Genomic DNA, 60,948 nt, shown 5'->3' with positions numbered 1-60,948 from the left:
TTTTTGTCTAAAACTCCAAAAGGGCTAAATTGCCATAGACATTTCAAATGTTGCCAATGGGCAAGGGTTGGCTGGCAAATTTTATCTCAGTGGGGAGGGGTTACGCAGCTCAGCAGCATATTAGAAACATTTAAAAGAAAAAAAATGCAAGCAGCCCAGTGACGCAGCCCAAAGTATCCCACTATTGGACCGGCCCATACATTAAAATACATGAATTTTTTTCAAAGCAAGTTTGTTGGTATTAGGGATACTCAGGCTCGGTTTTTTAAAAGCTGAGCCCCCTTCCCCCCAAACTAATTAGGCAATCCGAGTACTGAGCCGAGTCAAGTACCGAGCCGGAGAGTCAAGTATATGGGTCTCCAAAGGCAGTTTGGAGAACCATGCACTCGACTCGCCGGGACCTTGTCAGTGATTGGCATAGGAGGCTACTTCCTAAAAATGTGGAAAAGATTATGTTCATCAAAATGAACTATAAATTCCACAAGGAAGGCGTGTACCAGCAATTACATCAAAGTACAGAGACTTTTGTAATGGTGGATTCCATCGGAGATTAACTAATATTGTGTGAGGATAATGTACACACTGATGAGGGTGAGGATGAGGCTGAAGATGATGACAACAACAACATCTTGCCACTGTAGATTTCATTGACAGCACTGTTAGCTTACCTGCCTTAAGCCTATAGTTAGCTTGTTTTGTGGGGGGCCCAAACAAACCAAGCACTTCAGCCAAAAAGTGTCACTCCTTGTTGCTGAAGTGCTTGGTTTGTTAAACTGTGCATGTCCTTTTTAAGATTCAAAAAGGACAATTCCATCTTGTACCACTTTTCTTTCCTGACACTGCTGTGTGGTACTGGCAATGTTTCCTAGATGTGATATAAACTGCTGTGTGTTTGTGCCATTGCTCTTACCAGGCTCTTGCTGCAGACTTACAGTTCCCTGACAGCACTGTTAGCTTAGCTGCCTTAAGCCCATTGTAAGCATGTTTTGTGGAGGCCCAAACAAACCATGCACTTGAGACACAAAAGTGGCACTCCTTGTCCCTGAAGTGGTTGCTTTGTTAAACTGTACTTGCTACCCCTTCTGTTTCTGTGTGAGTTTGTTAACCCTATTTAACATATGGATGGGTGAGTGGGAGGTCTCAAGGACATTTCCATCTTGCACCATTTTTCTTTTCTGCTACTGCTGTGTGACAATGTTTCCTAGATGTGCTATGAACTGCTGTGTGTTTGTGTTGTTGCTTAGCATCCAGCCAGGTCGCTGCAGCCTTTGTCCAAAAGTGTATGAAAATAATATTGTGAGGTGGTCAAAAATGACTGGAAATGACAGGAAATTAGTATTACTGAGGTTAAAATAATGTAGGAAAAAAAGGAGCAAAATTATGTGATTTTAGCAATTTTTCAAAAAAATACATATCCAAAACCAAAACTGAAAATCGCGAGGGCGTTTTTCCTAAAACCAAAACACAAAGTCAATACAGATCCAAAACCAAAACACAAAGTTAATACAGATTCAAAACCAAAACCAAGACACAGGGGGCAGTGAACATCTCTAGTTGGTATATATGCATTCTCATTTATAAACATGCTTATAAGTAGAATACAGTAAGGGTTAGAAAACAACATTATACAACCTTTTTATATGATCAAATTTAAGGTACTTATTATATTTGTAACTTGTGATTTACTTTTACTGTTTAATAAACTATATAAAGGGTCACTGGGTGATAACGATCAATTAAAATAGTTAATTTAACACAATAATAGAAATAGAAAAGTAAAATGAATTGCTCTCACACATTTAAGGCATTGAGATGATTCAGATGACATGGGCCACAAGGTAATTAATGCCCGAAAATGGTTAATTTACTACTTCCCTACATTCTATGTAACTGTCTTGGTCAAGGGTGATCAAAAGCTAAATAGTGAAATGTATTGGAAGATCACGGGGCATCAGCCAGTTGAACGGGGACGCCGCTCATTCCTTGTGCTGTCTACATCACCACAATCAAAAATAATAAATTGAACACATTGGTTGTGTTTATCATCCATGACAACCACTGTTGTATTTTTAGGGGGCCCTTTGAAAATGTTCCTATGATGCCCATAAATACTTAGTCAACGCCCTGCTGGAGGCTGTTTGTGTCTGAGCTTACAGGCAGATGCAAACAAACCTGGAAGTTTTCGGTGACCTTTTTGAGCACCAGAGTGAGGTGCTGCAGAGAAGGGAATTCTGCACTTGGTATAGGCAAGCTCTTTAATTGGTTTAGTTTATTTTCAATACATGTATGTATTAGCTGTGTGTTTACATGTGTGTTTTATAAAATATGTGTTAGCTGCATATTTATATTTTATTGCTCAAATGTATTAACCACATTTGTATGCGTGTTATATTGAGTTTATTAAGAATGAATAGGGTAGTAGATCACCTTGCAGTGAGTGAAAAGATATCCCATATCACGAAAGTCAGACCACCCTTATCTAAGTTATAAGACAGACACTCATTTGTTTTTATATTCTGATTAAAAAAAAATTAAAACATTATTAATTTTTCAACTGACTTTGTGAAGTGAGGCACATCAAGTCAAACGACCTTAAACTTATACACATGTTCAAATACAAAGCACTTTCCTATAAAGGGTTAAGTTGTTAGTTATCTCCGGACAATAGGATCCTGTGGGAGTGGTTGGGTTTGTGTGCCCATATATTCTCACGCAAAGGATGCTGGGGTCTCTTCCATCGCAGAAATCCCCTCCCACCCACCCTCTTTTTTGTGATGTGTTTCGAAGGTTACAGAGTAAGTAAGGTTAAGCGGGAGAGCTATTGCAGTCGGCAACTAAGGCGTACAGTGTTATCGCTGATTGGCATAATGCCACCACATACTTCGAAGCACCCTGGTTCGTGGTTACCCTGTACGGGGATCCGGTGTTCTGCATTGTACGGAAATTCATTCGTGAGCCCAGAAGCGATGTGGTCACTATTATGCCAGATTTAGCACCGGCCAATCGTAAGGGACTAGGTCCCGGTACCAGTGGTAGACCGGCTGGTCGTACACTGTTTGGTTTAGCTTTTATTAGTTCACCGAAGGCAAATGCTCTCGCCACCACCAGGTCTATGCTTATTTAATAACCTATTTAGCCAAAGCCAAAGTTGTCTGTGTTTTATTTGTTAGTTGGTAAGAGATGTGTTATGCCTGTTCGAATGGGGTTTGTGCATGGAAGACGAATCTGTGGTATGAAGTTTAATGGTTGAATACTTTTGAACATCCCAACTTCTTTCAAGCACTAAGAGTCAGCTATTTTGTCCTTAGTATTGGTTTGTCTGCCAAGTTATTTTTCTATGCAAGAGGAAAAGGAATGCGATTTGAGAATTCAGACCAATGTCTTTGCAAACTCATGTGATACATGTCATCAGAAATCTCCAGTTCACAAGATAGGTTATTAACATCTTTAAAATAAATACGTTAGAAAAATTAATAACAGCATTTTTTAAATCATTATATTTTCAATTAGTGGACATGGACTATTAAGCAAAGTACAGTGTTACAGTGTGGATTTTTATGGGCATAGCGCAAAAGGAAACCTAGAATTTTCCCTGCTAAAGTTCAGATGATTTGACCGTCACGTATACCTTTTTTGGTAATTAAACCTTTATACCATTAAAATCACAGATGCCGTTCCTATAATTTACCAGTCTATAGACATGAAAGTACCTTGTCCACGATAATTGTGAATTGGTTGTAAACGTTGATTATAAAACATGTCATTTGTGACTATCAAAGCAGTATTGTCATGTTTACGTGACAGAATAATCTAAACAACAATCTAAACAACCTAATTAAACTAAATAAGAACAAACATATTTTAAGATTTTATATATAGGATGTAAACAATATTCTCTTTGTGAAGTTATACACTGTTTGTTCTAGTTTTTATATTTCCATCAAAAATAATCAGCTAAGTTCCATGCATTAAGAGTCATTTGCAAAAAGGCAAAAGTAGAGTGCAAATGTTATTTTGTGATGTCATGTGCCTACTTTTGCACAATGCCCCTATTTTTATCGGTAAGCACATGTATTTGGTGCCAAGATCTGTGGGATTGCTAAACTCTCATTGACCCTCTTTATTTCCTCACCTAAATCAGAAGGTTGACACCTATGACATCTTCTTCTTGAAACAATCAGATCTTGGCAAAATAAAAAAGCATCATAGACAATGCAGTACTAAGACCCAGCAGATTAAATACACATACCAGATAAATCAGGTTGTTCATGGTTTTTCTTGTCCTTTATACCAGTCACAATGAATTTTAAGAAAACACAATTTTTACTTTTACAAGCTTTGTTCATCATTCAGCTTCATGATAACAGGAAGGCTGGTTCAATATTAACACTGCTCCTCTCTCGAGTATTTAGCCAAAAATGTATGGGATATATTAACTAAATAATCCAATTAAAAGTGAACTGAATTTTCAATGTTGGGGGTCTAGTATGGTTCGAAGACACTGTCCTTGCTCTTGACCTCAGCTTACTGTCAATGGACAACATGTAGCCTTTGTAAAAATAATTCACTTTAGCAGTAATGAGGGAAGACGCCCAATGTCTGTCAAACAGCAATATTGTCTAGCAATACTCTCCTAGCATCCTTTGAGATTTTTTCGTACAAACTATCAAAAACATGGTGCTGGCAGGAACAAGGAGAGCATTTCTGGACCATGGCAGACACGGGGGAGCCATTAGATCAAGATGAACGCTGAATCCCAGAAAAGTAATATCCTGAACTAATGTTTAAATTATTGAATTCCACACTAAGGTAAATATTCAGGCAAGTCTAGAACTATCTAAGTGCAGGGAAATTGGTCGTGGTAGAGAATTCCATATATAGGGAGCAGCACGGGAGGAGTCTTGTAGGCGTGAGTGAGAGGTGGTTACTCGAGATGAGACAAGGCGCAGGTCAAAGGTAAATCTAAGTGGGCGAGTGGGAGATTTTTTTTATATGAGGTTTGAGATGTATGAAAGGGTGGTGTTGTTGAAGGCTTTTTTAGGTAAGGGTGAATAATGTAGGGATTTGCAAAGTGGTGTAGCAGATGTGAAGCGGTGAGAGAAAAAAGCTTAGTCTTGCAACAGCATTTAGGATGATTTGAACTGTGGCTATATGGGTGTCAGTATTGCCAGATAGCAAGAAGTTGCAGTAGTCAAGACGGGAGATGATGAGAAGATGGATAAGAGCATATTCTGGCAATGTTTTTAAGGTGGAATCCATGTCAATTATACCAGTAGACTAAAAAATAAGCATGCACAATTTAAAAAAAAGTTTAATTTAACTAAAAGCTCCCCAAAACCCTTATTTTATTTTATATTTAATGAAGTGGTGAATATTGAGTACTTTCTTGATCCAATGAAGGCTAAATCAGTAAAAAAAAAAAAACTCTTAATAAAGGTCCACCTACAATTGTGTATGTGGGTTTTGTTTTGTTTGTTATTTTTACTCATTTGCATAATGTGTAGGGGTCTTGGGAACCAGTGTTCATTATACTTTGACCAATGTGGTGGAAAATTTGCCACTCTAGGAATCTTAATCTTTATCACTTCAGGTCTCAAAAGCCACAGCGACTGGTAAGAGTTTTAGTGCTTTACAGCAGAAGGCTGCTAGCCTCTTGGTGGGCTGTTCTTTGACACCCCACCACATAAAGGCACAAGCCCAGTGATTACCACCATGTGTTTGTTTTTTACTATGGCAAAGAGAATCCAACATTGTAGTCTCCATTTAATTGTGGAAACCAGTCCCTTTCTAGCGCTGGGGCTGGTTAAGGATTTGGAAAGGGTGACACACAACACAATTGTTTTTAATTGACTATGTGAATTGTAGATTACTGCCACAACAGTGCTATGATATCACTGTGAATTGCACTTCCCCAATACAATTGTAATTTGACAAGGCACACACCCAGACAACTGCAATTACGATTTACAGGATCTCATATAGATGGTATTTCTGGTGCTCATAATGATACAAGAACAACTGTTTGATTAAAGGAAAAGCATGTAGAAGTTTAATGAAACCACCCACAGAGAAAGTGATGTCATATTGTAACATCACTATCAGCTCCTCCCATCCCTAAATATAAGTGATAAATTTTTTTTAACATGTACTATGGTAAATCTTTCCAAGTACACCTATTGTGTTCATTTAACAGAAATGTGTGGAAATGTATTCAAAGTACCCCTTAATCTGAGGAAATTTATGCCAACCACTTAAATATTTCAAAATTGCTACTTTTGATTAGTTTTGTAGGTTTTAGTCTTTACTAGTAAATTGTGTCAGTTTGAATTATATTACATTAGTGTTATTTTGAGTTATATTTAACAGAATGAAGCAGACCTCAGTCTAAGGTACCTCTTATGGCAAGGGCACTCCTTTGTTTGTTGTTCTCACACTGTTCTGAGCAAGAGTAAAGCTGGATACACACTACACTGTTTTCGTCCAATAATCGGCTAAATCAGCCGACATACGACTGCTCGTTCAAAAGTCGGGTCAGTGTGTACAGTGACACGATGGTCGAAAGTCTGCCCAAATGGACGATTGTCGCCTCATTTGGTTGGTCGTACCGTTTAATATTTTCGTTCCAATCTCGTTTCCGCTGTGCAGTGTGTATAAACTTCCGACCGGTCCACGACAATCCTCCGATACTTCCTCGAACTGGGGGGCGTGTGTATATTAATTTTTGATGTCAATACAAATCACACGTGGTGCGGAATCCGCGTCCACGTGTGGACCAATCAGCGATGATGCACGCCGAGAATGGAGCATTCCATTACATACGAAGGGATTTTATTATTAGGGAATATTCATTGCATTGCACTTTAGCAGTTAGATGTTTTTCTAAATTAAATGTATATTACTAAACTTCTATTTTATAGAAATGAATGAAGAGACAGTGTAGTCTTCTCTTTTTATGCAGCTTTGGGTGTTAACTTTAGCGAAAGCTCTGCCCCTTTATGCTAATGCCTTTGGTATCTCGTTACATTTCCCGCAAATGTTGCTGCAGTGTGTATGAAATTAAAATCATTGTTCACAACAACATGGCTGTAAAAAGTCGCTAAAGGGACGTCCGCTCTTACCTTTTTCGTCCTAAACAAGGCTAGTGTGTATGCAGTCCATGGACCGAGCGATCGGACTATCGATCGCATGTAAAATCGCTCGGCATAAAAAGTTGGTCGAAATATCTGTAGTGTGTACCCAGCTTAAGATGTTGAGAACCTGGGCTCTAGGTAACAGATTTAGCATCATGAAAATTAATTCTGACCAAGCCCTTTAAATGCTTCTTACAGAGCTAAAATGGGAGATCTTCTAAGGCAATAGTTGAAGCGAGTCAGATTATATTCCTATTATTACAGAACACATACTTGACATTTGTTTCAGAATACATGGGCATAGGACTACATGTTATTAATTTGGAAAGTAATAGAGTAGTATACTGTATGAATCTCCTCTGTGTACTGCTTACAGAGCGACAGTATTTCTTTTTGATAAAAATTCCCTTGTCCACTTAAAACTATCATTGTTATGTGTGTAATGTATAGATCTGAATGGGCAAACTGTTTATGACTCTTAAAAGTGTTTGTCTAGCTCCTGGTTTTTTTTTAACTGGAATCAATCCTCTTTATTATTACATATTAGTGCTGTGTGGTATTTGCAACTTTGTTTTAGGTTTGTTTGTTCACTTTTTGTAAATTGTTTTATTATAATTTGTATCCAAATTTCTGCTATACTGCATGAGTGTGTGTCTAACAAATGTTAAAGGGGTGGGAACATGATTGGCTCAAATCGTACCTTGGGATGACTTCTACTGCCGAGTCCTCAGGCCATATCTGGATGCAGAAAATTTTGCAACGTGGCCTGAGGTCCCCTTGGGCTTTAAACTTAAAATGTCCCTTTTGCACCATTTGAATGTTAGTGGTTACATTAGTGTCAGGCATTGATTGACAACTTTTAACAAAAAAAATAGTCAAAAATTATGAGCTGGCCAGTATGGAGTTCGACCACAGCATAAAAATACAGCATTATACCAACCCGCTTCAAGTACAGTAGTTCAACTTCACTACCAAAAGTACAAAAAAGTTTATAGACAGCTAAATAGCACGTAATTTATATTCATATTAAAAAACATTCTCTACTACTTCCAATGTATTTTACTCAACAGTTGCCAGTTACTCAATTAGATCTATAAATCAAAATGTATGGTTATCTACAAATTCATAACCAATTTTATTACATAGACACCATTTTTGCACAAAAAAGCAGACACAAAGTCACATAAATGGAAAACATTTTTTCCCAGGTGAGCTGCAATTTAAATTATGGGGCAACTATACATATTTCCCCAGCACAAAATGGTACCTCTGAGGTCCTTTGAAATAATATTGTGTAGTGTAGGTTAATGTAGTTTGGCAGACCATGCTATGCAGCATTGAGACTGTGTGGCCCGCCTTCACTCAATCTCCATTTTGTGTGACTTTCTCTGCAGGTGTTGGTTATCTGAATAATTCAAACACTAGCTGATGCAAGCAGGATACAGGCAGCTTGACAAAAATGTTACAATGGAGATACAGATACCTTGGGGGGAATACACTTGTGATGATTGCGATGTTCCACGGAGTGCCTCCGGAATGGTCGCGAGGGAATTCCGTGGTGATGCAACATCTCATATTTTTCTCGCACCCCATAGAGGTGCTCAGAAAAATCTGTGATGTTGGGGTGCTGTAGTAGCTGGAAATATATGCAGCTGAACATTGTGCCGATGTTCCGCAGCACATTGCGGACTATTGAGTTCCCCCCACAGTGTTTAGTGCCACTTATGAATGGTTGTATTTAATGGACTATGTCAATTGTAGATTATTGCCACAATCATTGCACACAGCACTATGATATCACTCTGAATTGCACTTCCCCAATACAGTTGTAATTTGACAAGGCACAAAGCCAGACAACTGCAACTACGATTCACAGGATCTCATATAAAGGGTATTTCTGGTGCTCATAATGATACAAGAATAACACAGAGACATTTTGGGGTATATGTTGGCTTTATTCCAGGCACAATGTAAAGACACAATGATACTTTAAAAAGTACTGCTCTATTGAAACAATATGGATGAACTGAGTTCCATGGCAAAAAGAAGCTCTCCAATTCAGCTAGCATTTGGGTTCCTGGAGGGGGATCCCATTTGTTACATAAGGGCATGATTATTTAAGAATGAGTTGTCCAAAGATATTACCTTACTTAACACAATAGTGCTAATAGACTTAAGAGCTATACCAGATAGTTTATCTTATAGTATGTACAATATGAAGAGGGGTGAGTAAACTGAACCTCAATTACATGATTTCAACAGAGATGTGTGTAATGTGTAATATAAATTGAGGACTGTCAATCTCTCACGTAGAATATTCTAAGCCACCTCTGTCCATTTAAAGCCAAGGGGACCATTGTTTTAGTAGTAGAGAGAAGCACTATTCCCTCTAAAATGAAAATGATAGTGTTAAAATGTAACTTTCTATGAAAAATCCTGAACACAGCGAATGCAGTTCTCCAGTCTTCATTAGATTGCCCTTTAACTCTTTCTGGATTTCTCAGTTTAGAGGGAACATTGCTGATAAGACATAATTACTTTGTTTTCCCTGGTAATATAGCCAGTGAGAATAAATGCGATTCAGAGACCAATACATGTCAGAAATATGTTACACCAAAAAATCACACAAACCACTCTTAACATTTGATTCCATTTTAAGAACAGCAAGAATATAGATTATATATAGCATGAATGCATATAATGTAAAACATTTGCTGTGATAGAAATGTTAAAACAATGGAGCTTTCGCCAGCAGAAGGAGAAGAAGGCCAATGAGAGCACAGGAAGCACGTATGCCTGAAAAATAAAAAAATATTTTTTCATCAGTTGAATTATAGCACATAATGGTTATTACAACTTTTTTTGGCTCAATATAGACAGATTCAGAAGAAAGATCAAGTTACATATACATATAGGTTTTAGGGATTTGGGGAGCATCTTAGAATATCACAGATTTTGGAATAACACAGTTACGACCCATTCATTTCAGTGCAAAAGTTGTCTTATTGGTCTGAATTGATGAGCTATTGATGCTATATGCTGGACACTAACACTGGAGCATTCTGCTATTGTGTAGCTCATGCAATAAGATTTCCCTACGCATAATGTTATTATTATTATTATTATTATTATTGTAATATAATGGCTAACCAAATGGTTTACTGTTGAATGATTGAGATTATATGAGGCCACGGTGAGAACTGCACTTTGCACTGACTGACAGATGTTTGCAATAATAAATAATGAAAACAACTCATTTAATTTAAAAATAGCGAATCAGCAGCATCCTCATACCCAAGCTCTAGGCTCTAGACAGCATGGGTTATTTTCCGCTATAACAGGGAGACTGCCAGTATGGGATTCTCCTGCTAAAATAAAAACCATCCCCAGGCTGCTCAGAGCAGGATCTATGCCTCCATGGGATGGGGCCCGATGGGTGTGCCCCCTCCAAGCCCCTTGCTGACATGCATTGGGGCTCCTCCCAAACTCCATTGGCTGTGAGGTCAGGTTAATTAACAACATTGAGACCCCTGGAGAACCATCTCTGCCACCCACCAATTGTTCTGAAAAAAATGGACTGAACGCTCTAAAATCTCTGATCGTTATACCAAAGTAAAACTTAATTGAATAAAAAAATCCCCAGTACCCTCATTTACCACATCATTAAATATAGATTATAGGTACCACTGGATCACTAGGGTAACAATGTTACCACTCCAAAGGTCCCAATATTGGTAATTACTTCAGCTCCCACATCCCAGAGGTGTTTAGAAGAGCCCCAGTGCTTTTCAGCATGTGGCTGCTCACATCAGGGAGGGGGTGCATGCTGCTTTTTGTGCCCCACCCTTCCATTCATTGAGGAACTAGTCTTGTGCTTACCAGCCTAGGTCTGTTGTTCTCTATAGAAGGGGAATCCAAGTTTATGGTGTCTCTATTATAGTGGAAACAACCTCTATCTGTCTAGTGCTGGGGCTAATTGAAGAATTGAGGAGGAGGGTTTTTTAATACACAGAGCAGCATCTCTGGTCTACTTAATACTACAGATTCTGCCAATTTAGTAGTATCTTTAGCCAGAAAGTGAGCATGATAATTTGATTGGCAAAGCACAATAGCCATGAACTGCAACATGGGATTTCAATTTCACACTTTAGGAAACACACAAAATCCATAAAAACCTGAATTCTGATCCAAACTGTCTCTCAAATTACTGTCCCATCTCTCAGCTCCCATGCCCCTCCAAGCGCCTCAAGAGAATTGCCTTCACTCGCCTCACATGCTTCCTTTCTGCAACCAACCTATTGGATCCTCTTCAGTCAGGCTTTTATTCCACTATACAGGGACCGCGTCAACTGCGTCGACTAAGGTTGTCAATGATTTGATTACTGCTAAATCTAAAGACCATTACTCTTTTCTAATTCTCCTGGATCTCTCTGCTGCATTTGACACTGTTGACCACTCTCTCCTCATACCGATGCTACAATCTTTAGGTCTTCAAGAAACTATCCTATCCTGGTTCTCATCCTACCTATTTAATTGCTCTTTCAGTGTTAAATCATCTGAATCCACCTCCTTTCTGTTTCCTTTATCAGTTGGAGTACCACAAGGCTCAGTAAGTCCTCTGTTGTTCTCTATGTATACCACTTTTCTTGGAAAACGAATAAGCTCCTTTGCATTTCATTATCATCTCTATGCGGATGATACCCAGATTTATCTATCCTCTCCTAAACTCTCACCATCTGTGCTGGTCTGGGTTACTGACTGTCTTTCTGCCATGTCATCTTGGATGTCCTCTCGCCAACTAAAACTCAATCTCTCAAAAACAGAATTAATAATATTCCCAAGTAGAGATTCCCAAGGGTTCAGGGTGTCAGTAAGTAGTAAGTGCCATTGGAAAAGTAGGGATGGGCTATGTGTTGTACACAATGGAACATGCAGATTACAAAGTGTTGGTGTTAATGTATAATACAAAATGTCGATTACAGTGCAAGTAAAATATCACAAGAAAATCACAATAATGATATGTTGATGTATGTGCTGGTAGAAAAGTCAAGTGGTAAAGGTAAAATTTGGTAATGCCAAAGGTGCTGAATCCTGAATGTGTTCAGCTTAAAGTCTTGGTAGAAATATATTGTTGTGTAATACAAGACCATCAACAAAACTGCACCAACATACATCTCTTCATTTGTCTTACATATCTCCCAACTAGACACCTTTCTTCTGCACAAGATCTGTGTCTCTCATCCACACTCATTACATGTTCCCATTCGCGGTTACAGGCCTTTATTAGGGCTGTATCCCTCGCACAATAAAAGTTTCCTCTAGTTTTTAAACCTTCAAGCTTCTCTGAAAACTCACCATTACAACCCTATGCACAGTTAACACAAGACAACAACCCTTTGATCAACATTGCAATGTGACTGGATAATATAAACACTTTTTGCCTTTGCAATCTGGCTGGACCAATATGCAATATGTAGCACATCATGTGTTATGTAATGTATGTAAATGTATTTAAAGTACTCTTAATTTTAACAAAAGTATACCAAGCATTTAAAGGATTTAAAAATGTCACTACTGATTAATTTTGTGCCATTTATTCTTTATTAATACATTTAGTTATATGTAACCAACTGAAGGACCTTTTGAAAACCTCTAAAGTAACTCTTGGAGAAAGGGCATTTCTCTCTAGGTCAGCCTCACTTTGAGAATCCAGGCTCTAGGTAACAGATTTTGCTGGCATTATTCATAAGAATGCTGGTCTTGCCTTATAATCACAGCTCCCTCAAAGCTGCAATGGGAGAACTTCGAAGACAATAATTGCAGCGTATTTCTCAGGAGCATATAAAATATTTATATTACAAGCCATTCATGAATGGAATCCCATTCGCTTCATAACCTTGTAGACCCTATTTACACAGCTATTTCAATTTGTAACACCTAGCTACAATAAATGTTCAAAACTGATCATTATATTTAATGTAATAATATATTGACACCTGTAAAATTATTTATCAAACACTTCCACAGGCTTTGATTAAAAAAAAATAAAAAAAAAAATACTACCAGCAAGGAACCTTAATGTATTATTTTATACATGCTCTTGTGCACCTATTACTATGTACAGTATATTACTCTCCCTTTCCTTCTTCCTTGTGTTATAGAGATTTATAACTACGAGGCACAGTGATTTATTATTGTTGCCCTTGGATATGACACAGTTCAACTCTGCATGTTGTATTGCATATTGAATCCACAGATTTGCTTTGTATAGCCTTCAATGACAATGAAAATAGACCACACTAGATGGTATAAAGACATGTCTAACAGGCACAGAAACAAACCAGAGAAATAATGCAATGAATTTAGCTTGAACTGCAGCACGGGATGTGCAAACCAAAAATCAATACTGTCTGAAGGTGAGGTGGAAACTAGACTAGTGCCACCATTCAACTGTTGTGTATGAAGTTAGTTCAATGGCAGTTTAATATTGTTATACAGAAGAATATAACATTATTTAATATTATTTAGTTCCAACAATTCAAAGATAACAAAATTTAAATAAATGTTCTCCAGTTATACAAAATGTCAGTAGACAATCTTACCAACAGAGCCTGAAGGTGGAGAAGATAAATCTGGAAAATAATACATTTTTTCATGAAAAATAGCAACATTTATGAGAACAGTCAAAAGTCAGAATAAATATCTAGCAGTTTACAAAGTGCTGCTAATAATGGAAGTAGCCACAGGGAGCCGCACTCAGTGGCGGGACTACCAATTGTGCTGCAGGTGCACTGCACAAGTGCCCATGGAGATAATGGGGCCCGCTGCACGGCAGATGCAGAGGGTCGGAACTAGTGAGCTGTGAGCCCTGGTTCCCTCCCCCTCGCTTCCAGGCACCAGGACCCACAGCGCGCTAGTTCCACCTCTGACCGCACTTTAACATAAGCTAAAGTAGTTCCCCACCAAAAATAAACAGTAACAAACACTAAGGACTGCATTATTATTAGCAGCTTATCATGCTCTGCCTTGTAATAACAACACAAACTTTCCCCTCCTGTAGCAATTGCTATTCTGTTTCCTTATGTATCAGGTGTCCCCAAACCCTCTAATCTATTGTAAGCTCATGTGGACAGGGACATATTTACCTTTTGTTTGTGTCATTTGTTTTACTGTCCCCTCAGTGTACGGCGCTGCATAGTAGCCAACGTTTTATATATCAAAGATAATAATATGTACTACCTAAGAAACATATGTAGTAGAATAGTTATTTTTATTATTAAAATGGTTGTTGATGTGTAAGGTGCTACAGTGCTCAATAGCCATTAAACAGTCTAGAAAACAGAAAATAGATAAAACAGGGACATACAAGAAAGACAAAATAAGTTCAGACATTATAACAAAGAGTAAGGTGGGCCCTGCACATAAGAGAGCTTACAATCTAGACAGAAATGGGACCAGCTGAGAAAAGAGGAGCGAGTGTTGCTCAGAATGGAGAATGTGACAGTAGCGAGTGCACCAGTGTGAGCAGATGGGAGTAGGGTAGACACTAGTAATGTAGTGAGTTTTCAGACAGCATTTTAAGATTTGAAGGCTGTGCGACAGTCTGATCAGGTGTGGTAAGGAGGAACTCCATCGGTTGGTAGCAGAATGGGAGAAGTCTTGGGGGCAGGAGTGAGAATGTTTTATCAGGCAGGATGTGAAGCAAATGACAGAGGTACAGTAGATCTAAGAGGGAGAGTATTTCGAGATGAGGTTTGAAATATATAAAGGGGTGGTGTTGAGGGCTTTGTATTTGAGGGTGAATATTTTGAATTGGATTTTGTTGAATATGGCCTCTAATTTCTATACACGAAGGCAGGATTGGCTAAGAAATGGATGATTAAACTGATAAACTTCTTTCATAGCATATTAGTTCTTGAGTAGTACCTGAGGGCACATTGATAACATATTACTACTAATAAGTATATTACTGTTCCTTTCTCACTGACTGTCGAGCATGATGAAGACCAAAGAAAGGAAGAAGAGGAAGAGAAAAAAATAGATGCAAAGAATGTGTAATGAAGAGATGATACTGTGTGATAAAGGAGGGGACACAGTATGATAAAGGAGGAGGCACATTGTGATGATGAGGAGTTACAATGTAATAAAGAAGGGGGCACAGTGTGATGATGGAAGGGACAAATATGTGATGGAGGAGGGGGCACAGTGTGATCATGAGGGGTCACAATGTAATAAAGAAGGGGGCACAGTGTGATGATGGAAGGGACAAATATGTGATGGAGGAGGGGGCACAGTGTGATCATGAGGGGTCACAATGTTATAAAGAAGGGGGCACAGTGTGATCATGAGGGGTCACAATGTTATAAAGGAGGGGGCACAGTGTGATCATGAGGGGGCACAGTGTGATGAAGGAAGGGACAAACATGTGATGAAGGAAGGGGCACAGTGTGATGATGGAGGGGCAAAAAGTATGAATTCATTAGTGAGAATAATAGGAGTTTATAGGTATAGATAGAGAAATCAAGGAGTAAGGGAGGAGTAAGAGAAGCAGGATGTGAGGCAAAGGGGAGAGCAGGGAGGAAGGGAGAGAGGGGGATACATCAATGAAGATACGGGCACATAGGAACAGAGAACAGAAACAGATAAGGGAAAGATAAAGGGTAAAATGGAAGTTATAATGGAGTTATTTTTGAAAGTTTTATTATAATATTATAGAGATATGAAAACTCCTAAATCTTCAGGGGGCCTAGGCGGCCCACAGGCCCCTGCCATTCATTTTCAAAGTTAAAGTTCAGTACCAGCACTTCTGAATTTCCACTTCGACCACTGCTAGTAGGTATATAAGTGGGTATTACTGTTTATAGGTACAGTATAATAATGGCATATTTCTACTGATGGTCATATCACTAAGATATTGTGATTAATTACATTGCATATAACTGAATTATCATTTGTGCCCTCTGAACATCCACTGTCCTATAGTAAAATCATAATCTGTGTATATGACTTCATTATGACTTATTTTAAAAAGAATATCCTTTTAAGTTATTTTATTTATTTTTCTCTCATAACTTGGAAACATACCTTTACGAATTATTGGACCTAAGCTCAACTGATAGCTTTCATCAGATGCTGCACTTCTGGATCCAATTCCAGAGCATGACTGCAATAGATGGAATAATTTCATTATGATGGAAAAATGCATTCTGTTTTTAAATACCCAGATATATTTTTTACCCTAATGACCCGATTTTTCATTCATGCTACATGTTGGTTAAAAAAATTAGTAATATACTGTACCCAAGTATATTTAAATAAATTGCTTAATGTTGGACTTTCTTTGGTTGACATACTGCAAATTATAGTTTCAACTTAATTTATTTACATTGTTGTATATGGAATATGTAGTACAACATAGGAAACATTTATATTTATCAGCAATTAAATTGTCTGTGGTTCTTTTAAAGTACCTAAAGTAACTAGTACACTGATGTATGGTTACAAAATATGTATATGGATTATACTGTACAGTGCTTTGTTTTTAAAGTCTTGTATCCTTCTATGGTTACTTGGAGCTAGCCTGTTCCTCACATCTTAAATAATCAAAATTCTCAGTTATCAATACAATCTGTATTTGTATAATTTATGCTGTGTTTGAAAAAGCTGCTAGTGGTCCTCTTTCTAACTCGTGTATACAAACTTAAAGATCCATTTCATTTTCTCACATGTTTTTTCTTAATTTTGAAGTGAAATACAGATCTCAAAAAATAGGTGAATAGATTTTTTTTACTCTCCAGCCAAACCAGACACTACTGGATAAAATGAAAATGTGTAATTCGTACTTACAGGTGTGCATGATCCAGCAGTAACATCACATAGACTTATAGCGCAGTGCAGGTAGACATAGTTATATTTGCCAACAAATTTAAAAACTTGCACAGATAATCGACCTTTTCTTGAGACACCGTTTTCTAATACACTGATGGTTGAGTCTTGTTTGTTTGGGCAGCTAGAAGTGCAAATACAATCCAAAATGAAATACAATACTGGTGCTACATTATAGATACTAATATGAAGATTTACATAATTACAAGCCAAGATCTACAGGGAATAGGGTGTGTGCGAACATCAACAATTATAGTGCACAAAGTAGAGTAAAGCAAAATAAACAAACATAAAACATCACGTAAAGGTATTCTAACCTCATAAAAATACATAGAATTTATCCAATGGGGTTATGATGAAATCTGTATATAGTATTCATTATACAAGGTTTATTCACAAGTCATTCTTCTGTTTTTTTGTAACACTTTCTTTTCCTGTGTCTAATCAGAGCTCTTCCTCCCTAGCCTTTAACTCTAACTATTCTATGTTTCATATCCCTGGCTCTCAGTCATTGGAATTCACCCAGCTTGATTCTACCCTCAGCTAACCATGATAGGTGTACTTTAATACACACCCCAGCCCATTGCTCTAATACTGGTGTCAACTGCAGGGCCGTAACTATGGTGGTGAAACCTTGGCGGTCGCCCTGGGTGGAAGGCTGAGCGGAACATTGCAGCTGTCTGCTTTTTGCCATACACCTGTGCCAAAGGTCAACGCATTTTAACAGGGCCCTGCACTTAATTGCCCAATGGCACCTGTTCCTGGACGCAATGCAGACAGGCAGAATTCTTTTACATTTATTTGCATAGTAAATTTGGCCATTGTGTGGAGCGGTGTTGGAGATCACAGTACCTGTGACACAAGATGTTCAGACATTTAGAATAGAGGGCTAGCCACACCCCCACATTATGTTGGCCATGCCCATCTGGCAGTGCCAACTATCACTCTCTGACCATGTTCTCTCTCTCTCCCAGGACATTAAAATATCTAGTTATGGCTCTGGGCAACCGAATACCAGCTATCTTTAAGTGAAAGGGGGGCTGATAAAGTTGAAAATCTCGCTACCCTTATTACTTGTATTTATCACAGGATATATGGGTCAAAAAGTAACAATATTATTTATTTATGTGAAATGAAGGAGCATTTGTGGCTGGCAGCAAAGATGTATTTTAAGACCAAAATTATTTCTATGGCAATGAAAGTCTTTTAGGATGTATGAACATTTCATGCAGGGCTACCTATCACACATGCGCTTTACAACCTTACAGTAAGAACTAATCGCATGAAATATTTGGGAATAGAATATTAAATACAATTGGTGTCCTGATCGAACAAATCGAATGTGGTGGCAGAGCAGGGTCTTTCACAGAAGTGCAAAGTTACAGCAATACAATCTATCACTTCCACTTTTGCCTCACTGTTTCATGAGATGCATTCCATATTGTGTTTGTAAAGTTTGCATTACGCTATATCTATGCATCATCCCAAGAGAATCCACCTATAGTATAAACACACATCCAAGAACACTATACTCAGCGTTATGTACAGACCAAACAGCAGTAAAATATGTGTTTTTACATCTCCAAACTATAATTGTATGAAACTATAATTTGTTGCACTTTAACTATCTGTTTCATTTACAAGGATCTACTTTCTGTATTTACCTGTCTTTGATTATGTAATATTTCACAGAATCATCAGGACTTGATGTTGGCGTTGCATAGCAGTTTTTCATCACCACGGTATACCGAGAATCGTCTCCACCCTGAATAAAAACACCGATGTACAGAATAGACGCAGATGACAGCACAATTTCTGATCCTTCATATGGAGTTATGTAGCTGCTGTCTAGGTAAAGAGCCATGAGTGCCTTGAATTGTCCAGTTCCGCCAATACTGATATTTGTGGAACTATAGATAATACAAGATAATTATAAATACATACAAAATATTTTTACATAAGGTAAAACGACCTCTGATGCCTCCATTAGCTATATCAAAGGATATATGGTGTACGAGGGAGGGGATGGGGCAACTGAGTTACCTAAATAGTGGATTGACAACTGTGTTCAGACTGATCAGCATGTCGAGCGGGTATGCACAAGTCATTGTTACAGTCAGTTCCTCACTTCTCTGGATTATCCCAGTAGATTCCATTGCAATATACAGAGTGTTTTGATATATTGCATGTGTTCCATTTTTCTATATAGAAAATAAAAATATAACCATTTAGAACCTTATATAAACAGGCAATGTGCTTATTTAGCAGTATTGTGCAATTTCAATGTTAAACCATTGTACTATCTTGTTTCCCTCTGCACGGCGCTGCAGAACTCATGTGGCACCCTGTAAATAAAGGTTAATAATAATAGCAATAATTGTAGCCAAGCAGATTATAGCTATCGTTTTACCCAGCTTACAAAATGAATGCTACCACCTGATTGGTAACTATGGGTTAAGACAGGTTTGTGCGCATTGCGCCATAGTGGTATTAAGTGATCCTCATTATGAGCCTGATTCATTAAGGGACATAAACAGCGGTTTTGTGCGTATAATCCCCACAATTACTCTAGGCATGCCCAGAACCAGACCATACGCGACAGAACGCAGCAACGTTCAATGCATCTTCAAGCACAAAGGACACTTAAGTCTATGATTACAGGGAGGAAACAGGACAGGGAAGGGGAGTATGTCTGTAGTCAATGTACAGTCATGGTGAGTCAAAATCGGGCACAAGCAGCAACGTCCAATTCAAGCTCTGGGCATCTCTCGGGTACATGTTTTTCAGACATATCTCTTGCTCCAGTTACAGATCTAGTCTAAGTGCCAATTACTGGTGATGATGATGTATGCTATAACATGTGTTTGCAATCAGGAGCAAATGTAAAAAAAATATTTTATGAACAGTAGACATTCATAACATCCTAATAAATGTATTTTGTGGGGAAAAAATTATGAAAATTCGTATTTTTTTTATTTTTTAATGTTTTATCATTAATGCCTATATTATTAACAGGTGACATTAGTTGAATGTGGGTTTGTTTCTGTGCGTTCTTTTGTGAGCTTATATTCCACATAGGTATTGGACGTATCCTGCAGTGTATTGTCCAGTAGAGCAGAACAGACCTTCACCCATATTCATCACTACATGTATCTAAGCATCCGCTCTTTGTTGAATGCGGACACGCGATACTCAATTTACGTGCGTTTTTATAAAAATGCACATTGTGCTCAGTATGCGTCCCTTAATTAATCAGGCCCTATAAGTAAATATAATGAAGTATTTAAAAGTATTAAGCTCAGCAAAGAAAATTCAAACAACAATTAAAAATACAATATATAAATGACTATTATAGAATAATGATGTAATATATTTTGTGTATAGTTTTTTTTTCAAAGACTAATTATAATGCATCATTTCTACTGTGTTTGTATTTTGATGAGCAAGTGGAGAGACTAGCATGCTATTGAGACTGATTAGCATGTTAGCTACTATACTAACAGGGACAGGATTTTTCTTGTTTATATTAAGTATCTTGGTTAGTTAGCACTGGTGCATACATCATTCATTCAATGGGATAAAGTAATACATGCTTTACTATCCCCGTCTTTTCTCCGACATCCATCTTGTACAGATGCCCTTGTGCACTGCACAGCACCTCTCCATAGAGCTGAATGATTATGTGAGATTCTCTTCGGCTGCCAAAAACAGAATAGGGGCAATGAAAATGAATAATACCTGTGACCTATTGTAACTAGAACCAGAAGGAAGCCAGAACCAAAAACTTTTTTTTTAATTATCATATTCCTCTAATTGCCCTCTAGGGCATTTTCAAATATTGAGTAAAATATCATATAAATTGATTTAAATAATACTACATACACTTATTTGAAGTCCACATCGTCCTGCTTGAAGTGGTGACAATACAGAGAATGTGTTTGAGATTGGGTCTTCCTGAAATCCAAAGCAGCTGCTGTCCTGCAGAGCAATACTACTGACATTAAAGTTCAGACTTTTCAGCTGACATTTATGAAATGAAGATTTCATGTCATTGATTCCACAGGTCAGCTCAGGTGTTATGTCTGCAAGAGCTGAAACACAAAATATCTAAAAGTTAGCTACTGTGCATTCCATGGTAAGGTCTTTTAAACAGCAGTCCAGAAAATTCAGCTCATTCCCTTTCAAGTGTGAACTTGCACATTTTTGCCAACATATAACCCATGACTCATGACGTGAGAGGATATATAGGGCAAAATCTCTACAGAACACTAATATCTGCTACTGGTGGAGATTTCTCTTCTAATTACAAGTCACTAACAAATAAAAAAATCTCATGATAAAGATCCCCAAGCAGGGCTGCAAGTGTACTCCAAACTTCTCTGTATTTGCCTCTCCAATTAGTAATGTTCCTCCAACAAGACTGAACGCAGCATGACTGGAAGAGTCTTAACTTTCCACTCAGAGATATACCATTGATTAACCATCTTATTCATTACCTTAGCCCTAGGTTTAGAATCTGGGGCCTGATTCATTAAGGATCTTAAATGAAGAGGTATCTTATTTCAGTCTCCTGGACAAAACCATGTTACAATGCAAGGGGTGCAAACTAGTTTTCTGTTTTGCACATAAGTTAAATACTGACAGTTTTTTCATGTAGCACACAAATATCAACTTTACATTTCAGTGTACAAATAAGTTATCAAGTATTTGTGTGATACATGAAAAAACAGTCAGTATTTAACTTATGTGGAAAACAGAAAACTAGTTAGCACCCCTTGCATTGTAACATGAATCAGGCCCCTGGTCTGTATCTATTAATAGACCAGCCAACATACTACAAAGGTATATTAACCCAGCACGGTGGCCTAGTGGTTAGCACTTCTGCCTCACACCGCTGGGGTCATGAGTTCAATTCCCAACCATGGACTTATCTGTGTGGATTTTGTACATTCTCCCTGTGTTTTTGTGGGTTTCCTATGGGGGCTCTGGTATCCTCCCACATTCCAAAAACATACTATTAGGTTAATTGGCTGCTATCAAAATTGACCATAGTCTCTCTCTTTCTGTCTGTGTGTGTTAGGGAATTTAGACTGTAAGCTCCAATGGGGCAGGGACTGATGTGACTGAGTTCTCTGTACAGTGCTGACACACTTATATTCCTCTCCATCTCCACAACCCCTTTGAGCAACAGTGTCACCTACGCTATTTACCAGGTACTACAGGTACAAGTAGGATCAGTACCAGTGATGTCCTCTCTCATTATGTTTCCATTTTTCCTCCACCACTTGCAACTTTGCCCCTAATGCTGAGCCAAACACTTTGGAATAGGTGTGAATTTATCTCTTTTTAACCCATGCTTTTCCCACTATCTACCTCCATGACAGTTAAAGTTTTTTTGTTAACTATAAACAACAAAAATGTTGATTGCTTTGAACACTTTCAAAAGAGAGCACACCGTTATTGTTCTCCTACAGGAGATTCACTTTAGCTCTCTACATTTGTCACTGAAAGATAAGAGATATTCTCAATCTTTTTTCCACAATATATAGCAAGTGCGGTACTAAACTATAGCAAGCTCTAATTTAATTTTATATACCTCTCTGAGTTTTAGACAGTAGATAGTGGAAATTAGGCCACCCTTAGTCAGGAATAAAAGCCGTAACAATTCTAATGTAATCAGGATTTATAAGGATTATGTATGCCTCTGGAATGGTATAAATGTGTGATTTGAAGAAATTGACATAAAATGCCTCTTTGCTAGGGGTACTCTAGAGTGTAGATCAGAGAAGTCAGACAGATATCCTAAAAAGTCAAAGATGTTCAGATCATTGTCTGATGTACGAAGATGTGGTACTCTCCTTCCTGCCCAAATAAAGGTAGACTACACTAGCTATAAAACTATGAACTTCTGTGCCCTAACTGAAACAAACTATGAAGAAGTGAGATGGGAACAGAAGATGAGGATACCACTAAGCCCTGACAAGTGGGCTGTAATTCAGAAACTACTTTTTGAAATGTTTGATTTGTGTGAAAATAAAATGCATATGAACTCTACTACAAGTGGTATATGGTCTCTTCAAGGATATATGTCTTTCCCCAGTCTATTCAATGTACCTAGATGGGCACTTTTGCCCATATCTGGTGGCACTGTCCCAAAATGACAACACTCTGATCAGAGACCATTAAATAAATTAAGATTGCAGTGGGAGTAACAATCCCTCATTCACCTGAATATGTTTCTCCTCCAAAAAGTATTCAGGGTCAACAAGAATATAATCAAATTTGTACTTAATATGACAACTATTTGACATCCTGGAGGCATGAGGGAAGTGCCCCTCGCCTCATTCATTAAGAGCTCTTGGTACACATATAAAATATAATGCATCATGGGCACTGTGCGCAACTAAGCAATCTGTTAAAAAAAAAAGTGTGGATCCCACAATTTACTAATTACAATGTCATGCTAGTCTCTTAACCTTGCACTAGAGCCTTCTCAAATTACCCCCCCCCCCCCTTTCAGCTCTCTCCTTCATAGGCTATATATAACATTTTCTTAATCAGAAAGCCGTTTTACACTTCTTTCAATTATTGTCTTGCATATTCTGTTAGACATACTGTAGACTTCATATTTGTTCTTGCAGTAACATCCATAATTTCCATCTCTTAGCTTCCATTCTTCATCTGCTTCACATGATAATGAATCATTTGTTGCTGCCGTGGTTGGATCTAACAGAATTAGGGCAGAAAAAAAATACACTGTATACAGATAGTATTCAAAACAGAAAATAATAAAACTGGGAATAAAATGGCTAGAGTCAGAAAGTTAAATATAAGGATAATTTTAGATTTTTTTGAATCTATCAGTACATTGAATACATCATATATATGCAATTGTGGAGAAAAGTTGTTGTAACCCATAGCAGCACAAATATTCCCAGATGTGAACCTGCTATGTTGCTTGCGGTTGGCGCTGGCTAAGTCTGATATTCACGAGGGATCCACGCAATGGAGTGTTGGGGGTAAATGTATCAAGCTATGAATTTTTTGGCAGGTGAAGATGTTGCCTATAGCAACCAATCAGATTCTAGCTATCATTTTGTAGGATCTACTAAATAAATTATAGCTAGAATCTGATTGGTTGCTATAGTCAACATCTCCACTTCTCAAATCCGCCGAAAACTCTCAACTTGATACATTTACCCCTTGCACTTTTCTGTGTGGAATCTACAGGCTCTGGACCCCAAATCTTACCTAACTAAGCAACAGCTGTCTATATACAGAAGGTATATAGGTCGGTCCAGAAATGGTTCAGAGATGGTAGAACAGGTTAGGGTCAGGGTAACAAGCAGGTACAAGATTAATCCAAGTCAGTATGAGTAATTCAGTCATAATAATGTTCAAGCACAACAAACAATAACGCAACCTGTTACTTGGGCACCAGTCAATAGACTGAGCTAGTTTTAATGGAAAAGTACTTGCCAAACAGGCACAGAGCCTGAATCAGTAGGAACACAAGGACAGGTGTGTTACAAGGTTATTTATTTTTTTCTAGAAAATATCTGATAGGTTGCTATGGTTTAAAGAACATTTGTTCCCAGTTACCTGTGCTCCTATGGCTAGGACCCCCACCAAAATCCGTAGGACAAGAAGGGAATTTACTTAAAATTTACTACGCACTGATGAATACAAAAATGTCTGGGGCTTATGTAATACTATGGTGTAAATAACAAAGCTGCACCTTGATCAATAGCAACCAATCAGAAATAATCAACTGTAGTCAGATCATCCAAAGCAAAAATGTGATTGGTTGCTATGGGTTACAATATATGCGTTTTACTTGCTGTATTGAATACCTTATAATTGTCCTCAGAAGCACAGCACTTACATAATGTTAGTTCATGCAAAATAAGTCTAAGCAGCTTATCAAACTGGAATTGTAGTAGTGAGAACAGAAAGATTACCTATGCCGTTGCTGTTTAAGAACAAACAGTGACAAAATATTCACAAGAGTTTAATCATTCAAAGGAGAACTCCAGGCAGCAACATACAGTGATATATAATAAAACATCTTATCCCTTTTTGTTCCTGATACCGCTTTTATTTCTTTGTCCTGGGTTTATGACTGGGTAAGAAAAAATGTTATACCCACCAGTCGGAAAACTAGGTAATTTGAGCACTTTTTTATTTTCTATTTATTTAATTAAATGACACAAAGCACTTATGCAATAGCCCCTTTTTTATGTTTTTTGGTTTTGTGTGCGAGTCTCATGTTGAGGATGGAGTGGAACGTGGCCTTTCCGTTTAGGGAAGGGTCCAATGACCCAAACCCCCTGCACTATCACTGCACAGCTCATGGTGGTTGGAGCACGCATCTTGGGCTTCAAAAGAAAAAAAAAAGTGGACATAATGGCATAACTATTGTGGGTGCTGGAAGGTCAGCGCCCTACAAGGCCCGAAGGTAAGGTGACTTCTGAGGCCACCGTTAAACCCTTTCACCCCGCTCCCTGCTGATGACCCCACCTCTGCTCTTTTAAAGCTTCTTTTGTTAAAGCTCAGCACAATCAAGTAAACTAAAAATAAATCAGCATTTTTGCTATATTTATGTATCAGATGTTATATTTGGGTGGAGTTCTGAAAGCCTATCATCCTGCATGTATCCAAGTATTTGGAAGTTATTGAATCAAACTTTGCAGACATATCCATATTAATTGGTAACTATAGCCTTTAATGTTATATTGATCCACACTGATCACCTCATCCCATGCCAGAATTCAAGACTTTTCCTGTGCTGCCCCCCTCCACTGGAATGACCTCCCACGCTCCATCCATCTGTCCCCTAATCTGAGCACATTCAAATGGGCTCTCAAAACCCATCTCTTCCTCAAAGCCTACCAGCTATCCACCTAACCTTCTCCAGCCTTTTTCTCCTAAACTCCATCTGAACCTCTCCACTGTCTCCCCTCATGCCTGCTGTCTTCTTCCCCTCTCTTTAGTATGTAAGCTCCTACGAGCAGGGCCCTCTTCCCTTCTGTTTCAATTAAATTTCTTCTTCTCCAACGTCACTGTACTTGCTGTGCTTGAAGCTTTTGGAGTATTGGTTTTACTTGTTTTGCTCTGTCTTATCCTATACTGTTTTGGTCTACTGTTTCTTTTTGTATTTGTACGGTGCTGCAGAAACCTTGTGGTACCATATAAATAAAGATTATTAATAATAATAATAATAATAATAATAATAATAATAATAATAATTGGAAAATACTTTACTTACCTGTACAATAAGTTAAAGAGCAAACTGAACCTGGTGTTCCAATTAAATTATATACATGATATCCACCAGGACAAGCTTTAACCTGGATAGTTGATGACCAGAGGCAACAGCTGCCAGCCCAGCTGGCACAAGCAGTACGATTTACTATATCATCACTAAGCTTTGGATGTGATCCGACCAACCATACTGGGGCATGCGTACCACAACGGAGCTCTGGTACACAGGTTTCTGGCATGCGAACACCTCCACTGCCAATAAAGCGATACCATCCGTTCTTGTAATAGTCACAATTTATAAAATATCCATTATGAACATAGGATGTACTTCTCCAGGGTTCATCGATAACAGTGTAGTTTGAACATGGATCAGAACACTTGTAGGACCCAATTGTTTTCAAACAGTCCACACCTAGCCCACATGCACCTCGTGTACATTCATTAACTTCACAATGGAACCCATCACCAAAATAGTCATAGGGACAGACACAAGAATAAGAGCCATCATAATTAATACATGTTGCTGATGCATGGCACCTGTTCAGGTCAGCACTTGAGCACTCATCAATATCAACACAGATATTTCCTGAATTTCTAGAGTAACCACTTGAACAGTCACAAGCATAAGATCCAAAAGTATTTTTGCAATTGCCCACAAAAGAGCAGTTATTTGACCAAGAATAGGCACATTCATCAATATCAGAGCAGGTGAAGCCATCGCCAATGAATCCGTCTTTGCAGGAGCATTGCACCAAACCAAAATAATTTTCACATGTAGCATTTGGGTGACATTCGGAACAATGATCTGCAGCTGGAGGGAAAAAATTAAGCATACAAATTAAGTTGGAAAATAAATAATCTATCAGCACAGATCCCTGAAAATATATAAATGGCTCAATGAATTAAACTGTCCTCCTCCTTCAGCAAACAACAGTACAATGTTTTATGATTTTTATTTTACTTTTTCATTTAACATTTTATTAGCTTTTCGTGATTACCAGAACTGATAGATCAAAATTAAAACTGGATCTAATGATAACTGACAACCCTGTTACTGTTAGATCCATTCCTTATGTTCTTACTTGTGTTGCCTTGCAAGAGATATCTGAATTAGTTCTCCCATTATGGATATATTTGGGCTTTCCTCCTCTTAGCAGCTGACAGGCTGGTTCCTGGCTATGATACCAGACTTCCAGGATGTTACCAACAACCAGAGAAGTCTAGAAATTGCAGTGCATGCTGCAACACCCAAGGTAAAATTGGCAAAATGCTCCCCCAATCTGCATGTAAGTACATTTGATCTTTCCCATCATTACTATTAACACATCATAATCAGTGGTGCTCCCTCACATCGACCCAACATTATTTGGAAATGTACCTAGTTTAAAATACAGGCTTCATTTGTTCTTTGACGACTAGAGACACTTTTCTGGTGGACAGTATATAATATAGAGCTTAGATCCAGTGGACCAATATAAAGAATGAGCCCAGTCCCTGGTTGCCCACTGTAAAATAAAAAGGCCAATCACTGGTGGCTCAATGTACTGTATAATAGAGCACAGAATCTGATGGCCAGCTGAAAAATAAACAACCCAGTCATTGGTACTGACAAAACTCTGTCACAGTGATTGTTAACCATAGTTGCCAACTGTTCCAAAATCTGCAGAAGATTCCCAAAAACGAGGGGACTCACAGACTCCTGAGCGAGCAGGCAATTCTACTTTGCTTACCTGCCTGTTGGATGGACAAGGTGAACACTGAGAGGCATGATCACAAAGCTAGTGCCACAATACACCTTGCCCACCAACTTGATGTTGCAAATTGCATCTTCTAATTATGGCCACCTCTTACTTTTATACCTCCACTCTCCAAAGGGAGATAGGAAAAGTAAGGAAGTAGGTTTTATGCCAATGCAAGTGAATGAAGGTTAGCTTAGGTTTAAAAATATATATAGTGTTAATTACAACATTTAGAGCTGGCTCACCTAACCCAGAAGCAGGAAACCTGTAGCTCTCCAGCTACAGTAGAATGCAACTCCTGAATACTAAATACCACTGAGCACGGTGGATCAGTGGTTAGCACTTCTGCCTTACAGCACTGGGATCATGAGTTTAATTTCCGACCATGGCCTTATCTGTGAGGAGTTTGTATGTTCTCTCCGTATTTGCGTGGGTTTCCTCTGGGTGCTCCGATTTCCTCCCACACTCCAAAAAAATACATACTGGTAGGTTAATTGGCTGCTATTAAATTAACCTTAGTCTCTCTCGGTCAGTGTCTGTGTGTGTTAGGGAATTTAGACTGTAAGCCCCAATGGGACAGGGACTGATGTGAGTGAGTTCTCTGTACAGCGCTGCGGAATTAGTGGCGCTATATAAATAAATGATGATGATGATACCCTGTTGGCGGCCGAGTGTAGGGGAATTATAGTCCCGCTTCAGTCAGATAGCCAATGGATACCAAATGCTGGCAATATAGGTTGATCATGCTTTTCTGGCCAAGCACTGAATGAAAGGGTCAGTGTTGAGTTTGGGCACACATGCAAGTGAGACCTGGTCATTGTGTGTACAGACCTTGAACACTCTAGAACCTATAAGTGTGGTTAGAAAATTCCTGCACACACACTACAAGCCATCATCCTTTGACTGCAATTACCAGTATGAGGGCTAGTTTTAGGACCATATGCACTGTGATATCAAGCTAGCTACTCAACATTGCAGCTAATATTGCAGTGTGACCAGCTTCAGTCTGATGTAAATTGTGTAATGCATTCTGTAATAGAGGACATGTTATAATATAGTCTGTACTTTATCCCAGTCATTTAAGCATTTTGAAAAAGTCATCCAGTATTTGTATATTTGTGTGACTTTATCTTCAACCAAAACAGTTACTGTACATGAATGAACTATATAACATGTATAAATCCAAATAAAGTACATTTTCAAAATAGGCCACTATTTACAAAATGCTTGTACGTTTAATTTTAACGAATATCTAATCTTCAGAAAGTGTATACCGTTAGAAAAGTAAAGTAAATAAAAACTCAGCTATGTGAGAATGCGCAACGGTAAATTAATATAATAAAGTAATTTTATACTTACATGAAATATTTACAGCTGAAAGAGAAATAAGAAAATAAAATTATTTGTCTGATACTTAAATAAGTGCACCATTCTGAAAGTGAAGACAGTTGTTTCTGAAAATATATAAATGTCTAGGTATGGAAATCCAATAAAATAATACGTAGATATAGAAACAAGCTCAAATTTTTTGCCAGCCAAACATACTAAATTTTGCAATGGAATGAGGCAAATGATAGTGGTCGTAAGGGGAAATTTAGAATTAGCAGTATGGACATTTAGAAGTGGAATATGTAAAATATAACTAAATGGAATTTGATAATTTTATAATGAATGTGTTAGGAGAAGTGCCGGTATGACATATAACTAATTATGGTATGTTACCTGTTAACCCTTCCACTCGTACAGAATATTGACTTCCTGCATATATACTTATAGTCCATGTTCCATGCACAGGTTTGTTCAATAGGTACATAGAGCCCCAAAGCTCTGAAACTATCTTTTTTATTTCAAGGGAAATATCTGCAAGCAAAATAAACATGTATAAACATATACATAGAGAGAACGATTATCCATTGTATACAAGCAACTCATAGGGCCAAACAGCATTTTAATGAGGTCCATGAACAGGTGAAGCTACCTGGAAAGAGAATAAGAGGAATCCTGTTACTTACAGTCAGGCCCAATAACTTCTATGGAATAAATCACACCATCAGTTGTTATAATTAGCGCAGTGAAATTATCTGCAACGGAGAAGCTCCCAGAATTGCTGCCTGCAGAATACTCCCCAGAGAACAGCTGTGTTGAACTATTAGCTGGTCTTGAAAGTGTGAAGTCTAAGTAATTAAATACCTGCAACAAATGAAGCTCATTATTGGATGAAGCACAAGATTAATAACTCTATAACATCGGCAAAATAAGGTGACATCCAGACAAAAACCAGTTTACCATAAAGGATGTAATCGACCCAAGTTATGTGTTGTCTGAGCTACAGATGAGGCAGAGTGTTTTGTAGCATGGCTCGCAATGGGAATTTAAATGGGCCCAGGAAAATATACCGAATGTGGCTTCATGTGGTAGGTGTGGCCAATTCGCCAGTAGGTGGAGGAAATAAAAACTGCAGGAGGTGGGAGTAACCACACACACACAAACTACAGCAACATCCCACCAACTTTCCAGATTACACCAATCAACTATGCCAGAACCACACTACACCTATACCCCCAACCTACACACTACAGCAATAAAGCCACACAAACTACAGCATACCACCACCCCCCACAACACTACGGGGAAATATGGGGGTCAGGTGTGGGGAGAGCGTGATTATGCAATTGCTTCATCATGGCTCTGTCTCTCAGCACATGGCCATGGTGACATGGCCACATGGCGCTATCTAGGCCCTATCCCATCCACTTCATAAGGGAAGTGGTCAGGATCCTGGAGGGTGCACTGCTTTCCCAGGAGCCTGAGAGCAATATCAGAAATTTGGGAGCCTCCTGGACATTCCAGGAGAACAGGTAAGTATGAGCATGAGCAATGTACTGTCAATCTTACACCATAGCCTGCTGTGGAATACACCCAGCAAGACTAAGACGTATATTTACTAAACTGCCGGTTTGAAAAAGGGGAGATGTTGCCTATAGCAACCAATCAGATTCTAGCTATCATTTATTTAGTACATTCTACAAAATGATAGCTAGAATCTGATTGGTTGCTATAGCCAACATCACTTTTTCAAATCCGCAGTTTAGTAAATATACCCCTAAGTATAGTAATAAGACCGTCACCTACCATCAGCTGCATAGCAAGGAGAAGAGCAGGCTTATCATTAGGGTTACTTAATCTGCATTTTTACCGGATTCTTATTCTATTTATTTAAACACTCTGTAATTTATTTAACAACTCTTTCCTGCAATGGAAAAGCCTACACTCTGCTGTAGGTACAAATATTCTGCAGAGCTAGAAATGGCCATACAATGCCTATAAAAAATTCATCATTCCCTGTCAAAATCATTACCTTTTGTGACATTACTAGGCGCTGGTTGGGCTGGGAGGCAGGAGGCATCTGCTCCCCGTGCCGGTCCCATAGTAGGCTACCTAGCGCTAGGTCACAGGGCTACCTACATTTTTTTTTACTTTAAAATGTTCCTAATATGCTGCTGAGCCAAGTCTCACCCCATCCCAAGACTAAAATTTGCCAGCCAGCCCCTGCACATTACACCATTGAAATTGAATAGTGCATGGTAAGGTAAAGAATTCACACTGGTTGGCAATGTGCTTTCATAAGGTCTCTGGGATAAAGTTGTAGAAAGACACAAGCTTGGAGACAGATATAAAAATATTTCAAAGGCTTTTACTCTACCTCTGAGTACCGTTCAAAGCATTAAGAAGTGAAAAGCATATGGCACATCCAACACATTTCCTTGATTGGACCAACCCTCCAAACTAGATGACAGATCAGGAGGATATTGATCAGGGAAGCTACTAAGAGGCCAATGGCAACTTTGAAGGACTTACAAGTCTTTATGGCTGAGACTGGTCGGCCTGTGCATGTGACAACTATTTCACAAGCTTTACACAAAGCTGCCCTGTATGGCAGAGTGGCAAGAAAAGAAGCCTCTACTAAAAAAGGGACACACTCAGTCTCTTTTGTGCTTTTCATAAAAACACTTGGAAGAATCTGATGCCATGTAGCAATAGGTTGTATGGTCAGATAAGACCAAGATAGAACTTTTTGAACTGAAATTCAAGCACTATGTAGGGTGCAAACCAAACACAGCACACCACCCAAAACACTTCATACATACTTTGAAGCATGGTGGGGGCAACATTATATTGTGGGGGTGTTTCCCCTCAGCAGGGACTGAGTGATTGGAAGGGAATATGGATGCTGCCAAGTACACCCAAATTATTTAGGAAAACCTGTGGCCATCTGCCAAACAGCTGTAGATGTGCAGGTGGTTCACATTCAAGCACTACAACAACACTAAACATACCACCAAGAAAACAAAGCAATGGCTTAAGAATAGGAAGGTGAATGTCCTTGACTGGTCAAGTCAGAGCCCTGAAATAAAATACAAAGTCTGTGGATGAACGTGAAAAGAGCAGTCCATCGGCGCTCACCAGAAAATTTTACTGAACTTGAACAATTCTGCAAGGAAGAATGGGCAAATATTCCCCAATCTAGGTACACAGCAATGGTACAGACCCTATTCAAACAGACTGATTGCTGTAATTCCAGCAAAAGGTGGCTCTACAAACTATTACATCAGTATTAAATCAGGGTACTTATTACTTGCCTGGGCTATAGCTACTTCAAGTTGTTTCCCTCCAACAGGGGAAGCTTTTTACAGGGCCGTTACTAGGGCTGTTCGACAGGGGCGACCGCCCACGGCGCAACCCTGAAGGGGGGCGCAATTTAGGAATATTTTAGGTTCATTTGGTTAAAATTGAGGGCTAGGGGGGGCGGCATTTGTCTTCCTCGCCCCAAGCGCTAGAATTCTAAGTTACAGCTCTGGCTTTTTACATATTTATGACAGTAAAAATAGGGCCGATCCGTGCAGCACTTGTACTAAGGAAGTAAATGAATGTCGGGATAGGCCCTACCTGAGCTCTTTTATGCATCACACCCCCCGCTGGATGAAAAATAGATAAATAATGTATTAAATAAAGATTGGGTGGTCCAATTAGGCCACCGGCCTATTGGGGGAAGTCCCGATAAGTCTATGGCCAATCCACGTCTGATGACACAATGCTAGTAGAATTTCTTCAAGTTTAATTATTTTTGCCTATTGGCAGTTGGTACACTTGGCACACATATGTCAGACTATGATACCATATATTACCCTGTAATGTAAAAAATAATTTTGCATTTGTAGTCATTATTATTATTATTATTTTGGAGAAAACAAGATTGTTAATTACTTTATTCAGGTCTGAAAGGGCAACTTGAAACACATGTCCAAAACTGAGAGCTGCAATATCGCGATAAACAAGAAAATCTGGATTATAAATGCTTCCGCAGAGTCCGGTGATAAGGAAGAAAACCTGGACGAAGAAAATAAAACAGTCAACTTTTTGTTCAGATTTACAGCAGCACTTGTATATTCTTTATATTTGTAGCATTGTTTCTGATACACAAACATAATATAACCATAAAGGAGAATCTGCTTTTAAGGACATAAAGAAATATTTAGGATCTACAAATACATACCTGTGACTGGGTTGTGCTAATTAGTGAATTGATATTGTTTATCAAGGTTGTATTCCAGTAATCCAAAGCTGATGCGTCTGTTAATACCAAGATAAAAGACTTGGGTGGAGAGTTCTCCAAGGCTAGTTCCAGTCCTCCCATAGCCAGCTCTGGACAATCACCGCCTCCAGAGGCTATCAGACTGTTGAAGAAATGACCAAACTCTGTCTTTGATTCTGTAACCCTAATGGGCCCCACAGCTGTGAAATTAATGTTTAAACAGTGTTTAGTATAGTATATATTATAGGCACTGTACTGATTTACATTTTTGGGGCTGGGTGGAGACATATTTAATATTTAGCTAATACATATATTTTAGATCTGCTCAAAATTGGAGCATATTTGTCCTCCGCCATTGCAGATTGTAAAAGGTTGCATTAATATCATTCTTCACATAAAATCTCAAAATTTTGGCCCTCATTCCACCTCCGAATGTGCAAAAGGCTGTCCATAGCTAAATATGGATTAAGGAGTAGAAATAAACCATTGCTTCCTCTATAATTCCTCTTCAAACAAAGACCACTTGGGGGTAAATGTATGAATCTCCGGATTCTTCATCTCCGGCGTGTTCAGCCTCTTCAGCGCTTAAATTTAAAGCGGCGCTGCATTGTAAAGGGAAGTTTCCCTTTACAATGCAGAGCCGCTTTAAATTTAAGCGCTGAAGAGGCTGAACACGCCGGAGATGAAGAATCCGGAGATTCATACATTTACCCCTTGGTCTTTAACATTGATTTTTCTTTTCAGATAACATACATTGGTTTGTAGCAACTATAATCAATGCGCTATGTAGAGATTGAAAGGGAAAAAGAGGTGGTTTGCTCTTCCTTGCAAGTATGTATAGTGAAAGGGGCTGACTGGGGGACCAAAAATGCAAACGGAGGTCCCAACCCTTAGATGATAGAGATATAGAAAATTAATTCTCCTTATCATTCTGTGCGCCAGGGGGACCCCTACTTTTTTCTATATCACTATGTAGAGATTGTCTATTTAATATCCAAGACAACAATAATATACAACTCAGCAGGGATAATATGATGCCTTGGTCTCTTTTCATTTTAGGCTTTTGTGGGTGAGCAACATACAGGTGTCCCTACACATGCAAGTTTAATAACTGCACAGTTTGCAATGTGTTGATACAGCTGGTGTACCGGTATATAGTCCCTGACAGCAACGTCTAGTCCTGTTTATATATATTGTGAGCAATCTCCCTTAATACCAGTGTTCCAATCTGTGTATCTCTCCAGCTGAATAATTGTGTCCTGCTCCCCATTTGTGTTACTATCACATCATCCACTACTCTGTTCTGAGTAATCTGCCAGTGACATCTCACTTATCTGGTCTGTGTTGTTCATGAATAAAGGATTGCATTGTACATTTCCTTAGTCTCTATCGAGTCATTGACTGAGCATGAGCAGCACCTCAGTAGACCAGACTAAAGCTCACACAACAGTTGGATTCACTCTCCATCACACGAACAGGTGAGAAGCTTAAGTGAACAACACTTAGATATGAACAGGAATCTCTCAGCTCAACACACCCTTCAAGGAGGCACAGACGCCACAATGGGCATTCACTAATTCCTGTCTCTATTTATTTTAATCAGGAGAATTTCAGGAGTCATAAGAAACTGCAGTAGGTCTCCACTTTTTCCAGCACTTACAGTTCTAACCAGTGGTAAAAGTGATTACAGTGGTATGCAATACCGCCATTTCTCCTACTGCCTTCATTGTAAAACTTTCACATTTCGCTCACTTTCATTCCCATTATTTTTTTCTTACAGCCACTTCTAAATTTTCACTTCAATCACTGATTCTATTTGTATCTAATAGTACGTGGCAAGAGAGATACCATTAGATCCACTATTAAGGCCTGAACATCCACACTGTCAGTCAAGTGGTTAGGGTTTGACTGTAAATAGCTTTGTAACATAATAATAATAATAATAATAATAATAATAATAATAATAATTTTATTATTATTATTATTAATTTTTATTTATAGGGCGCCACTAGGTATCTGTAGCGCCGTACAGGGACAAACAAAATTACAATACAAAGGTGAGACAGCACAATACAGTAAACAAAACGCACAGTAACTCAGTGAGCTCAAAGCACAGCTAGAGGGGCGGGGGAGGGGAGAGGGGAAGGTCCCGCATACGGCGGAGCCCAAGAGGGCGGCCACGGATGGCAGGGAAACCCCCAGAGTGGAGAGGAGGGAGCAAGAGGGAACGGGGAGAAGAAGGTTCTAGAGGAGGAGGGCAAGGTAGCTGGAGAGCAGAGTTAAAGTGGTGAAGACAGGGGGAGAGATGACCCTGCTCAAAGGAGCGTACAATCTAAGGATAATAATAATAATAATAATAATAATAATAATAACATACCCTCTCACAGATTATAAAGATATTAGTAGTCAGAAGTCAATTTTGTAATCAATTAAAGAGCACCTGTCCTCTACCCACAGTGGAGGTAGTCATATTTCTGGGCTGAACCAATACTGATAAGAATGAAGTCTACCACTCCATTAAGAATCAGTGCCTCATGAATATTGACATCACTAGTCACAACTTATAATGATAAAATGTACTCCTATACTACTACACTGTTGACATTACTCGGCATTATGATCAAAAAACTAATATGCTTTGACATTGACTGAGTAACACAGATAACACACAGTGGTAATACAAAGAAAGTTTCAGTTCTGGTAACATAAGTCATACTTGGATCATTAAACTCCACCATGGTATATTGGCGAACACCACATGGAAATCTGGCAGTTACGCGGTCCAGTAGCCAGGAATTCACAAGTTTTAACTGTAGAAAATCATCGTACATTGAGCCTGTTGTATCCACCACATAAGTCAGGGATGAGGCTTCTACAGGAGACAAGAAAATGGGCTAAAACAATATATGGACACTTACTAACACAACACCAGTCATTAAATGTTATTTATATGCATGTAACGTAGCTATAAAGTATTAACTCCTTTGGCATTTCGACATTTTATTTTTTTGCATCATAAAATCAAAATGGAAGTATTCTGGAATTCTTACCAATAATCAAAACAAAACACATTGTAACGCAAAAATAACTCTGACGGTTTTTCTTAATTGATTATATTGATTAAGCTAATGCAGCAATTCAAAGCATCTCAAGTAGTAGGGTCATAGTTAAAACATACACACATATATTATACAATAGAGTACAGTTTTTGCTGGCAATGTGATATTTACGAAGTGGCTGCCGATCGGACTGTGCATTACTATGTGAATGAGACATATACAGTTACATTGAACTGCTGGTCGATATTCACCTTTGTAGTGGGCCCCACCATGATTTTTGCCCAAGATCCGATTTTGTCTAAATCTGGCCCTATTAACAGTGAATGTAATCTTGATACCTACCTCACTGTCATTTACTTTCCTTTGTTATTACTTTTTCCATACAAGTTGACTCTGTGCAACACAATGTACATGCAGGTATTTCATATTTAAGGTACAAGCCAACAACAGATTTTAACTCTGAACAGGGCATTTGCTCCCTAAATAAAGATTGGGACAAATTAAGTGAGTGGGAGAGTGGCAGGTGAAGGTCAATGTATGGTAGCCTAGTATCATGTTACTTAAATATAAATTGGGTATAAAGGGGGAGGGGGGGCGAGATATGGGAATACTATTAAGTGAGCAGTAGCTCAATCCCAGGCAGCTGTTGCAAAGCAAAAAAAAAAAGCCCTAGATGCAAAAGTATTAAGATGCACTAGACACAAATACTGGGTTACTTTGTATTTAAGTCTTTGGTTAGACCACATATTTAATATAAGGAACAGATATGGGTACATAGCTACTTACTTAGGAACTAGGAGAACACAGGAAAACTAGAGATGGTTTAAGGTAATAATTTTATATGTAGCCATATAGTTAAGGTAAATTTAAACATATATGTAATTGTCGTTGCATACCCAAGACTGTGTAAGTTACCAGAGGGTGTCCATTAGAACTAGAATATAGTCCATATTACTACTGTATCTTTAGCTTAGAAAGGGATAAGGCTAGTTGGGCTTTGGATTTACTACCCTGTAAGGCAGCTGGGAGAGATTAAATAAATTATTTTAATTTAATATGGAAACAGGAGCCACATTTGCAAGAATTGGCATATGTAGCTATGACAATAGCATAATTATAGTGACTCATACATTAAATAAATCTAATTAACAGTACATAGAAAAGATTGGGGTTTTTTGCCTCTAAAAGGAGATGGGGTCAAAGTTTCTAGTTGTCTATGTAGGAGATGCTCTGCAGAATGTATATATGTGCATACTTGTGTAATCCTCTGTAACACCCAAATTCTTTGTGGATAAAATTCTTGTATGGAACACATTTGGCGTAATATTAGATGACCAATCAAAACCAATCACCACAATTTGTAATTTTTGGCTATGAAAATATATTTTGTTATCTGTGTGTGTGTGTTAGGGAATTTAGACTGTAAGCTCCAATGGAGCAGGGACTGATGTAGAGTGAGTTCTCTGTACAGCGTTGCGGAATTAGTGGCGCTATATAAATTATGATGATTTTTCTACATTGTGTTCGCCATGTACTATGCCTTCCCCTAATAACACCCAGAAATTATCTGTGTCAAACAGTGTCATACAGAGGACTGTGGACTACCACTGCATTCAATTTCATACATGCAGTAAAATATCAACTTCGACCACAGCATAGAAAAAAAACACAGGAATGTATGTATGCAAACATTATTTATATATATATATATATATATATATATATATATATATATATATACATAAATCCTGCATTCAGTAGCCCACAAAGCATTGCACAAAGTAGAGACAATGGATGAAGTTGTACTGCTGAAGTTGACCTGCTTCTTGTTTTAAATCTCACAGTATTATTGGTCCTACGGGAATCTTAATCACCTGTAATGTCCTCTACATGCAGTAGTTTTAAGTATTCTGTAATGTGGGTGCATACATTTGTTATCTAATTCTTGCTCCACATTAATATTTGATTATAATGCTTACCTGTTTGTACAGCACAAAGTCTTTCTACAGCAGCTGTGGTGCTAAAGCCTGCAAACATATCAACAGTATAGTGTTTACGAGAAAAATAAACATGAGGTATGGTACAACAGAGGGGAACAATAGTTATGCCATTTCAACAATATACATTTAATGGTATACTTTATGATGTTTAAATGGGTTTAGGGATTTTCGGAGGAAAGATCTTTATTTTTACTTATGTTCAAATTGTCTTTTGAATTTAATAACTTTAAAAAAAAAAAAAATAATTGAATCTCCTATTTATTAGAGAACCAAATTATTTTTAATAGATTGTCCACTTACCAACACTGCCTGTAGTTGGTTCTGCTCTACAGAATGGAAAGAGCAAGGCGAGATACAGCACATTCATGGTCTTCCCTCTTTACCAATAAAGGCACAAGCTGTGTAAGACCTGTCCTACACTAGCTTTATAAATACCAGGATCTTTGTTTGACCTCCTTTTATAACATACAGAAAAAGAATTTGTTTGTGTTATTTGAACTATCAATCATGAATATGGGGATACTAGTCATCTTTTGCTACATCCATTTCCTTGTTCTGTAGTTTCCCTGGACAGAAATATTCTCTTTATTTTGCAGTTAAACAATTGTTTAATGAGAATGGGGATAAATCTGACATCACCAAGATTAACATAACATAAATTCTTTGCTATATCTTATTGCATTATGCAAAATAAGCACTGTGTATATGTCCTTTGTGTGTTTCTATGGTATGTGCTTCAATGCAAAACTTTCACTTGTTTTTGTTCATTATATGTGTGTTAACTTGTACATAGAGGGCCTGATTCATCTTCAGATGCAACCTGCAGACTTCGTTTAAAAACAAGCACGGAACTTGAGCGTAGTTCTGACCATATTTAAATACAGGCGGATCTCTATATATGTTTCCCTTTGAATCTGGATATAAATATGTGCTGGCTAAAAGTTACTTGCCCTGTATCTAGTGCACATCATACAGCTAAAAAAACAAAGGAGAGCAGGCGAATGTTAGTAAAGGGAAGGGTGAGACAAGGAGGATGTTAGCACAGGGAAAGAGGAAGTAGGAGAAGAGAGGGACTTGATTTCATGCCCAAGTTCAGGTCTTGGTGTCAAAGCAAGAAGGTTTTTTTACATTCGAGACGTAGAGTTAGGTTCACAAGCTGCGGTCCAGGCATCCCAGATGCTGTGGAATTGGCTGGGTATGTCCATTGATTATGCTAGTGATGTGTTCAATCTTATATATCTGGCAGACTTTATTGACAAGGGCAGTTATTATGGTATGGGTTGTATCCTTCCAGCTGAGTGTAGACATTGTGAGGATATGCCTCTGAGTCTTGGGGTGCATTTAAATATATCTGGGATTGGAGGTGGGAAGAGACAATATGAAAGATTCGGGGGGGGGGGGGGGGTGGCAGACCTGCATAACTGCCAAAATTAGATTGTAGACTTCTCTCCATAAGCACTCTATCTTAGGGCAGTCAAACCAAATATGTGACAGGGTTACCCTCGAGGGTGGGGTACCTTTTAACAATTACCGGATCCCCAACAACTGGATACCCTGACAGAAATACACCTAAGGTGTATTCCCCGACAGACTGGTAATACTGACACATTCAAACACAGACCTAAAACACTGCCGATGAATGAAGAACCCGGCAGGTAGCGATGACGTCACTTTCAAGCTCCGCACTATGTTTGCGGCTGTTAACCTGTTTTTTTAAGGAGGCGCCGCCTGTACAATGTTGTTTACAAAGCCTAATAGATTGTATAGGCAGTGCCTCCTTAAAAAACTAGGTTAACAGTCACAAACTTAGTGGGAAGCTTGAAAGTGACATCATCGCTACCTGCCGGGTTCACACTCGTCGGCAGAGTTTCAGGTCTCTGTTTGAATGTGTCAGTATTACCAGTCTGTCGGGGAATACACCTTTGGTGTATTCCTGTCAGGATATCCGTTGTCAGGGATCCGGTAATCATATAAATGAGTACCACCGACCCTCAGGGCTGCAGTCAGGGCAGCAAAGGCCTGAGGAGGTTGGTTATAATGCACAGTGCTGGGTCTGGACTAGGTACCATCGGAGTAACAGTTTATATTAATTTTCGTCGATGCAGCAAACTCTTGCCAAATACTTCCTTAATTCAAGACCAGTCCTCTGAGTCTAGTATCTCTCCCATGTTTTCCTCCCATCTGATTTCTTGTACTGTTAGATGGATTGGCTATGTTTAAGTAGGAGAGAGCAGAAATTAGAACTGAGACCTTTGGAGGAGAATCTGAGCAGAGAACCTCCAGTGTGGAGGTTGATGAAGAGTTCTTGGCCGGAATTTACCATTGCAGAGATAGCATATCTGGAGATACTGATTGAAAGAGTCCGGGGGTGGAAGGTTAAAGCAATACCACAGTTCAGAAACTTCTGGGAAGAAGCTCTGAGCACAATACGAGGGAGAAAGTTGATATTATTCCTGGTCTACTTTCTGAGCACCTTGGGTTACAGATTGGGGGGAAAAGAAGGGTTGCTCCACAATGGAATACGCGAGTGCAGAAGTTCCAGATAGCGTGAAAAATGCAGGGTGGGTGATTAGTGTCATCTGCGGCCTTAGGCAGAATAAGGTATTTGGTGACAGCATATTTAGAAGATCTTCCTTTATGTCCATGCATAGCTTAGTATGGGCTTTATCATGGACTACGATTATCTGTATCAGGGAGGACGCTAGGTATTACTAGTCCAGGGCCTCCGTCTCTGCAATGTCTATATAGTTTTCTCTGATGGATCCTGGGCCTTCTGCCCCAGCCAGTTAAATTGTGAAATAACTTTCTGGATAGAGGAAACTCTGACTGACAGGGTTAGGAAAATGGGGTTAGAAAAGCCTAGGTAGAGCACTCATGTTTACTGCAACAACTCTACCTAGCCAGGAAATATACTACATATAAGAGGAAGGTAAATTTTATGTGTTTTTATTAAAGATGGAAAGTTATCAGACAATAGTTGCTCACATCACTTTGTAAGATAAATCTCCAGGTACTTAATCTTCTGTGGTTGCCATTTAAAGGTGAACTTGTCTTTGAGACATTGTTGCACTTCCTTATTGTCTGAACATTTTAAAATACCAGGGAGTGAGGTATGTGGCTTAGTTACTGTAAATAATGCTTCTTAGTTACTATTAAAAAATAAATGCATAACACTTGTTCCTTTGCCAGTCTCAGATTTTCAACCTTATCTCCCTTCTGAACATTCAGAATTTGCTGATGTCTTCTACAAACACAAGGCTGAGACTTTACTACTAGATCAACTCTTTGATTGTGTTATAACTTAATTCCAGACAAAAAATTTTTTAGATGTCACATGTTTCACCTTTCAGTACCTGAAACCAAAGCTATGTCTGATTAATAAAGGAGAATGTGAAATGGGGATTTATATGAAATTCAAGTTTTGCTGCCGTTGGTGTTTTCTTTTTTGTTAAGAAAAAACATTATTTAGGCAATGTATCAACTACAGCCAGGTATCAAAATAAAAAAGAAGCTGCTCTCTTCCATTAAACTCAAAATGTTTTAATCTTTTTATTAAAGAAGGTGAAAGGTGGAGAGTCGATTTCGACAGATGCGATAGCCACTGCAAATACCTCAGTGTATATTGGGCTATGCAATTGCCCAATGAGCTTTCAAAATGTTGTTAACCAAAATTTCAAGGACTATATTGATTAATTGTTAACCTCTACCTTGATGATATTTTGATTTAATTATAGGCTTACATTTCATATATTAATATTCTCACAAGGTCACGTGGGGGATGTCTAATTTATGAGGCTAGTGCCTCACATAACGTGGCACCAGTGAAGCAAATAGCTGTGTTCCTGGCTAGGAGTGGAGCTTAGCTGTGCAGCTTGAAATTGCCAACGCACGTGGGAGACCAGTGTCTATAAAGACTGGTTTCCCTGTGATTGGAGAGGAGTGGCCATATTTAAATGCTAGGACCCGGGAGGTAGGACAGAGGTCCCTGGCAGAAAGGGGGTAAGCGGCAAATTCCGTGAGGCCACAAGTGTGGGTGACTCCATTAGGGAGCCTAAAGACCCCCAACTTCTGATAGAGGCACCCACAGAAGAGAGGTGCACTGCAGAGGCCAAAAGGCATAATATAGTGGGAGCCCCATCAGGGCCATCTTTTCCATTGGGCACGATGGGCAGCTGCCCAGGGGCCCCACGGGCCCCACGGGCAAGGGGGCCCCATAGGCATGGCTCTTAATGAGAATAAATAATCCTGCAAAAGAAAAAAACCTGCAAAAAAGCCTTCAAGGGTCACTGAGCAAGTACATCTATCTATCTCTATATATCTATATCAATATCTGTATCTGTATATATCTATATATCTATATCTAGGGGCCCCGGTGCACTGCTTTGCCCAGGGGCCCATAATGTTGTTAAGATGGCCCTGAGCCCCAATACATAGGGGCAGTAACATATGGGGCAGAGACAAGAGGGGGATCCACACCATCAGGAATACACCAAAAGAGGTCCATCAGAAGTATATCTTTAGGAAAGACTTCCTCAAAGAAAAGTACCAGTTGGGATGACTGTTTGGCAGGTAGCCCCAAGGTCTGATCATGTAATATGGAGAAAAGGAAGAGTTCAGTCCCCCTAAGTAGTCTAGAACCTATTAAGAAGAAGGGGGGTGCATGGCGGGAGCATATTAAGAACTCCATAAGGATTTGCCTAGAGCCAGGCTGTCAGGAAGCATCAGGGGAGTATTCACCATATTTTGGGGGTGGCCCAACATGTTAAACTGACAGTAATAAGAGCCAGGGTAAATGTACATAGCAAGGTACCAGCTGGGTCTCAACAGCAAAGACCCCAAAGCACGGTGCAGCACGGCTAAATGGGAAGAGCAGCTGTCGGTTGGAGACTGCATAGCAGAGGAGTCCCTGGAGAGTGGGATTCAGGTCCTGAGGATCTGTACAGGTAATTGTCCATCTGCATTTCTGTGACTGGGTGAGATGAAACATCTTGAAGAGCCTGTGGTCTGTGACTATGGAACTACTGCTTCCAGGAGCAGCGGTTGGTACATAAAGTTCTGGCAGTTTACAAGTAAAGTAAAGGAGTGACAGAATAAGGAGAAAGCAATAATATCTGCTGAAAAAAATGCGCAGGAGGAAAAGGTATTTAGATGTATTCCATTTGCAAGCATTATGCTTTTCTGTGCTGGAGGAAGAGGAGTTGAAATAAAGTTTTCCCTTTGCTTTTAAACTGAGATGACCTGACGCCCAATTTCATTTGCATTGCACCCCACCACAGCACTAGTGTCTGCCCACATGTGACTGTGTTAAACACCCGTGTATTCGGGGTGGGAGGTTCTCTGGTAGTTGTTGCCTGTGTCCACCAGCTAGCTGGGGCAGAAAGCTCCGCATGTATTTGCAGTTAGGTCACCAGGGGCACATCTGTGCTCCACCTTGTTCACCTGGATGCTCTTATCTGCTGCCTATTAAACCTCATAACTTATGGTCAGGCACAACAAAAACATTCAAAATGGCTATATTAAACCTTGATGATGTAAGTCCAGCCCTTTCTCACTGCCTGAAATCCCATAAAGAATATACTAGATGGATCACTCTTATGGTGAGTCTTATAGTGGAGTGATAGACTGTGTGTCTAAAGTTTGATTGCATGAAATGTGCAAGGCTCTTGAGCTAAGACGGGTTTTAGAGAACCATTTTCCCTATTTATTTTGCATTGGTGAGTGTAACAATATTTTTAAGAAGGATATAGTATTCAGTAATTTATTTTATAGTATTCAAATTTTCTATAATAATATCTTTGTCAGTGCTGTAACTTCCAGTTTCTTTAATGCCTCTTCAATGGTAGTGTTAAACAACGGTGGCAAAACGTTCTTTAGATACATTAGAGAAAAACAGTGGTAAGGTCAAAAACTGACAGGAGGTGAATATTTTGAAGATCATAATTATGTTTGCTATGTATTTACTGTTGAAAACTTAAAGGGTTTACCTATAGTAGATGGCAAAAATACCCTTTTGTATTGTAGACATAGATATGTTTACTACCAAGGTAGTTTTACTGGAACTCTCAAAATTGAAAGTAGGTGAGTCAGTGGGTTCAAATGGTATACATCCAGGGGCGGATCTAGACTTTATGTTTAGGGGGGCGATTTTGCATAATCACGCCCCTCCTTTGCTCTGATTGGCTGGCCCGCGTTAAACCCCGCCTTCCGCCACTATTGGCTCCGCCCCTCCCGTTGTGATCGCCGTCTAGGACCACTCTGATTGGCTGGCCCACATTTTGCCCCGCCCCCGCTCGCACTTAGCCCCGCCCCTCCCGTTTTGATCGGCGGCTGGGACCTAGCTTATTGCTGCTGGGGGGGGCGAATGCCCCGATCGCCCCCCCCTGGATCCGCCACTGTATACATCCAAGATTATTAAAAGAACAAGGAGTAGTGCTTTAACCGCCATTAACCAAAACTCTTGTCCAATCGCTGCTGGCAAGTGTAATTCCAGGTGATTGGAATAGAAAATGGGTAATGTAATTCTGCTGCACAGAAAGGCAGTGGGAAACAATGTGATATCTATAGACCTCTGAGTCTTATTTTGTTGCTGAGAGATCATGTCAAATAAAGCTAATTTAATATACCTAGTAACTAAACTGATAGATCATGGTGGATCAGTGGAAGTACAGTAGCTTATTTAGATAATTATTGAAATAAGGCATTTTATACGGTATCCCGCAAAAAACTAATACAGAAACTTTAAATACTTGGATTTTAATAAATGATAGTGGAAATTAATGCAGCTTTGGCTAAAGTGCAGGAGACAGATTGATAATCTAAGTTCAGATGAAGGACTAGTAACTAGTAGGGTACATCAGGGATCTGTCCTTTGTTTGATATACAGTATTCATTAGTAGAATTTATTGTGGTCTACAATGGAAGGTATGTCTTTTGGAGATGGTACAAAGATTTGTAATACAGTTTACCCTGGTAGAGGTAAAATAGTGATTAGTGATTTAGAGATTCGTGCTATCAACTGCTATATGCAATCCATTATCACCCTGGCCTGGTCCATGCTAATCTCTGTTTGCTTAGGACTCTGACATTCAGCTCATATTGTGATTGTGTACATATATTGCCTTTCCTTACCCTTGGTCTGTCCTTGAAAACAATTTAGTTGTGTCCATTGTTTCTTGTTCCTTGTAGCTTGTCACGCACAGTCTGTGACAGCTGCAAAGAAAACTTTAATTTCATTTTGCCACAGCAGGTGTTATTCATTTAGCAATGGAAATCTGAGAAATTAAAAGTAATAATTAAGCTGCCCAGGAAGCATTGCGGTTGTAAAGGAGAATCTATTCACAATGGCTGCTCACACTTATCCGATAGGACTGAATGGATAATTTACTAATTAGTTGCATAATATTGGAAGCGCAGCATGTTTTATTTTATACAAATGTACCTATTTGTCTGCCTTGTGCATAATAATGTTCTCGGCCACTTTCTGAATTGAAAAATGATCCCTTACACAGTTCTACATCATCTTTAGTGGGATTATGGCTCAAATTGGGTAAGCATATGTAGGCAAGTACTGTCTATTATTACTTCCGGAACATTACTTTTTGAATTTACATTTATAATTTACATTTTCTCCTAAAATATTACTTATTCGAGTGTCTTTATTTCATGTTTCACGTCTTAATGTCTTAATTATACTGATATTTTAATTTGCACCTGGAAGGTGCCCGTCTATACCTGCAATTAGGTGTGCAGTTATAGAAGGACACCCAATCATCCTATCTCTAAGGACGCGTGCAAACTCAAGTCTATAGCTGGGGGAGAATACTTGGGGGCCAACTGCTAATCTAGGAATGCATCAGTGGATCTGTACCCTCCACACTTGAAGGTAATTTAAATATTTAATCCCGTGGGTGCAGAACAAGCAGCATGAATGCACCGAGTGTGCATTGATCAAAGAACACCATGATCCACCAATATGTGCACAAATATAGGAGCATGATGTCACAAAATTACATTCGTGCCGAAGAGCTCAATGAAAAAAAAATTGTAGCAAATTTGAATAGTGGCACTGTCTTCTTATCAATAAACAATCAGGGTAGGCTCATCAAATTCTTTTCACTAATTCAGGATGGCTGTTCGCTTAGCTTGATTATACCACCACTTGGAACTCCTGAACATACCAACCTATTACCTTTTCCAATCCAGCAACATAAAGGACCTCATTAGAGTTAGAAGCAAAGCAAAAAAGCAAAAATACTACATAATAAAGAATGAGATTTATCAACACTCCAACTGACATTATTTATAATGAATGTCCAGTGAGTTAAGTAAAGGTTGAAATTTCGTAACAGTGTACATAAATGTGTTACACCCATACAGTCTACAAAAACTGTTAAAACATCAGAGAATAACCGTAACATTGCCATAGATACTTATTGTCAGAGTAACAAAACTTTGTTTAATCAGTGTCAGACAGTTAGTGTAAAATCAATTTAGGTTTCATTGATGTGTGTAGGGTAGTAGCACATTCCATTTGTACAACAGGAGACGATGATAACACAGCAGCTTTCTATTAACTAGTAACATAAATAACAAGGCACAGAAGAATTTGAATTCACTCTTTGGGGGGTATTCAATTGTCCGCGGGTTCGAGCGCGGAAAAACTATTACCGTTAATACGGTAATCTCTCGCTGGATTTCAGCTCGCAGCTCCCTGAACAGCGAGTTAATTACCGTATTAACGGTTTTTCCACGCAGGATTACCACAATAACGGTAATCCTGCGCGGACAATTGAATATGCCCCTTTATGTTCAATTTTTAAGGCACTGAATTATTCCCATGGACTCTGTAAAATACAAAGTATCGGAAAACAATGTGTTTGTCGTTTGTCGTTTCTTTCTGAGAAGAAAAAAACTTAGTTATGGATTCACATATAAATTCAAATATAGTTTACTGTGTGTTGGGCTATAAGTAAATGAATTGTCATTTTAGATGGTGTTACGACAGCACAGAAGCACTTTAAATGACAGATATACGTTCTTGAAGAACAGCTGGTTAGCTAAATACAGTTGTGAGCTTATTATCTACATGCCTTTTGTGGTTTCATTTAGATTAGTGCTGCAGCTCACTGATCAGTCAGGAATCTTTAGGGGTGTCAGATGTGACTCATTAACTAAATATGCTTTATTGTTTTAATTAGATTATCACCATAGCTTAATGATATGATAAAAGGTCTTTAAGATATTAGTTGTTCTCAAGGGACCTCTAGGGGCATCAGCATGAAGGGTATTAAGAAGCCAAGCTGCGCTCTACTCAAGTCACAACCACTGTCACAACACTGATACAATGACATAGAACGGAGAACTAGTTACAGCTGATCATTCTTCAGTGTACCAAGACCCTGCAGCTGGAATCCCAACACATGGTATTGAAATACGGTAAATAAATTTGTGCATATATGAGATGGATTACAAGAGGAATCTAAATGCATATGTCACCTTTATTAAAGACAACACATTCAATTTGAAGTTTACTAATAGTATAATTAGCATAGATTTTTGAGATATCCATAAGGAATGAATAATACACAACAGGAATTATCGTAAGAATGCTGATTGTAGTGCTTGCTAGTTACCTGCAGCAACTACTAATGGATCTCTAGTGTACCTTATGGACACTTTCGAAGGATTCGTAGGAAATGTACAGTGGAGGAGGAGTTTCAAGCACAGACCTCGATCACCCAGGAATGGTTTCTTGAGAAACATTATGGACTAAGTAGCAGATGATGAGCCTGTTAGTAAGGAGCAAATATTGAGCTGTGAAATGGGTATGAAAGAAAGGGCCAGCAGAGACATGTTATTGTTCATATATGATACATGATCAGGGCCGGATTTATGATTTACAAAAGGGCTACAGGCCAGGGGCTTCGGGCAGCTGTGAGGCCCTAACTAAGGATTTTATGACTTCTATACATTTTTTTTCATAACGCCAGCTTTTGTAATGGGGCAGGGCTCGTCCTTGCCCCCAACTGTCACTGTATATGGCCATTCCCTCCCATTTACATTAGGCAGCTGACAGTCTGACGAAACTTCCTTACTAAGCAGCGCACTGCGCACCGCACCCACACTGACAGGAGAGGAAAAAGGAGCCACCCAGAGAAGAGGAGAGGACCAGAAGAAGACAGCAAGCAGGTAAGTGCTGTTTTTCTATATATCAGAGGAGGGGAGGGGAGGAGTACGGAGGTAACACATTGGGGCTGAGGGGCGGGTGTCTTGACTGATTGACTGGGGGACAGAAAACAGGGGCAGATCTAGGTGGGTGATTTAGTCCCCGCCCCCTTTTTGACAGCTAAGGTTGTCTGCGGCTGCAGGTCCGTTCGGCAGAGACAGGCTGGGAGGGTGTGCTGCCCAGTTGCTCTGATTGTGTTTAACAAGCTGGGCAGGACTCTTTGTCTGCCTGTCTCTGCCGAACGGACCAGCGATTGCCCCGATTGCCCCCTCCCCCCCTGGATCCGCCTGTGACAGAACAGGAGGTACATATTTGAAAAAAATAGCAAGTTTACTGAGGCTGTTCTATTAATTTTAATGTTAGATTTCTCAGTCTTGCATGATAGGTATGATTTAATGTAAGTGATTTTAATGTCTAGGTTACAATGGTAACCTCAAGTAAAAAATATATGTTAATGTACTTCCATTCTATTTCTTTTCAAATTTATTTTTCTTATTTTTATGTCTTGAGTATTGAGTGAATATGTTGTGCATTTAAATCTTCATCAATATGGCAAAATCCGATGACCTTTAAATAGCACGGTTAACTCCATAATTAGGGCTGATATGTAAAATAAGTGTTATTTTAAATGTGGTCACATGTAACTTCTATAATAATAGATTCAATATTCTAAGCCAATCTTTCAAATTTTAAAGTCATATCTGTCAATGTGGTGGTCAACTGCTCTCATGTGCTTCTATAAAGCCACTCTGAGGAAAAACACAGCTATTGGAGGGCATCATATTCTTAATATAATCTGCCCAATTAATTTGCACGCACAACACATGTCAAACGTTTGTCCTTTGCTATTAGGGATGGACTGCGAATAACATAGAGTGAAAGTACTGCTAAAATGTAATTAACTACCCATGTAACCAGTGGTTAACATTATATATAGGACTTTATGCAGTTTTGAATCTTAATTGTCGGTAAGTAACCTTGTAAGAATAAATTTAATTTTGTCTTTAACTTCTTTTTTGCTACGTATATTAAAATGAACATTTGTCACGCAATTTATGCCCAAACCCCTATTACTTGGGGGCCCCCAGTAATATCGGATTGGGCATAAGTAGCTTGACATGTGGGGGCCTCACAGTACCCGTAGCCCAGGGGCCTACAATGTCTTAATCTGGCCTTGTATATTATAGGTGATTCTAGATGGGTAGTCTTGTACAGACATTCTAGCATTGTAGCAAGAATATTGGGCCCCCTCATCACTGAAAATCCCTGAGAGAATAATAGCAAGGGAGACGACAAGGCTTATGTGTGGTTGCTAACTAGGGTGGACAGATTGTAGAAATGTGGTACCTTGTGATCATACAGTTGGGAGGGATCTATAATATATATCTCATTGTGGAGAGATACTGTCCCAGATATGTTTGTAAGTCCATCTGCAGATGGAAACCTGATATGATGTATCCTTAGTTTCAGTCTCAGGTTTCAGCATTAGGGGGTAGCTTGCAGTTTTCCTCCCCATCTCTTTCCTTGCACCTCTCGGGTCGCAAGTAAAAATCTGGGTAAAAATTACCGTATTAAAGATAATACCACTAACGCCGCGTTAATCCCAGACTAATGTGGCCGAATTGAATCTGCCCCTAAGACTTGCTAGACATCAGTTTGAATCCATGGGGCATATTCAATTGTTGGCGTTACTGTCTAAAGTGCACGTAAATACCGTTATTGCGGTACTTTTCTCGCTGGATTTCAACTCGTGTCTCAGGGAGCTGCGAGCTGAAATCCGGCTTAGTATTACCGTAATAACGGTAATACTTTTTCCGCGGTGGAAACCGCCAACAATTGAATATGCCCCCATGTGTCAGTTTCTTGTAACCCTGCACAAGCTTTTTCCTTTTTTGCTGTGTCCCAGGAATTACACTAAACTGTAACCATGATTAGGCAAGGGCTGAACAATTTTGTATATAGAGGCACATTTTATAAAAAAAAAAATAGTTAAACAAATTCCCCCAACTGACTTAATACAATGATGTAGCGTAGGCAGCAACAGGCATTGTGTCATGGGTGAGCAAACGATAAACACAATAGCTTATTACAAACATGTAATATATCCCCTTTAGATGTGATGGACTTTTGACAGCTCTGTACAAAATATAAAGCCTGAGGGATTTTATTAATATTTGCCAAAGGTTCAACTTTGTTCACTTTGCACTGCACACTAAGCCTTTGAAATTTAAACAGTTGTTCCTCTACACCCTTGAAATCTGAGCACAGATATGCTCACTCCTAATATTTTTCTCACAGAATAGTAAACATGTGGGTCCACATTGCACTTACCTCATAGAATAACTAATTGGGTTAATTATGTCAATGCCAAGGCTTCCCTTTTACTGCGCAGAGGAATGCTAAATTGTTAAACAATGTAAAGTGGCCTGAGCATTACCAGTGACATAAAGATTTAGAAGTGGCAGGTGTTTGCAAAGATTTTTAACATAGAGAACTGATTACATAGTATAACCTTGCCTTGAACTAATCCCACTGCTGTCCCCCGTTTTCTAGTATAATCCTGCCTTGCATTGATTCTGAGAAAGTAGACCACAAATCATAGCATTAAGTAACAGGAGGCAGCGCTTAATGAAGCAATTCATGCAGACCAATACCCAGACTTGGAAGCAGGAGGAGGGGAGATGAAAAATATTGTCAAGTATGGTGTTTTTGCCAGATCTGTGTGTGTTCATATCTGTGTATACATTTGTGTGCAAATGCACTTATGTTGCACTGTGTATATTTGTGTATACATTTGTGTATTTATCTATCCATGTGTGTCTGTTTGTTAAAGAATGTGTAAATTCAGGAGGGGAGCAGCTACTTTAACAGACAGGAAGTTGCTCCTTTACAGAGCAGGTCATTTCTGGCTGGTTAAATGGTAAGACAATTTGCCCCATATTCTAAAGCAGGGGTTCTTAACTCCAATCTTCAAGTACAACCAACAAGTCATGTTTTCAAGATATCTGTCTGTGGAAACAGGTCAGATAATTACTGACCCAGCACAATAGAGTTAATCAGCTCTGCATGATTAAAGATTTCCTGCAAACATGACCTATTGGTGGTACGCGAGGATTAGAGAGGAGAACCACTGTTCTAAAGTAACAATTATATGACTCCCTGCCAGCTCTTTCTTCTAATGTGCTGTAGAATTCTTTTGACTGTGTATCAAGGTATATGAGTTGATATAACACCACTGTAGAGTAATGAGGAAATGTTAAAAAGAAATACAGTGGATAAGTGTAGGTACATGTAAGACTAACAAAGATTTATAAAATTCCTTCAGGTTTTTTTAATTTGTACATAAAACACAAATACTTTCATATATAAAGAGAAATATATCCTGCTTATAATAAATTGTATTTAACTTTCATACACTATATTAGTGCAGTGGGGATTTTTTTTATAAAATGCATCTCAGAAAGTAGAAATGTTTAGACATGGTTTCCCTGCATCAGATTGTGGACCTCAAATGCATAACATATTTAGCCAGGGAAACATCAGTCGATACATCTATTATGAGGAGCATCCCTCGTGGATACTGGAGAGCTGTTGCAATTATGCCTGTAATAGAATATTAAGGTCTTTTTTTGTGTGTGAATTACCATGCACGGCATTTTGGGACCACTGGGGTTGCAATATTGCCACCTCAGATTCTCCAGATATGTTAATTATTGCAGCCCCAGCCGCCCAAATTTGTTCTGTAAGTTCACCAGTGTTTTCTGTGCAGGGCTGGTAGCACATTTTGCATTAATACATAAACATCAAACGGGTAGGGCAGTTTTTGTAGGGGTTTACAATAGTCAATAAAGGAAATACAGAGAGCTTGAATTAATGATTTAATAGTATCATTAGTTAGGTAGGGGAAGATGTGAGAGATATTTTTGAGGTAGAGGTGACATCATTTTACAAGTGGGGAGATAATGACAGGTCAGGATGTAAGGTCCAGTCGGTGGGAGGGGGGATTTCCAAACACTAAAAACGCCAACAAGGGAAAAGGGCCTCTGCTCTCGTGTGCCGGGCACTCATTTTACTGTAAGGGAAAGGGGGAAATACGGGAGGGGCAGCTCCACAAGGTGAGTGCACCACGGGAACTGCCCTCGCCGGGCTATACTCACGTAAGCTGGTCTACGACGGTGACTCACTCTATCCCTGTGGCCTAAAGGGTGCTCATTCGCAGGGGTCTTCCGAAGATCTTGCCTGACAGCCAATTCCTGTAGAAAAAGGGAGACCAAGCCACACAGTACAATCCCTTCCCTTACACCCCAGGTACTCACCCAATCCTGAGGGACCACTACGGGACGCACCGTACCTTTCTTCTCCATGACCGGAATCAGTGTCGGACTGGGGCATGAAGGGCCCACCGGGGAATGCAACACTAGGGGCCCACCAAACGGGGTGTGGTCAGCCATCATAGAGGCGGTACCAGACATTAGAGGGGGAGTGGTCAGTCCACGAAGGACAGCTAGCACCTTAGTGCAGTTTATAAAGAATGCAGTGTGTGTATAAAGAATACAGTCTTGACCTGTCCCTTAGATTGGGCAGAACAGTCACCAAAAATCACAATTGTCCCACTAGACCAGGATTGGCTAACCTGTGGCACTCCAGGTGTTGTCAAACTACAAGCCCCAGAATGCTTTGCCAATATATAGCAGCTTATTGCTGGAAGGGTATGCTGGGACTTATAGTTTCACAACACCTGGAGTACCACAGGTTAGCCAAGCCTGCACTAGACTCAGGTCATTTGACAGACTGTCGTACCTGTTGTTGTCACTTTTACCACCTGTGGCTGCTGGTTTCTTTAGTTGCGGCTTGTCTGGATCCTGGAATGTTGAGGGCCCTATTTGGAAAAAATAATGGGTACATTTAGAAACGTCAACCATCCCTGCCATTAAATAAACAGCACCCACATTTAATAATTAGGCCTCTCTCAAGCCTCAACATTAAAGTAATAGTGCTCACATTTGATGAATAGATCTGTTTCCCTCCAACCAACCCCAACATTAAATTAATAGTATTCCCATTTAATAAATAAACCTATTACCCTCCCTCCAAACAGTCCCATCAATAAATTATTAGCATTTACGTTTAATATATCCATTTCCCACGACCATTCCTAGCATTAAATAATTAATATTCACATTTAACAGATAGTCCCCACACTCAGCCCCACATTCAATTATAGACCCAAACCAACTCAGCATTAAAGGTCCCATCACCCCCTCCCTATAGTGTTCTCTGTGCAGCCCCCCTCACTATAGTTTAGCATAGGCAGCCCCCCTATAGTTTAGTATAGATAGGCAGCCCCCCTATGCCACATGGTAGTGCCCCCAATGTTATGCCACGCAAGTGTCCCCGATTCATATTATGCCTGCAATAGTCCTCTCAATTCACACACACACACATATATATATATATATATATATATATATATAAAAGAAAAAAAGCAGACGGCGCTCCTGAAAATGCAAAAAAAAAAGATATGAGAAATGTATTCCATAATGGTAGTACTTTTCGAGACCAGTGGGCTCTCTTTATCAGGTCACTATTAAGCACATCAATTAAACCATTTAAAGCCAAAATGCAGTACCTGCAAGAGAAATGTTTGATATAGATTTTAATAGCTCCCAAGCGCGAAATGTGTCACTTACCTGACTGTGAAATGCTCCAGCATGCTGCTCCTCTGGGCGGCCGCGACAGGAAGACAACTCCTCCCCTGCTGAAGTTAAAAAACACACTACCGCGCAGGTGCAGAGAGCCAAACAGGCTCTCTGCACCTGCACGACAGTGTGTTTATTACTGACACTGCCGCCGAGGGCCACAGACGTCGGGCAGTCAAGTGATCTCTGCAAGCTCCGCCCTAACGTCGGAGGGGGCAGAGCTTAATCGCGCCGGGGCCTATCAGTGATTAGTACGGCTGGCCGGCAGACCAGTCCGAGACTGACCGGAATTCTCACACACACACATCCTCAGCCGTCCGGGTCTAGTGGAACTCTGGTGCTACACAGGCATCCACCCGCGGCCTGAGCCCCGGCTGTTACGTGGTCTTGTCCTGGGGCTCAGGACTTTAGGTGCCCTTCCAGACTAATGGAGGGGCTTTGTTAGCCTCTCTACACTGAAGGACCTTGGGCCCTGCTATGCTCCCAAGGGCCTTGTGCTCTGCTATGCTCCCAAGGGCTTTGTGCCCTACTACACTCTCAAGGGCCTGCTGTCCTTCCTCACTAGGGCCTAACACCCAGACTAGCCTAAGGACCCTGATACCACTCAAGGAATTTTTGCCCTGCTACTATTCAAGGGCCTTGTGCCCTGCTACCATTCAAGGGGCTTGTACCCTGCTACAGCTTCCTTTTGGGCCTTGTGCCCAAGTGCCATCACTGTGGCCTTGTGCCCCCCCATCTCTATCTATGAGGCCTTGTGCCCCACTACTGAAACTATGGGGCCTGGTGCACCTCTGTCTCTAACTATGGGGCCTTGTGCCCAAAAAGAACCCTACCTAGTCCTATCTGTGGCCGGGCCTTGTGCCCTTTATCTGCGCCACAGGCCTAATGCCTGAATTGCCCCCGGGCCTTGTGCCCGACCTAACTGAGTATCTCTATACTCACCTGCTCCACACAGGAATCTCCACTTGCCTCGCCGTCTTCGGGACTTCCCGGACCCTCCAGAAGGTGGCACCTCTTCTCCGCTTCGGCGCTTGTGTCCCCGCTGTCTTCTTGGTGGGGGCGTTCTTAGCCCTTACAAGGGTTCCCCACCGGTGAGCTCTTCGTTGGCTTGCTCCCGGCGCCTTCCTTCTTCTTTCTTGCGGGCTTCCCTTGCGCCGCCTTCTTTGCTTCTGGCGCCGCTAGAGCGACGTCCATCTCCCTCCGCCGCCGGACTGTTCTCTCAAGATGGCGGCGCCCAGTAGCTTATCAAGCTGTGGGTGCGCTGACATCATTGGCTGTCGTTGCAAGCCCTGATTGGCCAAAACTTCAAATGGCCGGAGGCGAGCCAGGATTGGCTCGCCTGTCCGGCCACTGATTGGCCAGCAGCGGGAAGTGAGCCCTGATTGGCTCACTTGCTTTCTCTTCCTTCTTCACCCTCTTCATGGATACCTCATTCATGGGGCACATCTCCACAAGGATCAAATATAAATCCAAGACTAAAGCAATGTGATTTGGGAATGATGGTAGTGTTGCTCCCACATACAAAAATTTTAAGTTTGAAAAGGTTTGATCTGTGACAGATTTAGTTACAGATAGATAGAGGCATTAGAAAGACAATTGTGGGTGTTAGTTAAAAAAGCAGAGATTTCAAGAGAGAAGGTGTTGAGTTGGGTGTCATCATCATATTAATGGTACTGAAAACTAAATTTGTAGTTTGTGTTTCTGGGAAGAAAGGGGTTGAGGCACTGAACCCAGGGGTATGCTAACTGATAGAGGAAATGGTAAGGAGATTGAACTTGCAAAATGTACAAGTCACTTTTGATTATGGAGTAATATTTTGGGGGGTTACTTTAAAATGTTATACATTTACAGAATAAAACTAAACTAACTAAACTAACTTTTTAAGTCACTTTATTATTTTTCTATAATGCAGAATAACATCATTAACCCTGAAATACATGTTTATATCTTTTTCAGTGTCCTAAATATTTTTTTGATATATTTCAAGAAAGAAAGAGAAAGAAAGTGTTTCACACGTAAAAATTAATATTTATACATTTTGTTTCGGTAAAACTTTGCGCATAGTAGGTTGGAGGGAAGCTTGTCCTACTAGTTCTAAAACAATTATAGTGGATATTTGACACCTTTCAGGTAATATATAATAGGAAATTGAAGTATTGTGCTTTGAGAAAAAAGTAATCCTTTTTTATTTTGAGGGTTTGTTGTTTTTCTTAAACTCTTTTTGTTGTATAAGAAAAACAACAATAGACGTATAGAATATACAAAACATCCATTAAGCCTGTACACATTGACATAAACATGTGATATCATTAGTTTACCATGCTAATATAAAAAGAAATGAAATGGAGGCATTAGGCAGGCAAGATTGTATATTTCCTGTACACAGCTATACATAGTTATATAGAATTACATCAGAATATATATATATATATATATATATATATATATATATATATATACATATATATGCTTAAAGCGAATCTGAATATTACGAAAATAGGGAATCATCAGGGGGAGAGGAAGGGTTGAGACAGATCTACCTCAAAGGACAAGAGGTTAATAGTTGGAGAAGAAGGTCATATCAAACATTAGTTTATTTGTCTGAGGAGGTACTACTCAGTTGACTCAAATAGCTTCCAGCTATTACTTTGGACAGTTACACCTAGAGAGTCAAGGTATAAACCCCATTTCTTATGAAATTGTGCCACCCATTTTTCAATATCAGGAAGATTGGCCCTTCTATCTATATATAAGATGTCAAGCAAAGCGGCTTTCAATGCGCCTACGAGAGGAGGAGCCAGGGATATCTATGGTCTAAAGATTAACTGCTTAGCAACAGTTACAATGACAGTTAAGACAAGCAATTACAGGAAGCGTCCTTCCAATTATCTAAAATAGCTAAAAGAAGGACTGCCAAATCTTTGGTAACAGGAGTTTTGTTGCTGGTGTTAATAAGATTTACAAATGTATTCCAAAATGTATTGATTTTTCTGCAGCCCCAGAAGTTATGCAACATATATGCTCATTGTGTTCTACACTTCAGACATATCCCCGTCTCCTGACTATAAACTGGTGTCTAGATTAGGACATATAGGCTCTGGCAATTGTTTTAAAATGAACCTCCTTGAGTCGGGCTGAAGCTAGTGATTTCCATGTAAACTCAAAATACTGTAGCAAAAGGTTCGGGTTGGCCAAACCTGGAACAATTTTTTTGCCATGCTTCATTATTTCTATTCCAGGTGACTGCTAGATTGGCATGGAAGAGGTCAGAATATAAATATCTAATCCTATAAGTATTTGACTTAAGAAAAGTAAGTAACACCTTTAGTCTCTCTGCCATTATTTTAATGAAGAGTTTATAATCAATGTCTAAAAGTGATATTGGTTTATCGGACTCTGGGAATTAAATGTATCAAGCTGAGAGTTTTCCGGCGGGTTTGAAAAGTGGAGATGCTGCCTATAGCAACCAATCAGATTATAGCTGTCATTTTGTAGAATGTGCTAAATAAATGATACCTGGAATCTGATTGGTTTTTCAAACCCGCCGGAAAACTCTCAGCTTTATACATTTACCCCCGGGAGTGTAGAATCTTTACCTGGTTTGGGGACTACTTTGAGCACAGCCGTATTGAAATGTATTAGAAGTTTATTATTAGGAAGCATTGCATTAAAAATACAGTTAGCGGAATGGTGACCTGTTCATGAAGAACTCACCACTGAGACTGTCAGGGACTGGAGACTTAAAAGATTTCAGGTTTTTAACTACATTGAGAAGTTCTTCAACTAAAATGGGAAAAATCATAGAATCTGCTTGTTGACTTGTATGGATGAGTAGGGTAATCAAGCTCCAAAAGGATTGTTTAAGCTCATAGTCTATTGGGTCTTGTTCGTATAAATCTTTATAAAAGGTCTGAAGAATATCAATAATATCTGCTTCCCCATATTTTAGTTCTCTGCTGTGTTCCTGCAAGGATGTAATATTTGAAGGGGACTAGTACCATTTAATAAATTTGAGAGCAGTCTGCCTGATTTAATACTAAACTTATAAAATGTGAATTTGCCGGCATCTATCTTCTTGTTTCCTTACTGTGCACTACATGATCAAAATGGATCTATTTCTGGCAATAAAAGAGCCTTATTCTCAGATGTGGGTTGCAAATTAAATTTTGTGGAAGAATCAGTGAATTCTCGTTGGGCCGTTACATATGTGTTCAACTGATCTTTCTGGTATTGTTTCATAGAGAAAATAACATCTCGCCAGATAACTGCTTCGGCAGTTTGCCAAAATAGCAGTGGGTCATCGGTGTGTTTCTAAATTTGTTTCAATTAGAAAGGCTAGCAAGAAATAGCCACTGTCCATGTCTCCCGCCATTGCAACTTATTCCAGATCAAAGTATGATCAGATAACCCTATGGGTTCAATGCCTGATGCTAATGTTTTAATAACAAGGGGATGTGAAATCAAAAAGTAGTTGATATGAGACAGAGTGTTAAGGGCTTCCAAGAGACACATGTATTCCAGGTCATTTTGATGTCTAGACCGCCATACATTTAGTAGTCCTAGTTGACAGTTAATATAACTAATTCCTAATTTGCGTGGGGATTTTTTGCGTAGGGAGGGACCATTTCTATCCAGATGATGGGAAGCTCTAATATTAAAACCCCCTCCAACAATGAGATCTGAATCAGAATAAACATACAATTGATTAATCAAAGCTAAAACAAAATCCCTGGAGTAGATGTTCAGGGCGTAAATATTACATATGGTGTATTTGGTGAAAGCAATGGTAATTTCAAGAATGATATAATGCCCCTCTTTTTGTATTAACTTATGATGAATTTCAGTGTGTAAACCTTTTTGTATCAATACCTTTGTATAACTTTAAGATAAAATAGATTACTGAGATAACCCAGTTCTTTACTGGGAGATGACAAAGGCTGTCATGAGGAGGTCACATTATAAGCTCTCTTTCAAAAAAAAAAAGTCATGGCCAAAAGTTTTGAGAATGACACAAATATAATTTTTCTCAAAGTCTACTGCCTTATGATGGCAATTTGCATATACTCCTGAATGTCATGAAGAGTGATCAGATGAATTGCAATTAATTTCAGACTTACTCTTTGCCATGACAATGACCTTTATCCCAAAAACGACATTTCAACTGCATTACAGCCCTGCTTCAAAAGGACCAGCTGAGATCAGGTCAGTGATTCTCTTGTTAACACAGGTGTGAGTGTTGACAAGGACGGGGCTGGAGATCACTCTGTCATGCTGATTCATTTAGAATAATAGACTGGAAGCTTTAAAAGGAGAGTGGTGCTTCAAATCATTGTTCTTTCTCTGTTAACCATGGTTACCTGCAAGAAAACATGTGCAGCATCATTGCTTTGCACAAAAATGGCTTCACATGCAAGAATATTGCTGCTAGTAATATTGCACCTAAATTAACCATTTATTGAATCATCAAGAACTTCAAGGAGAGAGGTTCAATAGTTGTGAAGAAGGCTTCAGGGTGCCCAAGAACATCTAGCAAGTGCCAGGACCGTCTCCTAAAGTTGATTCAGCTGCGGGGTCGGACACCACCAATCCAGAACTTGCTCAGGAATGGCAGCAGGCAGGTGTGAGTTCATCTGCACGCACAGTGAGGCAAAGACTTTTGGAGTATGGCCTGGTGTCAAGAAGGCCAGCAAAGAAGCCACTTCTCTTCAGGAAAAACATCAGGATCAGACTTATATTCTGCAAAAACGTAGAGGGATTAGATTGCTGAGGACTGTGGTAAAGTCATTTTCTCTGATGAATCCCCTTTTATATTGTTTGGGAGATCTAAAAAACGCTTGTCTGGAAAAGGAAAGCAATTTTGCCTAAGAACACAGCCATGAAGAAAGAATGGTACCAAAACATCCTCCAAGAGCAACTTTCCCCAAACATCCAAAAACAGTTTGGTGATGAACAATGCCTTTTCCAGCATGATGGAGCAAATTGTCATACTGCCAAACTGGCTCTGGGATCAAAACTTTGAAATTATGGGTCCATGGCCAGGAAACTCCCAATCCCATTGAGAACTTGTGGTCAATCCTCAAGAGGCGGGTGAACAAACAAAAACCCACAAATTCTGACAAACTCCAAGAACTGATTAAGCAAGAATGGGCGGCCATCAGTATGTGGCCCAGAAGTTGCAGAAGTCTTGAAAAAGAAGGGTCAACACTGCAAATATTGACTCTTTGCATAAACTTAATGTAATTGTCAATAAAAGCCTTTGACACATATAAAATGCTTGTTATTTTACTTCAGTATACCATAGCAACATCTGTCAAAAGGTCTAAAAACACTGAAGCAGCAAACTTTGTGAAAACC

At 39.3% G+C, this 60,948-nt stretch overlaps 1 protein-coding gene across 1 annotated transcript; it reads right to left on the bottom strand.

The window, feature by feature from the left end:
* Positions 1–343: 343 nt before the first annotated feature.
* On the bottom strand, positions 344–36,472 carry LOC142098489 (uromodulin-like). The gene is made up of 14 exons (XM_075181333.1): positions 36,328–36,472; positions 33,573–33,811; positions 33,284–33,406; positions 30,031–30,208; positions 29,741–29,878; positions 29,378–29,392; positions 26,284–27,090; positions 23,631–23,741; positions 20,898–21,106; positions 19,059–19,216; positions 18,680–18,925; positions 16,977–17,139; positions 16,215–16,293; positions 344–432 (listed from the first exon to the last, which is right to left on the bottom strand). Exons 1-14 carry the CDS (start codon positions 36,440–36,442, stop codon positions 344–346), a joined length of 2,670 nt encoding a protein of 889 aa, XP_075037434.1. The 5' UTR covers positions 36,443–36,472.
* Between the last annotated feature and the right edge of the window lie 24,476 nt (positions 36,473–60,948).

Source organism: Mixophyes fleayi, chromosome 7, assembly GCF_038048845.1.
Source record: "Mixophyes fleayi isolate aMixFle1 chromosome 7, aMixFle1.hap1, whole genome shotgun sequence".
Classification (NCBI taxonomy): domain Eukaryota; kingdom Metazoa; phylum Chordata; class Amphibia; order Anura; family Limnodynastidae; genus Mixophyes; species Mixophyes fleayi.
The sequence above is the reverse complement of the archived record's forward strand: the minus strand, read 5'-3'. Positions and strand labels throughout refer to the sequence as shown.

Coding starts and splice junctions, on each gene's coding strand:
- LOC142098489 (XM_075181333.1), bottom strand. CDS start 36,442: ATGTACGATGATTTTCTACAGTTAAAACTTGTGAATTCCTGGCTACTG. Junction 33,812..36,327: donor GGTGGAGTTTAATGATCCAA/GTATGACTTATG, acceptor TTAATTTCACAG/CTGTGGGGCCCATTAGGGTT. Junction 30,209..33,283: donor CCCTTTCAGACCTGAATAAA/GTAATTAACAAT, acceptor CATTTGTTGCAG/GTATTTAATTACTTAGACTT.